This window comes from Terrapene carolina, unplaced genomic scaffold (genome assembly GCF_002925995.2).
Source record: "Terrapene carolina triunguis isolate 2854851 unplaced genomic scaffold, T_m_triunguis-2.0 Scaffold62, whole genome shotgun sequence".
Lineage (NCBI taxonomy): Eukaryota > Metazoa > Chordata > Testudines > Emydidae > Terrapene > Terrapene triunguis.
This window is the reverse complement of record NW_020664413.1, coordinates 38,984,302-39,056,390: the sequence shown is the minus strand read 5'-3', so window position 1 is coordinate 39,056,390 and position 72,089 is coordinate 38,984,302. Positions and strand designations below refer to the sequence as shown.

Sequence of the window (72,089 nt, the reverse complement as noted above, 5' to 3'; positions counted from 1 at the left end):
GCCTGGAAGGGCAGAGTGAGAGCTGGCCACTCTCCCTCCTGCCCCTAACACTATCTCTGTGCTGGGGATGGTGTGGATTCTCCTGCCATGGGTTCTCAACCTAGGGGGTTGCAAATAGGTCCGGGGGAGGGGAGCATATTTGACCACCACCTTCCTTTTCTTTATGTCTAGATAGAGGTCTTGAAACTGTTTTCTGTTGTACAGGGTCATGGCATGGAAAAATTAACCACTGCTCTATGCAGAGAGAATTCCTAGCTGGGAAGATCTGCCAGCTTTCCATCCCCCTTGTGCCACGTGAGTGGGGCCTAGGATTGACCCATAGTATTTAAAATAGGTACGTTTGCTGCTAAACTACTATGTTACAGAAGCAGATATACCTGCACAGTATTCAAATGCATTTTTGTGATTGTTTGTAAACCTGCTTGAAAGGGTGGGGGTTGGGGTAAAGACTATTCTTCAACGGGTAGAAGAGATTTTGGCTTGCTAGCTGCGTAAAAGGGAAGATTCTAAAGATCTTGTGATTTTATTGTTGTCAGTGCAAACTACGTACTCTTTCTAATAGCTACTTAGAAAGATGTTTGCTTTTATTTTTGGAGTGATTTACAATTGAGTAAAATAGAACAGCTTTATAACTGTTAATGCCTAAAATCAAGCCATTTTAAATGTTTTTTTTATTTTGACTTTCATGAGTCAAAATATTTTTGATTCTCCTTTTTTATCTCTGTGATATTTTGACCTACTATTGTTCTCTGGTTGTAACAAAGGCTAGGTCTACACTACAGCGGGGTTCCGACCTAAGATACGCAACTTCAGCTACGTGAATACCATAGCTGAAGTTGCGTATTTTAGGTCGGCTTACCTGGTGGTGAGGACGGGGGAAAGCCGACCGCTGCCGCCTCTTGTCGAGGTGGATTTCCGGAGTCGACGGCAGAGCGATCAGGGATCGATTTTACCGCGTCCTCACGAGACGTGGTAAGTCGATCCCCGATAAACCGATTGCTACCCGCCGGATTGGCGGGTAGTGAAGACGTAGCCAAAGGTATGTTGTTCCTCTAGGCATCTTAATCCGAGAACTAGGGGAAGAAATGGTTCATAGCGAAGTTTTGTGAGAGGCATGCTGTGTTCTATGTGTAATATTAGTGGGTCAAAGATGTAAAATGAAGATCTGTTGGATTTTTGGTTCATGCAGGGGTTTGATAGTCACCTTAACTAGATCCGGCATCTTTACTTCTAGGGTTATAGTATCAGTGTTTTTAATTCATCAGCCTTCAAGTTATGTGACCAGAGTGTCAGCAGAGGAATAATAGAATGAATGTGTGCAAAATGCTGTTACAGAGAAGATAGCTTGGTGTGTGAATGCATCTTGGATCTGTGTCTGAAAAACGTTAGCATAGTAATGCTTCAAGTGCTGTTTCTCATACAAGTATGGCCAGACCTTCAGTGCTCAAGCTGTAAAGAGCGTGATGGCAGGGCCAGCTTTAGGGCGATACACCCAATTCCCCCGAATTGGGCCCCGCGCCCCTAAGAGGGCCCCGCAACGTCCCTAAGGATCCTCCGCCGCCGTGCCGCCGAAGGCACCGGCAGCCAATTGAGCTGCCGCCAAAGTCCCGCCGCTCTCTTCGGCGGCAGCTCTTTCGAATCGGGCCCCGCAGTGCCTAAAGCCGGCCCTGCGTGATGGTTTGCTTGTCTTCCTCTCCTTCGCTTTTTTCCCCTATTCAGCTGGGCAGCATAACCACCTCTCCCTGCAGATTTTAAGTGTTAGCTTGAAAAAACACACATGGCCCAAAACACCGGCAGGTATTGGTCTATATACATATTGCTATGTGATTGTTATGACTCCTTTTCTTTATCTTTACCTTTCTATTTCTAAGTAGCCTGCCTGCCTCTAGGAATAGTGGCCATTTTGTTAGGCACAGTTCATACAGCATTCATATGTTACATTGGAGACGCACACTGTGATGGTTCTTGGGGCATCTGTGGACTGGGAGTCCCTTTGTTACCTCTGCCTCTGGTGAGAGGGAGTCTTGCTTGTGATAGCTGGGTGTCAGCTCCCTGTCGCTGCCAGCCCTTCAGCACTCAAGCACTCTCCTCAGGGCTATGCCAGCCCTAACTTTCCCTTGTATATTAATAATAGTTGCCTTGACTTGTTCCTCTGTGATATCTAGTCCATGATATTGGCTTCTCACAGAAATTGCAGATCCTCTGCACCCAAAGGTGCAGTGTACTCCAGGTTACCAGTTTTCTTGTAAGCCACTGCTCCTGTAAAGCCCACTGCACTTGTGAGCACTTTGATAAAATGAAAGTAAGTTTATTTTTAGAAAGAATAAAGATTTAACTAGAAGTGAGAGAAAGCGATGGAACCAAATGGTTACAACTCAAAACAAAATCATAAAATGCAAACCTGGGTCTACACTTACCAATAGTTATCTTTCCACTCTAATATAGCAGGTTTTCCTCCCAAAGTTCAATCTGCTGCAGAGCTGGTTGGTTTCATAAGAACCAGGATCCAAAAGTACTTGAAAGCCCCCCGCTCCTCAAGGGGTTTCTTCAGTGAATGGATCTAGAGTGCCTTTCCCCATGCTGTTATACTGAAGCTGTCTTTATTCCTAACCAGGGTGATCTCCTGCCTGCTGTAATGTTCCTTTTCACCTCCATGTTGTTTCAATAGTTTGCAATTGTGTCTCATGGTTTTCCATTGACTGTTCTGGGATGTGGCAAGGGTAGACAATAGAACCTTGCATTACCTCACTGGCTGACTAGGGAGGGTTGACAACTCCCTCTTGCTTAAACGGGTCATCAAGGAGACGTATTACCTCCTGGGGACCAAATCCTTAAAGCAGTGATACTCAGACTGAAGTTTGTGAGCCAGAAGTGGCTCTTTAATGTGTCCCCTGGGGCTCTCTGCAGACATGATATTAAAATAGTGCGATTTAATTATTAACCAATCAGGATGCTTTTACTATGTTGTTAACCAATTGTAATTGATAAAATAATACTTGGTCAGTCATTTTGCTGTGAGAATAATATATATAAAAAGTAAAGGAAACGAATTCACACTACTATGTCTCTTTTAGATGTTGATCACTAATTTGGCTCCTGAACCACTGAGGTCTGAGTATTGCTGCTTTAAAGCATATTTTCAATATAAACATGTAATTCCTTAAAAATTACCCATACATATATCTCACAATGACTCTGTATCTTGATAAGTTATGAGCTTTCTGTAGATATGTTACTCTTTATGGATAAATAGGCTGTAAGACGTGTTTGGTGTAGTGAGTTTGTCAGGGCTGAGGTGAAAGTTGTTTGCAAAGACCAGGGGACCCTTTGGCAATGGATCTCTGTGCCCCAGTGCTCACTTATGTAGACTTTGCTCTTGTACATTCTTGTTTTGTCGTTTACTTTCAGCCTGAATGACTCATCATAAATTGCTCCTCTTTTTGTATGGTGAATATTATTCTGTATATATCTGAGAAATTTTGAGATGGGCTGATTGAATCTCTTAGTAACTGTTTTTTAATATTCAAGTGAATAAGGATAAAATATGGACTTTACTGTGCATGGGTGTATGCAAGCATGCATTTTGTACATCATGGCCACCAGTGTATTTTTTTCAAAGATCTTTGTTTCTTATGGAATGGAGTCTTAACATGAATGCATCATGTACTGGAAGCAGCAAGGTGAAACTGACTGGAATTGTGGATTTTGAAGCACTGTCAGGCCTGAGCACCAACAGCAAAATTCTAAGAAGTTTCGCTTTGCTGCTCTCTGGCCTGCACAAAGAAACACATGAAAAGAAAAATAACAGGTGGAGACTGCACGAGAATAGGAGGAAGAACTGGGAGAAAGGGAAACTGCACAGAACGGAAGGGGAGAGTAGAGAATATAAGAGGAGAAAAATCCTATGTCGGGAGGGCGGAGAACACAGCTGAATGTGGTTGTGGGTGCCAGTTGCCTAAAGCCACTACTTTATTGAGCCTTTTTGATGGTGTCATAGCTGTGCTCCCGATTCCTAATGGTGCACAGCTGGGACATCATTGATGAAATGGACATGAATTCGTATGGCCATTACGTCAAATGGCTGGGGAGGGGAGGGGAGGGGAGAGGAGAGGAGAGAGTGTTTACAGTTTGTTCCTATTTTAAAGGGAGTCCGTGGGAAAGATGTGAAGAGAAGCAGTGAGACTGACAGGGAAGGGCCAAAAGAGAAAATGACAATTTTAAGCTCTGCTCCCTTTCAGTGGCAGTCTGTGGGCCTCCAGCACTCTAAACTGAGTGCCTAGGGTAAGGACTAAACTGGGAACTGTTGATTTCTTTTTATAATAAAAAATGACATTGACATGGCTTTTGGGGCACAAAGTGCTGCTAAAAAGGCAGCCTGGTTTCCAGGGCACAGAAGGTGGGAAAAGGGATCTTAACAATTCAGGAAATCTTATAAGAGTGAGTGAGAATTTCACTTTTTCCCTACTCTTCTGATCCTTTTCCTAGGAAATATTTTTCATGGTGGAAGGATACATTGCATGAACACTCCCAAAATTGTTTGTATACAATAGTTTCATCTTAAATTTAAAAGCTAACATGCCATCCTCTGAAAGCACTAGGCTATGCCACAATGTACAGCACCAGGCTATTTGTGCACTTTTTGTGGGGGGTGAAGTTGTCCAAGGCATGTACCGATAACCTACTAACACTCCTAAAGTGGCTTGGTGCTGTAACAGGAGCTAGAGACAAACAACACAGAAAAGAAATAGAAAGAGAGGCTGCTTTGTGACAGTGCAGAGTGTTTGGTGCTCACCTGGGAGAAGAGACTGTGATTCTGTTTCCCTACAGCAGTGGTTCTCAACCAAGGGTACGTGTATCCCTGGAGGTGTGCAAAGGTATTCCAGGGGTACATCCACTCATCTAGATATTTGTGTAGCTTTACAACAAGCTACACAAAAAGCACTAGCAAAGTCAGTACAAACTAAAATTTCATACAATGACTTGTTTATACTGTTCTATGTACTATGCACTGAAATGTAAGTACAATATTTATATTCCAATAGATTTATTTTATAATTATGTGGTAAAAATGAGAGAGCATTTTTTCAGTAATAGTGTGCTGTGATACTTTTGTATTTTTATATCTGATTTTGTAAGCAAGTGGTTTTTAAGTGAGGTGAAACTTGGGGGTACACAAGACAAATCAGACTCCTGAAAGGGGTACAGTAGTCTGGAAAGGTTGAGAGCCACTGCCCTACAGCATAGAAACAAGGAGGTTCCATGACAGCTACTGGCATTTGCGTGAGTTTATAGGAGGACCAAATGCACCATAGGTGATGGGGATTTTTAAATCTTTGTTACTAATTATACTTTATGTTGTTACAAATAATTCCATCTAATGTACTTTCACTAATTTTATATGTAAATGCTTGTACATCTTTAAATGTCTGCTGTGCTTGGTGCTGCTACACCGAATGCACAAAAAGAGTCCTTGCCATGAAGAGCCTTTATGCTAAGGGCCCAATCCTGTAACCATGTAATATATGAGTAATTTTATTCATGTGAGGAATGCCATTGAAGTCGGTGGGACTACTCGGATGAGTAAAGTTACTGTTGTTCATGTGGTTGCGGTATCAGGCTCTAGCGGAGCTTATGATCTACTCGTGTACCATATTTGACAGCGTTTCTTAGGTATTTTTTCAGCATTACCTTTTCCCACCGTTTGATACTTCACGTGGGGAAAGTAGTATCTGTTGAAAGAATAGGTTCTATATTTGGTAATGAAGGCAAGAACATGTCTGAAAGAAAAAGACTTTTCAAGCAGCATGCTGCTGGCTCAAAGATTCCTCAACAAATTCTGTCGTGTTCTGTCTCTGAGGCGTGTTGCCCTCTTGCCAGCCTAAGCCACGATGGATCAATTCGGGAACTGCTTGAGACTCTGCACGATATGCTTCAATGTCCTCTTTCTTCTCTTGCAGAAAGATGCAGGAAAATGTCAGAGAGAATTAACAACTTAGATGGGCGGGTGGCTAGAACTGAAAACTGTAAGGAGATGATTGAGAGCAAAGCACTATCCCACAAGGAAACCGTTACTAATACTGCGAAGGCGGGGTTTAAACAAGTTTTTTAAAGTACTGTGCAAACCCCCCCCCCCCAAAAAGAGGAAAAAGAATGTCAAAATAATCTGCAGCTACTTCCAGGGCACCACCATTAATTATCAAAATACCCCCAAAAGACTACTATTTAATACTCCATGTTATAGAGTATCACAGCATCTAGCCACTAAAATGATAAGCACTCTATAAATACTGTGGATAATGATATTAGGCTAAAAATGAAAAAAATTGGGATTGTGGAGGGGTTTATGGTGGATTTTGCAAATTTCATCAGCCCTCAACCACTGATGTTCAGTCCCCAGTATCTCAAAACCACTCTGACTATTGGTGGGCGTGGGCTTCTCAATCAACTTTTCCTTATAGCTCTTTTTCTGAGTAATCCAGAATGCAAATACATGAAATTGCTCTTAAATCTGTTCGAGTTCTGTCAATGCTAACATAGGGAATCCCATCATTGACCTGGCCCTCTTCATTTTTCCTTTGCAGAGAATGCAAAATGCATTTTATATTGCCCTCACAGTTGCATTACATTTCAAATGGTGAAAGTGTGTTAATGTAAAAAAATCTCCAACAAGAAGGGAAAACGTTTCCCTAAAACTGTAAAGGGACAGAGGCAGATTGAAATAGGCCCCATATTTAGGCTGTATTAAAAACAAGAATTTACCCACAAAAAGAAAATATCTGGGTGAAAGACCTTTAGGTAAAACCCATCATTGATGATACAACTAGTTTACTAATGTGTATTTTTAGTATTTGCATGTTTGTTCTGAATGAATTTGCAGGGAATTAATTCCATGCCTTGCCACTTTTTATTTCTTTATTTGGTGTAGGCCCTCGAACCGGGGATGTAGCAGAAACTTTCATTGAAAGGTGAAACAGAGTATTAAGTTTATTTTGAAATGTATTTTATTAAACATAAATAACCAAATAACGATGGCAGTACAACTCCTCTATTAACTTGTGTTAACTAAGGTGTTTCTATGTGGGTCAGGAAGGATGATCTAGTGAGTGCTGGACTGGGACTTGGGAGACCTGGGTTCAATTGCCACAAATCTTCCTGTGTGACCCGGGACTAGCCCCTTCATCTTCACCTGTGCCTCAGTTCCCCATCTGTGAAATGGGGATAATACTCTCCCTATCTCACATGAGTGTTTTGAGGATAAAATCCATTATGGGTGTGAGGTGCTCAGAAACGATGGTAGTTTGAAATCTTAGGTCATTGCTTTGATAATAAACACTTCTGGAGATCTGAAGTGTTGGTCTTGTTCAATAGTAATATGTCATGAGAGATGACAATACTTCATCTTGCAAGCTGTAAACATGAAAATAATTGTCTTCAGGCAGGGTTAGTTGCAACAGTGAAGATGCCTGTGTTTTCAGCAGTTGGAAGTGCTCAGATTTGTATCTCCATACAATACATCTGAAACAATTTTATATAAAATTACAACAGGAAATGTGAGATACTCTACAAGTTTCATCATCTTTCCCTAGGAAACACTGGCCTAGACTCAGTGTTGGGTGTCTATTGAAATGTCTTCTGTGTTTCTTGATTATTTATACTGATGACCAAACTGAATTTGGACAAATGATGGTTGATTCAATGAGAAAATGGAAGAAATGTATAGGACTTAGCTCATTATCATCCTGGCTTCCAATTTTTTGATGTGTGATTGGCTGGTGCTAAACAAAGTGCTACAGGCAGCTCCATCAGCCTGCCTGTGGGAAATACTCGATTAACATTTTTAATTCTTATTGATTTCTATTAGACCAGAGCAATATCCGGCTGAGTTGTTTTTTCAGAAGTCAGCTAGTACCATTAATTCTTTTTAATGGTAAGTTACTTTCCCCAAAATCAACAAAAACGGCAGCTGACAAGGTTTTGTGGAACATTTAGAAACCCAAGAAATGGTTTTATATATGACTTTTTGAAAGCCACTTCTGAGTGGTGCTTTTTCATTTCTTGCAAATAAGTGATTAATCTCTTGACTTGTCTGAAGTGATCTAGCATTGCCTGGTTCACTATTGACAACATTATAGCAGACTAGAGAATCATAAGGATTTAGACCCCAGTTCAGGAGAGCACTTAAGCATGTGTTTAACTTTTAAGTCCATGCTGAGGTCCCACTGACCTGGGGCCTTAGTTCCTTGGAAGAAAGCAGCACTTCAGAAAATGCATTGTCCTCTCCTGCATAAAATTAACTTGTAGATTTAATTGACTAATTTTATTATGAAAGTTTGTCTTTCTAGTAATAATACTAGAGTGATTATCATTTATCCGAGAATATAATGGCTCCAGTGACTAACCTTAGTGTCACTAAAAAAATGTAATACTGCTAAATATCTATGGTTTTATGGTAGTATTTAACCTAAAATGTGCTAAAATGAAAGTTCATTTGTTAAATTACATATCTACTATTCAGCATGAGCACTGACTATAATTTCTTATACCCTTAACTGCTGAATGACAGAGTGGAAAAAGAGACCTACTCTTCTAAATTATTTTAGACCTGTTTTAAAAACCAGGGAAAGATAGCTGCAATATGCGGAAAAGGATGGATATTTATTTTTCCATAAAATTACAAAATGTAACTGGTTTAGAAGATTGTAACTTAATTTCATTACTTGGAGACATGGAGATTCCTATTCGTGCCAGATAATTATTATTCTCTCAGCAACAAAAGACTAAAGAAAAACAATCAAAAATTCATAAGAGCATCTCAGACTAACATCATACGTGTATAACAGCAAGAGGGGTAATAATGCCACACAGTACCTAACTTCTGTTGCACTGTCAAAAATGAACACTGCTCTTTTTCTTATAATTAATCTTTTCAGAAGTAGGGAGAAATAGTGGGATTTGGCTGCCAAATTCTTTCATTCTTTCTTTCTTTTGTGCAGGGTATGAAGGACTGAGGAGTGGTAGATATGGGGCTGGTATCCAAGGGAGTATATGTGCATTTATTTCCTGAGCAGCTAGGAGCAAGATTGCTGATCTTGAGAGCCAACTTTCCTTGCTACACAATGTTACGAAGAATAAAAAGTTCATGGATGATATTTTTAGAGAGGTGAGCATGCCAAGCAAAGGAGGGTCTGAAGTGTACAGTTTAGAAGATAGTTGTAGATTAAAGATAAGTTACTGTGGATAGCAAAGGGGGGTGGGGGGGAAGGCAGAGCCATCCAGAAGAGACTGTGAATATTGAAGTGCAATAGTTAAGACTGTTCCTCCGTCCTGTAAGCCCTTGATGGCAAAGCAAGCTTGCAGAAATTAACTAAACAAAATCAGTCACCTCATCAAACATGCCCTGACTCAAGAAGAGGAAAGAAATGGATATAACAAAAAGCAAGCATTAAAGTACGTGTTGGGGGACTGTGTACTTGGAATTCTAACTTTTACAGTATGCAGTCTTGATTGTGCATTTCTCACAGTTTCCCCTCTGGAATCCCGGGTAGAACAGAGAACATCATAGAGGGACACACTCCTAACTGGAGCTGAAAAGCACCTGTTAGTTCTGGCCTGTGTTGGAACCTGGTGACAAAGAAGCAGGCTAGTGTCTTTTATTAAGGTTTATACAAGCTGTAATAAAAGAGCAGCCACCCTGGGAACGCTTGACAGCTTTCAGAAAATGCACTAAAATAAACACACCTGTCAGTTCCCAGAGAGCAACTCAAATACACAGTGACAACATACTATAACTGAAGTTACTCAAACACTCCCATCCTTAAAGTCCCACATTCCCACTCCCAAATGCCCATCTCCTCAAAGAATTTCCATCCCTTGATAGCACTGGTACCTTTGGAGCTGCCATCCAAGACAGGAGACTGCCTCACTCCCAGGTTCCAAAAGTGCATGACTACCACATCTATCTGGGAGTTGTCACTTCTGATAGCCTAGGAGAGCACTGGTGCCAAGGGACACATGCTGCCCCCTGAAGAATGGGACATCCTCTAAATCCTAGAGCTTGGAAGCATGGGAGGGGCCAGAGAAGCCTCCAAATTGCACCCTACAGGAGTAGAGGTCCAGCATGGTGATGTTCTGGGTGTTGTATCCCTGCCCATACCTTGCTGTAGCAGTTCTGGGAGTCTGAGCTGCTTCTCTGTCCGTTCCTACAGCTGGGGGTTGAGGGGGAGACACTGAGTTTATGATGACCTTATGGACTTCCTGCTGGAGCCCAGGGGTGGGGAAGCTGGGTTACCCACTCCACCCTGCTGTAACAATTGCTGCATTCTAAGGGCTGAGTTCATCCCAGAGAGTCTGAGCTGTTCCTCTTCTGCTACACCTTCTATATGGGCAAACCAAACTCTGCATGGAAAAAATCATAGGAAACTAAGAGCGGGCAGTTGTACGTTGCTGTGTAGGAATCTCTCTTGCAGAGGATGATAGGGCCGTTGGACAAGAATAGTATGCAGGATTACAAATGGGATTAGATGTTTAACTACAGTGAATCTTGCTAACATAAACAATATTAAACTAACTCAAGACTGGAGAGCAAGAAAGAATTGCCCACATTCCCTGGGAAATGGGGATCTTGGAATTCCCCCCCCCCCCCTTTCCTCTAGACCACTGGCTAGGAATCATCAGTTAGGATATGGTGAGAACATCCCAGACCTCTAAATTTCCTGCAACTGTGGCTGATTTTGATAGAACTTTTGTCATTCCTGCCATCTCAGGTTTCAGTTAATCAGGTGTGAGAAATCAGGAATTATTTAAGAACAGGATCTCAAAAGTCCGGCCAAGCTTCACCCATTCTCAGCATATTGTAGGATAAGGCTACTTTGAAAAAGTTGCTGATTTCAAGGATAGATGTTCTCCTCCCTTTAAAAAACAAACAAACGTGCCATATTCTGAATTAGACAGGTATACACTAGAAATCTGACAGAAAAAAAACTTTGTAGCATGTGCACAAAAAATAAAGAGCACTAACTTCTTTTTTTGGGGGGGGGGGAGGAATGTGAAGGAGGAAAGGATAGATTCATAGGTGTAGTTTGACTTCAATATTTGGAGGGGCAGTTCCATTCAGGCTAATGGGGCACATTGGGGGAGGACAGTTAGGGGGAGAAACACCCGCCCTGCACCTCCCCAACTATGCCCATAGATAGATTAAACCATTCTAGGGAAACATACCCAATGTTAAGGGTCAAATTTTGTACAAGGCAGTTTATGTGCAGGATTCCCAATCTTCATAAGTGCAATTTATGCTATCGAAAATCAGACTTTAGAATTATGGAATAAAGGATGTATTGAAAATGTGTCCTGATCCGGCAAACATTTATGCCAATGCTTAACTTTAAACACTCAAGTAGTCCCATTGACTTTGATGGGATACTTGCATGAGTAGAGTTCAGCATGTGCAAAAGTGTTTGTGGGATCTGGGTTCTGAGATGAAATCCTGTCCCCATTGAAGTCAATTAGACCACGATTTCACCCTTAATTTGCAATTAACTGACAACATAGTCCTAGGAAGAATGTTGTCGTTTTGGAGGGTGTTTTTAAGTTTATGAAAACAAAGTAGTACTTCAATAATCTAGATTAATCTGGCCTCAAGAAAGAGAAGCAATACATTTTGAAAAATATTTTTAGAAAATAATACAGAATTGTTCTAACTCCTATTAATTTTTAGGAATAGAAGAGGACATGCAGAAAGTACAGACATTTGAGAGTGATATACTGGGAAGGCTGGCAAATAATGCTGGAATAGGACCAGTTTAAAATGACTGGGAGTAAACTGGCGCATGGTCTGAGAAGTAGTCACCTAGTCAATGGTGATCTACAATAGTGGTAGGGGAGAGGTGGTTTTTATTGTATTAGTTTAATAAATGATGCACACAGAAGGCCTGAGGTTGGCTAGGGTTTTTTAATTCCATTAGTGTTTTACTTTACCAAGATCCGTGTGAAGTTTTTTTGTTGTTTTAAGTCTCTCAGATGTGATATTTTCAGTCCTAAAGTGAGGGAGTAGAAGGATGTTGTATTTTCCTGCTAGGTGTTTCTAAGTAAGCGCGCTGTGTTTATTACCACCTAGTTAACTTTGACGGACCCCAGTATTTTACACAGTCAACTGAATTTGCCAATCTCTGTCAGGTATTTCTTGGTATTTGTGGTGATTGTAAACCTGGTTGTCACTATTTTGCAGGAAAAACAGGGTAGACATATGAATTACTAATGTGTCTTCCATTGGTTTTTTTTTTTTTTTTTTTTTTAAATCCTTAACTTCTCCCCCAACCCAACCCCTTCAGCCTACTTTATAAATCATAAAGAAGCAAAAAAGGGCACAAACCCTATTCCCTTTCCTGGTCCCTTTAAAAAAAAAAAAAAAAATTATGAAGAAAGTAGTAGTGAAAATAGCAAAAGGTTTATACATTAAGGCCCTAAACCTGCAAGCTGCTCCACATGGGTGGATCTCTGCACCTGTACAGATCAATTTGCAAGATCAGGGCCTAAAGGGTCACAAGCTCCAAGGAACTGTTCAAGAAAAGGAACTGTAGTTGATACTGGATAGAAACTAAAACCCTCAGTTCACTGTTCCCTACAGATAGGAAAATTCATAGAACAATGGAATTTATAAATGGCAGGGAAAAAAACACATATCAGAAGCAGCTGTAAAAATGTCTACTAAGGTCACACACAACTTTCAGTATTATTAGTGTTTGGGAGGAGAAATGAGGTAATCCAATGATTCTACAAGAGACATCAGTTTGAGAGTTAACTAGTTTATTCATATGACCAGAGAAAAGTCTCCAGTTGATTGGTAACCTCAGGTTTTTACCTTTGTCTCCACGACCCAGTCTCTTCCAGCACCATGTTGTTGATTTGGAAAGCTGGACTTTTAAAATGGAGGCCATGTCATGTGAGTGGCTGGCCCTCATTTGATTGTACTCCAGTGTTACAATATACATGTGTATAACAAAAAAAGACCTAATTTTTTTTCTTACAGTGCCTATTGCATACTAAGTTCCATTGCAAAGTATTTAAAACTCCTAGAAACTTACTGTTTAATCTTCTCCCTGCAGAAATGTTAGGCTTGTTTCACTTTTAGATTCCACCTCTTCCGGGTACCTACTGGTTGAATTCTTCTTTTAATGTGTTTTCTTTTATCATGTGGGACCATTTCACTGGTATTTTCTAGCAGAGGAAGGGCTCGTCTGCTTTCATGATTGAGAAGGTTTAAATTCTTTTCATGGAATCAATATCACTTAACATAAAAAACCTCTTCTAATTAGAAGGTGAAGAAATGGAGAGGAAACGAGGTTTGCCACACTCTATGTAAAATAACAAGAGATGAATTTTTCCAGCAGGTAAGTCTCCACTATTTTTTTATTCTGATGCTGTTCTTATGTGGAAGGTAGAAGGATCGTCTGATGAACATTGTTGACAATGGGAGCCACAGTTATGGACCTTTTCCAGCAAATACTTTACCTGGTGTATATTCATTTGCAGCAGTATATGTTGGGCCTGGTAGTTTGTAGGATCAGGTCCTATTAAGAATACAGTCCATTGTGATAACCTTGGAGGGTACAAATTGAAAAAGTAAAGAGAAAGCAATGTGGATAATAAGGGGCCCAGAGGTTAACTTCTAGGAAGTTAGAAAAATTAGATTTGTTAGTTTAGTAAAGTGGAGATTACAAGGTGAAATGAAGGGGTGACAGGTGAGATCACAGAAGTCAGGATATTAAAGTACAGGTTTTTTTCTCCCTGCCACCAATAAAAATGTTCTTGCTTTGTCCAGAAAGTGAAAGGAGTATAAGACCACTTTCTCTTTGTAGAAAACAAAATGCTGCTTTGCATTATCTGATAATGTTACTTTGATAACTTATTCTGTCTACTAATTAAATAATAAAGCTGCTCAAATTTTAGAGGAAAATAACTAATGTACTCCTTGTTTACATGTATTCATACAGAATCAAAAGCCAGGCAACAGGATGAATAAAAAATTAAAATGTAAATAGCAAACTAAACTTTGAATAGTTACTTCTCCTTAGTAAAAAAGAAACTACTAAGTAAAAGGGAACAAAACTTGTCCTGGCTCAACTGTTTTAAAACACTAAGGAATGTTTCAGCCCCTGGCAGTTCACTAATGTCCCAGATGATAGTCAGTCCCTTTATTTACAATATACAGAGTCTGAATCACAGAGTCTCTGATGGTCCTATTCTTTGGAGATCTGTCACTTATGCTGGCTAAGGGTCAAAATCTCGTTTGTGAAAACAATGTAGTACTATGTGCACTAGTGTCTGGATACATGCCTTGGATAGCTATTCTCCTGATGACTTTCATGTTATGTCCACATGGGTTACCTCACATTGACCTCCAGCCAAATCAGGGCCGGCTCTAGGCACCAGCAAAACAAGCTGGTGCTTGGGGCGGCACATTTTTAGGGGCGGCATGGCCGGCGCCAGAGTGCCGCCCCTAAAAATGTGCCCCGGGCCGCCCTAGCTCACCTCCGCTGCTGCTGGCGCGTGAAACAGCTGTTTCGCGTACCGCGGCCGCTTGGGGTCTCCCCCTCCCTCCCAGGCTCTCAAACCTGGGAGGGAGGGGGAGATCCCGAGCGGCCGCGGCGCGCGACACAGCCGTTTCGCGCGCCGCTGCTCCCCCTCCCTCCCAGGCTTGATAGCCTGGGAGGGAGGGGGAGACTCCGAGTGGCCGCGGCGTGGGCGCCGCTTCTCCCCCTCCCTCCCTCCCTCCTAGGCTTGAGAGCCTGGGGGGAGGAGGCAGGGCTGGGGCCGGGGGTGGGGTAATTAAAAAACGGGGGGCGGGGGGGGCGGCCAAAATTGTTTTTGCTTTGGGCGGCAAAAATCCTAGAGCCGGCCCTGAGCCAAATGCAGATAGTATCCCGGGAACTGGTGCAAACCCATCTTCTCATTCTGGTTTGTTAATTTCCTGGGGCCCAGTGGACTTTGATTTTTCCTGCCTCCTGGCCAGCCCCTCCTTGAGTCTGAATAGATCAAATGGAAAAAATGGTGTTCTTAATCAGCTGCAGGGCTACCCACTTGAGACAAGGGCCAACCTTGCCAGTGACTTGCTCCAAATGCTAGTGTTCTCCTTGACCTACTTGCTAATAGTTAGTCATGGCCCTTGTTGGCTAGCAAGAGATAGAGGTTAGTACGTTCACAACTGCCTTATCCATTCAGAACAGCAATCTACCCTTCTAAAAGGCAAGTGTCCTTTAAAGCAAAAGAGCCTTTCAAGTTCCATTACCTTAACTGGGATTTTCCTTGCAGACAGAGCTCCTTCATGATCTTTATTTACCAGGCCACTTCCCTTGGCTGCCTTCTGACACTCAGATTATTCTAGGATGGGGAGCGTCCAAGTACCTAGAAACCGATGGCAGCCTGAATACTGAGGTGGTGCTTTTCTGACCTTTCAATATTATGATGATTATCCGAATTACTGGAGCACCTAGGACCCGTGTGCTAGATGCTGTAGAAACACAACAAAAAGATAGTCCCTGACCCAAAGTACTGCTCACTGGTTGCAAACTTCCTGCTCAAACAGCAACTTATCTCTGGACATGTGGTTGTCTTCTGGGCACCAATGCTGTGTTCCTGCCCAACAGCCCTCCCTGTTGACTCTCACCAGCAGAGGGATCCTTTTTGTGACTTCCTCAGCTAGAACCAGATCTCAAGGTTATTGAAGTCGATTGAAGGATTCCTATCCATTTTCAATGGGCTTTGGATCAGGTCGCTAAACTGTTGTTTGAGCCAGCTGCATGACCTACTACTTGCTGGCTTCAGGAGGCCTTTACAGTCAGCCTGTTTTTGGCCCCACCAACATCTCTCTTTGAAAACTGGTCCTCCTCCAACTTTGTTATGCAAATAAACCCTCATCTAGTAGAAGGCATTGGGAGAATATTTAGAAAATAACAGCTAAAGGCTCTTTCTCGTTTACTACAACCAAAAGAAAATTGCTGGTAGAAGAGAGGGCTGAAAATCAGGATGGAGTTGGGCTCTAACAAGTTTAATAAGTTTGCCTCTGACCTGTTACTGCTTTGTTTTTAGTTGTGCTGATAATGTGCTTGGCACTTAACACAAAAGAATGCATGGTCCTCCAAATTTTATTACAATATTAAACAAAGGACTGAAATACAGGAGGGAAAGTGAGAGGATTTTAAAAACACAGTCTCTGTGTGGTATCTGGACCTTCCTCTCTGAGTAACTTCTTCAGGTACAAGACTTATTTCTGCCTTTTCACCCTTTAGTCAAAGCTGTATGATTTAAGATGACTTATTTAATTGAGTCCCTACTGATTCTTCAACTTCATCTTAACTCCTAGCCTTCAAAAGTAAGAGACCCTGGATGTCAGCTTCCCTAGTGACAAAGAACACATGCCACCTTCAAATTTTTTTCTCTTTCTCATCTTACCTAGTTCTATTCTAGGATACTGCATAACATGCACACACCTTCACTGAGGTATAACGTAACATGAATGTCCCAAAACTATGAATTGAGCAAGTATTTTTTAAACAAAGGTTCTGTAACTTAATTATGGACCACCAAAGATAGCAACAGAAGTTGCAACTGAATATCTTTAGAAAAGAATTGCGTGCAAGTAGAAGGAAAAGACATTTTCTAAGTATTAAAGATGACAGAAGAGTTGTATGGCTTCTTATTGGAGCTCTTCCATCTGAGTTAGTACTGAGCTGATATTCTAGCATGCTCACTGTGCTGCTGTAGGAGCCGTAAATTTGATGAAGCTTAAATTACAAGTGGCCAGGACATTGCTTTGAAGAGACACTTCTGCAAAAGTTGAGGTGTTTTAGTGTTCTGCCCATATTCCATCTTATGTAATTACATTTGACCTTTCTAAACTTCTTCTTTAGTTCAACAATGTGTATTCTTCACTTCCTGTCCTGAACTCTCACTGCAAAAGAGTTGCTACATTCACCCTAGAAATGCATGTATTTCAGAGGTTAATGGAATGAGATTATATAGATATAGGACTTCATTCAGCCCTGAATTACATCTTCTTTTTCCTGTGTTGGTGTAACCCATTAGCAGAAAGTCTACCCAGCCTATTGTAGGGGGCCTGCATTTGGCCATAAACAGCCCGAAAATAGAGGCACTGGTTATGGCCAAGTTGTCTGGAGTACATGGTGACTCACTGCATCTGCTGGGTAACCACTGCTGGCTTGATTCCTGTGGAGTCCAGATTACAATTCATAGCTGCCCTCAGGAAGCTGGAGGTGGAAACACTACCTACCCTTCTCTGACAGTGAATCCCCCTATTAGACCACAGCAGCCCCTTCAGTCCAGGGGGTGCAATTTGCACTCCCTATGTCTTCAATGAATCAGGCTCGACTCTTTGGGGGAAAGTCACTCTATACATTGTTGCATATCTCATTGCCACTTCCTGGACTGTTCTGGCTATGTAAATTTGTTTAAAATATTAGAATTAGCTAGAGAACTTGTTCTTCTGTGATCCTGATTTCCTTGTTTTTTTGTTTTTTTTTTTCCCCTTGAAATTTGTCTCCTCCTGATCTGACCATTATAGAAAATACTTAGAATTTTAATAATAGTTTATTATCAATAGATTTTTTTTTCCCGTTCAGGCCTTTTTTTAAAGACATTTCACACATTCCTTTGCAATTTTCCTTTCATTTCTCAACTTATCCTCTTTTTAACACTTATATTTATCTTTTAATATCACCAGTCCTCCTTTTTACCTGATTTGTTTTGTATACCTCTGCAGTGCCCCAGTAGTTTTACTTGCTCTAATGGAAAAAGCTACTTCCACTTCTTAAATGGTCAGAAGAGAAGCTGAGGGAGCTCCACCCTGGGACTGAACATGATTAATAAGGGAATATTCCAATTAGAGTTTGGATAGTTGATGATAGTTTGGCATTTGGGATGAAGTCATGAGAGGATGTGAAGACTGATATGGTGAGAAAACAAAATAATTTGACAGAACAAAGGGAAAACAAGTCTCTTGTAAAAGAAGCAGGAAAATAAGCACTGTAGTAGTGGGGAAAGAATGTCTAGAAAAGTAGGTTTAAGTTAGGTAAAATAAAAAGTAGCTTACAAATAAGTTTGACTAGTACTAAATCAAGCAGTTAAATAGAAAAACTGCTTGAACAAATATATACTTTTCATAATGAGTAGGACAAGTAACTTGCCTGGAATCAATAGTCCCATCAGCAAAATGGCAGCAAAGAGTCTGCCATTAATAACACTAATAACACCTGACCAGGATTTAGTTTGCAGACTTTTTTTTGTTTGTTTGTCAAAAAAATGGACCGAATACTGTTTCCTGTGGCAAGCCCCTAGCCACCTCTGTGCTGATCTTTCATTTGTACAGCATCTTGCACAATGAGTGCTCAATCAGGATTGGGAACTATGATATGCATATTAAATTACAGTCTGTAGCCACTTTCTGACCAGTGTTATGAAGCCAGTTTTTATCTAATGGACTCCAATCCTTACTCTATTAGATAAACATAGTAAATAATGTATACTGCATCACTCACTTGCTGTAATCCCTTCCTCAAAGGAAACTGTACTTCTGGGTTAGGGAAGATACTAGAAATGTTAATTGGAAATAGACTATGAGGAATAACTTGGTTACCTAAAGAAAGCTGATGTGGATTCAGAAGAAGGTGGTCATTCCTATCTTCAAGTGCAAAAGAATTCCTTGACCAAGTGACACAGTTGATCAGCAGAAGATATGGTCATAATTTATTTAGGATTTAAACAAATATTTTGATACAAACAACTAATTTACAATGTGTTAACCAAATACTAAGTTTGGCCCCCTGATCCTGCAATTGGATCTACAGTATGTGGGTGGACCCTAACTTTAGAGGTTCACCTGCATGGATCTGATTGCAGGGCCAGAACCTTAGATATCAGAACTAGACATCAGCATTGGGATCATGAATGAAAGAGTATACAATAAACTGATAATACAAAACTGGAGGGAGGAACAGTCAATATAAAGGAAGAATTAAATGACTTGAGTAAACTTAGCAACATATGCAGAATATGGGTAACAATTCAATATCAACAAATACAGTAAGTACACCTCTACCTCGATATAACGCTGTCCTCGGGAGCCAAAAAAATCTTACTGCGTTATAGGGGAAACTGTGTTATATTGAACTTGCTTTGATCCACCAGAGTGCACAGCCCCGCCCCCCTGGAGCACTGCTTTACCACATTATATCCGAATTCGTGTTATATCGGGTCACGTTATATTGGGGTAGAGGTGTATAAGCTAAGGACAGGTAAAACAAAACAAGAATATTCTAAACAGCAGAAATTATTCAAGTACTATGTAACAAGTCATAACTGGAATATTATGTAAATTAGAGGTGACCTGTAAAGGGAGAAAAGTTGGACTTGTTCTCTTTTTTTGCTGCCTTATGATATATAGCACTGGTTCTCAACCTTTCCGGACTACTGTACCCCTTTCAGGAGTCTGATTTGTCTTGCATACCCCCAAGTTTCATCTCACTTAAAAACTACTTGCTTACAAAATCAGACATAAAAATACAAAAGTGTCACAGCACACTATTTTTGGAAAATTGCTTACTTTTTTACCATATAATTATAAATCAATTGGAATATAAATATTGTACTTACATTTCAGTGTATAGCATATAGAGCAGTAAACACAAGTCATTGTCTGTGTGAAATTTTAGTTTGTACTGACTTTGCTAATGCTTTTTACATAGCCTGTTATAAAACTAGGCAAATATCTAGATGAGTTGATGTACCGCCTGGAAGACCTCTGAGTACCCCCAGGGGTACGTGTACCTCTGGTTGAGAACCACTGATGTATAGAATACCTAAATAGGTATGGCACTTTTCCTCCCTTGGCTTCTGTCTTAAATTAGAAATTCAGGTCCTGTTCTAGGCTAGAAGAGTGTACACTGTCTACACTACAAAAAATATTTATAGTTTGACAGAGGGTGTGAGCAACAAGTGCTGACAAACTGTATCTGAACACTGTCTGTAAGTATAGACATACAAACTGCTCAACTCCAAGTCTCTCATGTCAGCATTAGTGTGAATTTTCCTCCCAATTTCAACTCTCATTTCCAAGAATGTTGTGTTCATAAGCTATAAAAATTATATACTCCAAATCATATTAACCAGCTAACTATATATTGGATGTATTGTTTAGCTTCCCGGCAACAGATTCAAGGATGAAATCCCAACAGAAAAAACAAAACAAAAATAGAAATTCCAAAATGGAAAAAAAAAAATTCTGCACTTAAGAAAAATGAATTGTGAAAAATGGTTTTGGGAGTTTAACTGCTTATTAGTAAAACACTTAGGATAAACCTACAGAAGGAATTTTCAGCACAATAACTAAGTGAGGACAGTTAAGACTGGACATATTTCTGGAAATGTACATTGACAGGGAAGGTGGAGATGGGGAAAGATCAGGCTATTTTCTCTGATTTAAGTTTCTCTCAGTAAGTTTCCTGTGTTCGGAGTAGAAACTACTGTAGAGGCTAAGCCTCCCAATAGGAAAGATGGCTAAGATCTGCAAGAAAATGATGTTGGGTCCATTTAAAAAAAAAAAAAGACATAGGATATGTCTACACTGCTGGAGCCCAAACAACTACACTGCAATTTTCTAGCCCTGCAGCCCGAGCCAGTTGACACTGGCCAGCCATGGGTGTTTTACTGCAGCATAGACATACTCCACGTCTCAAGATTCTGACCAGGTTTCTGGACTTGCTATTAGCCTCCGTTTTTCAGGAATTCTCTCTGTATGACCCAGGACCTTTAGAAACTAAATGCAGATTCTAGGTCACTACAGTGTATCTTCAGGGTAATTCTCTGTGGTTTACATTATGTCAAAGCCTAGAACCAGAGAACAGTTTTGGACCTCCTGGTGTATACCACTGTTTTGTCAGCCTTCTAGTCTGGTGTGTTCCCTCTAGGAAGAATTTAGGTGCGATGGGGAGATGATGCATTAAGGTGTCCACCTTCCATATCAAATACCTATTACTCCTGATGTGTAATCAAGAGCTAAGCATTATTAATAATACATATGCCAACATATCCTTATATAGTGCTTTACAGAGTAAAACCCATTCCTTGAGTTTATAATCTATGGTTTCTTAAAAAAAAAAAAAAAAAACCTTTAATTTATAATATAAAATAAAAAAAAAAAAAAAAAAAAAAGCCTGTTATGTTGCATTGCAGCTGACATATCAGGAATGATACATGAACAGTCTCAGGAGTTCCTCTTAGGTAAGCAATGCTGACAAAGGATTTAGGCTTGAAAAAGCAGAACATAACCCAGTGCTTCTATATGCACTTGCTTGATTTAGTGGCTTCAAAGAGAACATTAAACATTTTATCATGTGTAACATAACTTTCCATATAGATATTAAATCTTATTCAGAAGACATTGTTTTTAATGGGTTGTATTTAACAGAAGCAACAGCTCAGCAAGCCTCAAGTATCGCAGATGGACCTTTTTGGCCTTAGATCTGATGGGTCAACCAGAGGTGGATTTGTCAGATTCACAATTTGCAGTAGCAAACTCCGGATTTAAGGTATGCCTAGTGTGACTAACTCTGCTGTGAAATCTATCTTGGCTTTGAGTTAAAACATGAAATTCAGTTGCTTTAGAGAATCAGTAATCATTTGGGAGCATATCTTTACGTTTTTAAGGGAAGCATGAGCAAGTGAAGCATTTATAACACACGTGAGTGTCTCACCATCATGGAGTTTGAATGCTACAACAAAGAGGAACTGTACACACAGGGCTTGTCTGCTTGGGCCCAGCCATTTTAAAGCGGGTGCTACTGCTACGTTAGGAATCTGTCCCTTATTAAATGAATCCGCTCCCGTGGTAACAAACCCCCTGCTGCATTTCAACTGCACTAACTACTTTGTAGGTTTTTTTGTAAGGCGCTGCCTGCCGCCGCCTCATGGGAGCGGCTGTCACAAGCTGTGAGTGACAACGCGAACGAGGGAGATTTCAAACCCTGCTGCGGGAGCGGAAACATCTCCCCTGAAACACTCACGCCCCAGGCCCGCGGGGAAGGCAGCCGGCTGTAACCAGGCCCTGCCAACTGCCCCGCACCGAGCGCGCAGCCTTAGTGCAGGCAGCAGCAGCTGGAGCTGCCTGCCCAGAGCGCTGGCTCCAAGGGTGTGAGGCCGTCAGGAGCCCCCGCCCCGAGGGAGCACGGGGCAGTCTTGGGGATCGCTGCCCGCAGGCTATCCCAGAAAAATCCCCCTGAGCGGCCTTGCGCGCCGAGCGCCCCCGGGGGCCCGAGCAGGCTGAGGGCCCCGCCGCCGAAAGCTCTCCGAGGAGCCCGCTCATTGTTTCTCACACAAACCCAGGCAAACAGGAAGCCACCTCGGCATGCCCCCCCCCTTAGCAGAAGAGCGACAGGCGGGGCGGCCAGTGAGAGTGGCGGTGCTGGCGCAGCGCAGCCAATGGGAGCCTGCGAGAGCGGGTAGGCGGGAGTTCCGGACTGGCAGGCGGGCGGGCGGTGGTGGTGTCGGCCGGGCCCCCTCTCCCGCTGCAAGCCCCACCTTTCGGCTTTCCCGCACCGTCAATCAAAATAGGAAAAAAAACCCGGAGTGGGCTCGGGCCGCCGCCGCCGCTTCAGCCCGTGAGCACAATAAGCATGTCCCCGGCGGCAGCCGCCTAGCCCCAGCCGGCGGGGCCTGTGTGCGAGCCAGCCAGCCTGCCTCCCGCCCAGCCAGCCGCTCGCACTCACACCATGACCGGTACGTACGCACAGAACGAGCCGCCAGCGGGGCTCCCTGCCGCTCCTGGTCCGGCCCTGCGCTCCCCTCCGGCCCTGGCGCGTCTGCGTGTGAGCGAGGCGAGAGCGACACTGAGAGCAGCAGGAGGAGCAGGGGGAGGAGGGAGAAGAGGGGCAGGGGCAGCAGCGCGGGGAGGAGGAGGAGGAGGAGGGCTCCGTGCGGGAGGGCGGGGGGAGCGCTGGGGTTAGGGGGGAAGGGAGGGGGTGATCTCTCCCGTCAGTGACTCTCCCCTCCCCCTCCCCGCTCGCCCGCAGCTCCCGAGAAGCCCGTGAAACAAGAGGAAATGGCTGCCTTAGACGTGGACAGCAGCAGCCACAGCGACTATCTCCAGCACGGCAACGGCGCTGCCTCGGCCTCCGCCGGGGCGGCCGCCCCCCAGGTAAGCGCAGGCCCGGCCGGGCCCCCTCCCTTCCCCCCGGGTGACACGTTGGGAGCGAGCGCGGGAGCCGGTGCCGCCGCTTCCTGTGTGCGAGTCTGAGGACGGGAGCCCGAGCCGCTGCCCCGCACTAACCGCCACCCCCTTTCTCTCTCTGAACCCGCCCACTGTGGGTAGGACACTCAGCCGTCACCGCTCGCTCTGTTAGCGGCCACCTGCAGCAAGATCGGCCCGCCGTCGCCGGAGGAGGATGAGGCCGCCGCCGCCGCTCACTCTGCCGGAGCGGTAAGTGCCCGCCCCGCCGCGCTCGCACGGCCTGCCGGGGGGAGAGACCGCGCAGCCAGCCCGCCCGCCTGGGGGGAGGGACGGGACACACGGCACTGCCCGCCCGGGGGAGGGACGATGGCAGGGCCGACCTGCCAAGCGAGGGGTCCCCAGGCTCCCCTGCCTCTCCCGGAGGAGCTGGACTCCCTGGGGGAGGCGGGCGGGTAACTACCCCGCCTCGCCTCTGAAAGCGGCGCGTTCTCCTACTTTAAACGGGGGGAGGCGGGAAATCCAAACCCCCACCCTGAGACCAGCACAATCCCGCCCTCTCCTCCCCACAAAACAGAGAGGAATCTCCCCTACACCTGATCACAGCCAACTCCTTCTCGAGCTGTCAGCCTGGAACCCTTCAGCGAACAATACCACAAAATGAAGGCTGGCTGAAAGGGAGGATGCAGTTTCAGACTAAAATGGCTGTGTAGAAATGATCAGAGCACTGGAAACTAGCTGCCTATAGGAACACGTCTCCTAGGTGCAGTTATTTTGCACTCTGAATTATAGACCAAGTTTATACCCTTATCTTTCTGGTGCTGCTTGTTCTGAAAAGAGTCTTGATGACCTTGCAACCCCTAATAATGAGCTGGATCAGGTTGTAGACTAGAAAGGCATCCCTATAACACCTTCTGCTGTTTAACCATCTAAATAGCAAGATGCTAGTGGAGACTTTATAGTTTTTTTTATTTTTTTTTAAAAAATTGGTCAAATCAAATTAGTGAATTGAGTGTCTTTTGATTATTAAGTTTTCTGATTTTTTAATGTATAGTAAGAAATATCTGCTTCAGAAGTTGTACATTCTAAATTGACATATGACATCTATTACCATAGGTAAGGAGAGTTACTCAGGACTGGCATTGATGTAACATAAATATTAGTGCATTAAAGTACATCTTTCTAGTCATTAGGGAATAATACACACTAGATGAGTAAATGGGTTTGCTAGGCTTTTAAAAGACTTGGTTCCAATACATTAATGCTATCAAGATTTTATTAAATTATCTAAACAGTAAAGAGTTAATGTTAATAGTACCAAAGTTTGGTGTTTTCATGTATACATTTCAAAAGCCAGTAAACATTATTTCCATTTTATACAAGGAGAAACTGAGTCACAGCAGGTCCCCAAGGTCACACAAGTAGGTCTCCTACAGGTCCACAAGTAGGTCAGTGGCTGAACTAGGAATAGATCACAATGCTCCTAGTCCTTTGGCCTGTTCACTACTGTGTGCTTGTCTCCATCTTAATAGACTCTTTTAACTATAAATTAGTTTGCAGCATGATCTATTATACAGGACTTGGGTTTTAAAGGTTTTTAGGTTGCTAAGTATCCTTAAAAATCTGATTGGTAGTTTCAAATGTACACAGTGCTTTGCAACAGAACTGCCTTAAAGATACATATTGGAAATATGATGGTGCTAATACAGCTCTTCTCCATGTGTATACTTTAACAAGTCTGTCACTACTTTACCTCTTTGGAGAGGGGACATTTTGGGAGGTGGGGTGGTATTTGTACAGTGCTTAGCATAAACAAACCTGATTCCTCATTGGGACCTTAGGTGTACTTTGACAGTGTAGCTAGTACCAATAACCTTTAATTATCAATATTCATTTTTAAGCCTTTAGCTATTTCCCTTTTTATGTGCATTTTTTAATTTTTGTTTTTCTAGTAGATAGCTTTCCTGGGCAAGATCCACCAATTTAGGAGAGACTAAAGCCTTGATCTGAAACAAAAAATGTGCACACTTGCAGTATTTTCCAAGTTTGCAGACAGACCATCCCATCATTTGGTACCAAAGTTTTCAATTTAGGAGAGATGGGGAAAGGAGCTGAATTAGATTTCTACTTCCTTTTGGATGACCAAATAGTAGCAAAGGCAATAGTTATTGCTTTTTCTTAATGTGCATCTGGCCAGGAGGTTGTGATCGTTACATAAGTTTTGCTACTGGCATTTATGCTGCCTTCACCTCTAGATTGGGCTTCTGCAATGGGTTCTGTACGGGGCTACACCATAAATCCATTCAAAAGCTGAATCAAATGTAGAATAAGGCAGCTCACTTGTTAAGTGGAGTATTTCACCATGTGCATATCACACCAGCGCTTTGTGATCTACCTGTTGGTTTCTGGATTGGGTTTATGTTGTTTTTGTTTCTGACATAGAAAGTCCTGAATAGATCCGTCCCCTGTCATCCACTTCCAGCTTCTGGCAAACAGAAGCTAGGGACACATTCCTGCCCATCCTGGCTAGTAGCCATTGATGGACCTATCCTTCATGAATGTACCTACTTCTGTTTTGAACCCTGTTACAATTTTGGCCTTCACAACATCCCTGGCAAAGAGTCCCACAGGTTGACTGTGTGTTAGATCAGGGGTCTCAACCTTTTTCTTTCTGAGCCTCCCCAACATGCTATAAAAACTCGACGGCCTAGCAGTGCCACAACAACTGTTTTTCTGCATATAAAAGCCAGGGCTGGTGTTAGGGGGTAGCAAGGAGGGCAGTTGCCCAGGGCCCCGTGCCACAGGAAGCATTGAGAACCTAAGTTGCTCGGGCTTTGGCTTCAGCACTGGGTGGTGGGCTCAAGGTCCTGGGCTGCAGTCCCATGCAGTGGGGCTTCAGCTTTCTGCCCTGAGCCCTAGTGAGTCTACTGCTTGGCGGACCCACTGAAACTTAACTTGCAGCCCTCCACAGGCTCCTGGTTGAGAATCATTGCGTTAGTAGTGGAGGGAAAGGAAACCAGGAAAGTATGGAGGACTGGGCAAATGGCATTTGGCCAGTAAATTGAATCTCTATAGTTGGACCAATATTAGTTGATAAAAAGTCTAAACTTGGCAAATATTGGTCAGTTGTTTGTATGTTCATTCAATCCTAAGGTACACTTCAAAAAAGTATCAGTAGAAAGTTGACCGTGGTAAAACAGTCTGAACTATATTGAATGTATTCTGTCAAATTGCAGGGAAACATGCCTTTTAGTGGGGTCTAGCGGCATGGGCTAGTATGTTGAGTTCTTGAGCTAGTTGCTGTTGGGTAAACTTTTCAATTCCTGGTTATTTTTAGGCATTTCTGTTACTCATCAAACATATCAATGTGTCTTAAATTAACTCTCCTCACGCCAGTAAAGTAGAGGAGCATTAACATTCCCATTTTACAGATGAGGAATCTGAGGCATAGAGATTTTCTCTCTTTGGCCTTGTCTACACTAGGAAAATCAATTGATTGTATGCTTTCCCCCATGAAATGAGTGTGTCCGCGCTACCTACTATGATTGTCATGAGGTTTGTCCCTGTGTCTGCATTAGAGCTGCCTTATACTGATTTCCAGTGGGGAGGCTGTCACTTTTGTGCACCTCAAATGACAAACAGGTTTGCCAACTTAAAATCCCCCCTGTGCCTCCCTGCCATACCCCTTCCTTCCAGCTGCTACCTCCTGTAAAATGTGCTGTTGGCCCCCTGCCCAACAAATGCCTCCTGGGCATGTCTGGAGGAGGATTTTTAGAAAGGCGTGGGTAATATGGGGAATTAAGGCAGTATGATAGGAGGCACTCAGGATAGGAGTGGGTACTCAGCTGGTGGAAATAAGAATGCTGGCTGACTGAGAAATTTGTCGGTTCTGACAATGATCAAATGGTGGGAGCTGTGAGAACTGACTGCCCCATTTGTGGTTGTGAATTGCATCTTCTGCACTGATTCAAGCTATACTAGTTCTTCCTTCTATAAACTTTCAAGGTAAGTTACACTGATGGTTCCCAGCAATGCTTTTCCATGTATTAAAGGGTGAAAAGTTGGTATAACTTCTGTAGTGTAGACAAGGCCTCTGTTTTACGTTCCTTTGACAAAGTGGGGTGACATTATCTTCCTGAAAAACAGTAGACTTACTAGTTTAAGGTTACTATGGTATAGGTTGATCCACAGAACTAGCCATCAATGCCTCATGCCATCTGAAAACCTAGATGCGTTAAATTCTAACTGAAATGACATGTTTAAAATCATGTTAGAATGAATTTGGGGAAGAGGACTGGTGGTAGAGAAAATCAAGATAGTAATTGAAATGAGAGGATTTTAAGGTTCTGTATTTTGCAACCTAACAAGAAATATATGCTTTATACCATTGGAAAGGTGAAAGTTGCTCTTTTACAATTCTATAAATCACTTCTCTCCCAGATGGTGTACAAGAAATCAGATCTTAAAATGCTCATTGGTTCCTCGTTCTGGTAGTGTTTTCTTGGTACTTGCTCAGAACTAAGTATAGCAGTCCTGGAGCTTCAGCAAGTGTAACTTTCATTCCCTTTCTTTTAAAGATGACCTGTCAAAGACTAAGTCTTGTTGCTTCTTTTGATTTTTAAGATGTTTAAAGAAGGTTTGAAAGATTGTTGGGGTTTTAAAAGATTTTCTGTTTGTTTTTTATTAAATATATAAACATCAAGAGCATAAAACACTCGCAGTATTGAAGCACTAGTCGGGAGGTACGAGTTGTGTATGTGAGTTCTTCATACCTGAAATGAAGAGTTAACGCTATTGAATCTTTTTAACAAAAGATTAATTCAAAAGGATTCTTCTATCAACCTTACCCCGTCTACCGTAGGGGTTAGATTGACGTAACTATGTCACACAGGAGGTGAAATTTTTCACAGCCCTGAGTAACATAGCTAGGTAAGTTTTAGGTGGAGACCAGGCCTTAGCTTAAATGGACTTCAGTGTCTAGTGTTTTTAAAAAATAAAAATTAATAAGCCTCCTAGCCTGCCCTATATCTCAAAAAAACAAAAAAGGGCACAAATCTGCCTTTATCATCTCTACAGGTGACCTTTAAAGGAGATTGTCCACTTGAATTACATATTCTTAAACATAGTGTATAAAATTGGAATTTCCTTCTAAAAAAAAAAAAAAAAAAATTCAAACAATTCAAGATGGAATTTTTCCTTTTAAAATCTTAAACTTGATACACTGCTCACTTGTTTCAGTGCACTTTATGGGGAAAAATGAGCATTAGGATGAGTTAAGTGACCTTTCTTGGTCATTTATATATGTTTTTAAACATTTAGGGTATTTTGATTCATTTCCTCTCCCTCATTTTTCTGCCCAGGCAGTTACAACACTGTGGGGAGCAGGGCCAGTGGGGGCAAAAGTGGCTGTGTGAAGAAGCTGCACCCGAAGACTGGCCGGGGCGGCGGGGGCAGAGAAAGGATCCCCCATCCAAGGAGAGACTCCATAGCTTTAATGAGGAATGCTCCTCTGGGCAGCCCACGTAAGGGAGTGGATGGGAGATATATAGGGTAGGGAGAGGGGATTAGCATCAAGGATCTCAGAGCAGTCAAGGGGATAAGGGTGAAACACATCAACCTCTCCACCACACAGAACTGCCCAAGACAGTTGGGCGAGTCTAGAATCAGCATATGATGCCCGTTTTCCCTCCTCCACTGGAAGCTGAAGCAACCTTGGAATTAGGAGGGAAAACAGTGTTGGTTACTGGCCCTGAGTGTTCTGCTTCTGCTGCCACCGCTTCGCTGAGATCTGCTAGTGGCCCCACTGTGCTAAACCTCCCGCCGCGTCAAAGGGCCACTGATAGTGTAGTGCAGTATTTCTCAGACTTCATTGCATTGTGACCACCTTCTAACAACAAAAATTACTACATGACCCCAGGAGGGGGGAACAAAGACGGAGCCCTACCACCTCAGATGAGGGGGGAGGGCAAAGCTGAAGCCCAAGGGCTTCTGCCCTGGGTGGGGGACATGTAACCTTAGCCCTGGGTGGTGGGGTTTGGGCTTCAGCCCTGGGTGGTAAGGCTTGGGCTTCAGTCTTGCTGGGGCCCAGGACCAACACCAGCCTTAGTGACCCCATTAAAATGGGATCGTGACCCACTTTGGGGTCCCAAACCACAGTTTGAGAACCCCTGGTGTAGTGGGACTGCTTCTGGACAGAGCTACCAGCAGAGTGCTCAGGGCCATGCTTGCTACCTAGCCCCACTGCCTTTCTTGAAGTGCATGCATGTGTGCACCCCTGTTGTTGTAGCTTTCATATGGGAGGGAGGGTGTTATTCCATCAACCCTTCCCCCACAATTGTGCTAGGTTACCTCTTGCGGATAGAGGGTGGTCCTCTAAACTTGTGCACCCCCCACCCCATTTGACTTAGGGTTGCTGCAGCCTCTCTTTTAAAAAAAAAAAAACAAAAACAAAATTAGTCATCCTGACCATCATTCTTATAAGAAGGGACTTCAGTAATGAGAACCTCACCTTGGTGGAGAGCACCTTTCTGTAACAAGCTTGTTGCAATTCCCAGTAGATAAAATAAGTAATCAAAAGACTGAGCAGGCAGGAGTCATAACCTGTCTCCCTCCTGCAGCACATGAAACACTGATAACCCCCAAAGGACACTGACCTTTTCAGGTGGGTTTACCGTTTAGTGCTTCCTTCTCTGTCACATTGTCCCTGGCTGCTGCTTTTGCTCCCTCTCATTTCTGTGCTTCATTTCACTTCCTGGTGCTCAACTTAAAGACTTTTGCCAGCTTCCTATTAACTTCCCTTATGTCCTGTTCCCTTCTCGGGCGAAGTGGGTTCTGCCGCGGACACTGCACTTTCCTCAGACCCTTGTTCCTCCCTCTCTCTCAACTGACATGGAATCTTTGGATGCCGGCATTCTGCACCTTCCCTTCTGAAAGGGCAACCCCCAAAGCGTTCTGCTGGCTGAGTAGCCGTTGATAGAGGAGAAAGGACCACCACTCTCTGAACCCTGTTCAATATGGCTCAGATGTTGTTAAGAGCTTGAAGGCAAACAGTGTGTTATTTAGGTTTGAACCTTTGAGGTCAATAGTAGTCTTAGTCTAAATTAGACATTGCTTCTTTTAGGTCAGTGGTAGGATTTATAATTATTAACATAACTTAGCCCCTGCCCAGCTTGGGAGCACAATAGGAGCTGTTACCTCTAGAAGAGATGGCAAGGTACAGTTCCAAGAACTGCTGTACCAACTCTGGTTTGTAAGAAAAGGGCAAAACAGTAAAGTTTATTGTGACAGGAATAGCAGAAGGCCAGTCAAGGCAGGGGAAAGCTGTCAAACATCCGTCTCCACCATGGAAGCTCAGTCTGCTGTTCTGATATTAGCAAATTGGGATAGTAGCCAGAAGCTCCTTTTTCTGCCCCTCCTTGCTCATGGTTCACATTGTAGTCAGTGATAGAGCCAGCTGCAGGAGCAACACACTTGGCTAGCAGATGTTTCCAGGAAGCATCTGCTAGCCAACCACACACCATATATGGCAGGGTTGCTTCAAAGCCCCCTGCCTGGAGATCCTCATTTGTTCTATAGTGCGACCAGTAGACCTTGTTAGTGAGGGTTGGGGTCGGGGAGGGGGGTGTGTGTGTGTTGAGAGCCAAAACACTTGAAGAGAGGGAAGTGGGAAAGGATTCCAGGGGACTGCAGAAATTTGGGGAGCTTCTTGTACAAGGCCGGTGTGTGCTCCCAGCATAAGGAGAAGGACAAAAGCCACTGGACATGGTGAGGGGAAAAGATAGGTGTTTGGGGCATGACACTCCTGTATTGCATAGGAGGTGGGTCTGGTTTGAATTAGTGCTGGAGGAGAGGTTTTCGTGTATAGGTACACTATTGGTTACTAAGCTAATCCCTGTTTGTAGCCTTGGCAAGTATAGTAGAACCTCAGAGTTATGAACACCAGAATTATGAACTGACTGATCAACCACATACCTCATTTGGAACCGGAAGTATGCAATCAGGCAGTAGCAGAGACAACAACAACAAAAGCAAATACAGTACAATACTGTGTTAAACATAAATTGCTAAAAATAAAGGGAAAGTTTTTAAAAAAAGATTTGACGGCAAAGAAACTATTTGTTTGTTTTACTTAAATTAAAATGGTTAAAAGTAGCATTTTTCTTCAGCATAGTAAGGTTTCAAAGCTGTATTAAGTCAGCGTTCAGTTGTAAACTTTTGAAAGAACAACCATATCGTTTTGTTCAGAGTTAGAAGTTATGAACATCCTCCGTTCCCGAGCTGTTTGAAACTCTGAGTTTCTATAGTAGTGCTGTTCCGTATGCAACTTTCTCGTTGATTTATTTAGGCTGCTGAGTTAGGGTTTGCTGCAGCCTCAGTCTTTTGTTGTTTGTTTGCCTTGCTTTTCCAACAGATAATAAAAGTGAATAATAGAATGATTATTTTTTAATTAATGCAGAACAGGAAACGACTATGCTTCTCTTGCCATAGAGATTTACCCACATTTTTTTTCAGTTCTTCTTATATTGTTTACTGCACCTTTGGCTGGAATAGATACTGTCTGTACATCTCGATAGTTGTCTGTTTTTAGAATAATCATCTATATATTTTTCACAGTATTTCAGCAACCAAGGATTCTCTTAAAATGATAATACAAAATTATGGGGCTAACTAGATAGAGGAGGAGAGCTGCGTGTGATATGACTGTTAGGGGAGGGTGGTGCATTGCATTGCTTGGCAGAAATTCTTCTAGTCTCTTAAGTTGTGATGTTGAAAGACGGGAGGAGGTTAAAACTTGTCCTTTTGGCAGAAAGGATTGTATCTAATGCAGGATAAACTGTAAAAGGTTAAAGGTGGGTGGGGGAGTCTGATTATTGGATCTGCCTTTTTTTCCTCCCTGCTCCCTAAAGCCTTAAAATCATAAAGAGGGTTTGCTTCTGGGAATAGTAGATATGCTTTTTCATGGAAACTTCCAAGTAGTTCGTAGTATTTCTACTAAGGACAAAAATACAAGTTCGATTTTTGTGTAAAATATTCTCTAAAATTGACATTGCAAGGCAGTTTAGGTCAAAAATGTAGGTTTCATTATTGGGTAGGAGGCTTACAAAATCGAATAAAACTATTTCTACTAGGGCTGTCAATTAATAGCGATTAACTCAAAACAAATTAACTCGATTAAAAAAAACCTCGATTAATCATAGTTTTAATCGCACTGTTAATAGAATACCAAATTAAATTTATTATAAATATTTTGGATGTTTTTCTACATTTTCAAATATGTTGATCGCCATTACAACACAATACGAAATGTACAGTGCTCACTTTATATTATTTTTATTACAAATATTTGCACTGTAAAAATAAAAGAAATAGCATTTTTCAGTTCACCTCATACAAGTACTGTAGTACGGTCTCTTTATTGTGAAAGTGCAACTTACAAATATAGAAAATTTTTTGTTACATAACTGCACTCAAAAATAAAACAATGTAAAACTTTAGAGCCTACAGGTCCACTCAGTACTATTTCTTGTTCAGCCAATTGCTAAGACAAACAAGTTTTTTTGTTATTTACAGGAGATAATGCTGCCCTCTTCTTATTAACAGTGTCACCTGAAAGTGAGAACAGGCGTTCACGTGGCACTTTTGTAGCTGGCGTTGCAAGGTATTTACATGTCAGATATGCTAAACATTCGTACGCCCCTTCATGCTTCAGCCACCGTTCCAGAGGACATGCTTCCATGCTAATGATACTCATTTTAAAAAAGAATGTGTTAATTAAATTTGTGACTGAACTCCTTGGGGAGAATTGTATGTTTCCTGCTCCATGGTTTTACCCTCATTCTGCCATATATTTCATATTATGGTAGTCTTGGGTAATGACCCAGCATATCTTGTTCGCTTTAAGAACACTTTCATTGCAGATTTGACAAAACCCGAAGAAGGTACCATATGAGATGTCTAAAAATAGCTACAGCACTCAACCCAAGGTTTAAGAATCTGAAGTGCTTTCCAAAATCTGAGAGGGACGAAATGTAGAACATGCGGTCAGAAGTTTTAAAAGAGCAACACTCCAATTCAGAAACTATAGAACTTGAACCACCAAAAAAGAAAATCAACCTACTATTGGTGGCATCTGACTGAGATGATGAAAATGAACATGTGTCAGTCCGCACTGCTTTGGATGTTATCGAGCAGAATCCATCATCAGCATGGACGCATGTCCTCTGGAAAGGTGGTCGAAACATGAAGTGGCATACAAATGTTTGGCATACAAATGTTTAGCATATCTGGCACGTAAATACCTTGCAATGCTGGCTATAACAGTGCCATGCAAACACCTGTTCTCACTTTCAGGTGACGTAAATAAGAAGTAGGCAGCATTATTGCCGGTAAATTTAAATAAATTTTATTTGTCTTGGCGATTGGCTGAACAAGAAGTAGGCTCTGAAGTTTTACATTGTTTTATTTTTGAGTGCAGTTACGGAAAAAAAAAATTCTACATTCTACTTGCACTTTTCATGATAGAGATTGCATTATAGTACTTGTATGAGGTGAATTGAAAAATACTATTTCTTTTGCTTATATTTTTAAAGTGCAAATATTTGTAATAAAAAATATAAGGTGAGCACTGTATACTTTGATTTCAATTACAACACAAAATACAATGTATTTGAAAATGTAGAAAACATCAAAAATATTTAAATAAGTGGTGTTCTATTATTAACAGTGCAATTAATTTTTTTAATCATTTGACAGCCCTGTTTTCTATAAAAAAAAAAAAAAAATTAAGTGAAAAGATGAGCATTGCCCTGCAGTGCTTGCATCCAAACAGTCTGTAGTTGCTGGTGGTATGGGAATCAGAAAGTGAAACTGACTAAAGGAGATCAGAATAGTTTCATTATTCTAGATGAGCAAGCTGGAAAACATCAACAGCATAAATAATGAAAAGTAAACTAGCATTTAAGTAATTACGTTAATCTACTGTAGTGGTAATAGCACAGGTAAGGAGGAATTTGAGTATATGATTTTTAAACTGATAAGATATGTTTTAACTATCAGGAATTCAAATGAATACACACACATGTAAGCATTATGAATGTTAACCTGAATTCTTAATATTGCATTTTGAAAAAGCTCTATTTTGTTTCTAATGATAGAGTAATTTATGTAGTCTTTTCATTTGTAGGACTTGACTTTATGATATATTTAGGCAGTCGCTGACTTACAAAGGTGTATATTTTGAAGTTCTGAATCAGCTACTGCTGTACATGTGGGTTATGTTGCATGTATGTCAGTAGCATACCAGCCTCTGGTACAATATAGTATTGAATGTAATGCATGCTTGTTTTAGCATATATGATCTGTATATCGTATTTCAAATGTTTTTCCTTTTTTTGTTTTTGCTCAGACAGGGGATTTGTCTTCTGTACAATTAGCAGGAACTCCAAATAGATGGGAGGTTTTGTCTGCAGCTCCTACCACTATAAAGGATGAAGCTGGTAATATAGTACAGATTCCAGGTGCTGCCACAGTAACTTCAAGTGGACAGTATGTCCTTCCCATTCAGAGTTTGCAAAATCAACAAATATTTTCTGTTGCACCAGGATCAGATTCATCAAATGGTACAGTGTCTAACGTACAATATCAAGTAATACCCCAGATCCAGACGGCCGATGGTCAGCAGGTTCAGCTTGGCTTTGCAACCTCTTCTGATAATGGTGGTATAAATCAAGAAACTGGTCAAATTCAGATCATTCCTGGCTCTAATCAAACCATAATTGCCTCTGGAACACCTTCAGCAAATATTCAGAATCTCTTATCACAGACTGGTCAAGTTCAGGTTCAGGGAGTTGCAATTGGTGGTTCTTCCTTTCCTGGCCAAGCACAAGTAGTTGCTAATGTCCCTCTTGGACTACCAGGAAATATTACTTTTGTACCCATCAATAGTGTTGATCTAGATTCTCTGGGACTCAACAGTGGTTCTCAAACCATGACTGCAGGCATTAATGCAGATGGACATTTGATAAATACTGGACAGGCCATGGATAGTTCAGACACTTCTGAAAGGACTGGTGAACAAGTTTCTCCTGAAATTACAGAAACTACCACTGATAATGACTTATTTGTGCCAACATCATCTTCATCACAACTGCCTGTTACCATAGACAGTACAAGTATATTGGAACAAAATGCAAACAGCTTGACCACAAATAGTGGGCAAGTACACAGTTCTGACCTTCAGGGAAATTACATCCAGACATCAGTCTCTGATGACACACAGGCTCAGAATATTCAGGTCTCCACAGCACAGCCTATTGTACAACACATACAGCTTCAGGAGTCTCAGCAACCAACCAGTCAAGCCCAAATTGTACAAGGTATTGCGCAACAGACAATCCATGGTGTGCAAGCAAGTCAAGGTATATCGCAACAGGCTCTACAAAATCTTCAGCTGCAGCTCAATCCTGGAACTTTTTTAATTCAGGCACAAACAGTGACCCCTTCTGGGCAGATCACTTGGCAGACATTTCAGGTGCAAGGTGTCCAAAACTTGCAAAACTTGCAGATTCAGAATGCACCTGGTCAACAAATAACTCTAACACCTGTGCAGACTCTTACTCTTGGTCAAGTTGCAGCAGGTGGGGCCTTGACTTCAACTCCAGTTAGTCTGAGTACTGCTCAATTGCCAAATCTGCAGACAGTTACAGTAAACTCTATAGATTCTGCTGGTATTCAGCTGCACCCAGGAGAAAATGCTGACAGTCCTGCAGGTATTTATCTTACTCTAACTCTTTGTGAAAAATGGCTTTTTTTTGTTTTTGTTTTTTACTGTGTGTAGTTTGTTGAACAATGATAATCATAACTACATTGTTTTGCTGAGGATGCATACAAGATACAGTTAGCTGATCAAGCTATACTAGTACTTTGAACAACTGATTCGCAAGAAACTATTGTTGCAGAACGTAGTCAAATATACTCTCTAAAATGTAAGTTACTGTGATTTTTCAACTATTCAAATTAAAGTAGTCAACATTAGCACCTTCTAAAATGGTGTCTCTATGCTTCTAAGTTTTCTGAAGCAGAGGACCTCTCTTCTAAATTGCGGGGAATCTGACCATCAGATTTACAGGGCAGCAGTGCCATTACCTTATCTCCCTCCTAGCAGGGACCCTCATCATATAGTCTATCAAGTTTTATAGGAAAAATCCAAATGCTTCTGAGGATACCACTCCTACTTGTCTGAAAACATTCATGGACCCCAAGGTGTCATGTATCAGAGGTTGAGAACCTCTGCCATTATTGATCTACCATTTTGTTAATCATGTTTCCTACCAATTTAATTTGAACAAAACTATGGTTACAGAACTTGTACAAGTAGAAGTGAAACAAATGCACAAACATCTACATGGTAGCTATGTTTAAGAATGAGTGACTTTACTTTCCAGTTCAACTTGTTTGCACAATGTTTATTAGACATACCGCTTATAAGTTTATTATAACTTACCGCTTGTAAGTTATAAACTGCTAACTGCTTGTAAGATGATGCTTGTAGATATCAAAAGTTAGAATGTTTGACATTTATCTCCATAGGTAAGATAAGAATTGTAATTATTTCAGAAAAATGTCTTTCCAACAATGAATTAAAAATCCAAACTTGAAGACCATTTACTCTTAGCCTATGTGATTTAAGATAATCATGTTAATTAAGGCTCTGATTCAGCATGGTACTTAAGCACACATGTTAACTTTAAGTGCATGAGTAGGTCCAATTAAATCAATTGGACTTCTCATGGGCTTAAAGGTAAATGTGTGCTTAAGTTCTATGCTGAATCAGGGCCCACGTGTCAAAGACTTGGTAGTTTTGGGCTTGAATGGTTATTACTATTGTGTATCCAGCAATTTTGCTTTCCATTCAGAATCCAAAATTTCATTCTAAAATAATAAACCATAATGCTTTCTTCTAATTCTTGTCCTTGTGAAGATGGCCTCAGATTCATGTGCTGTTGCACCATTAAGTTATTAAGGAAAATTGTCTAGACCAACAATAGCCGAGTAAAATATAGCCTCCATCCATGATCTTATATTACATAGAAATATAAATTTCTAACGGGGATCAGAACTGCTTTATTTCTGTAAAGTTTTACATTTGGTACAGGATCATGTAGACTCTGCTGATGCTTCTGGAATAGTACTAGAAACATGATCCTGGGTGAGAGAGAAGAGATGAGAAGGGAAAGCATACAGAAACCAAAAGAGAAAAGTATGCACACAAGGAGTGAAAAATGAAGACTGTCATGGTATAGTGCCAGTGTCAGTTAGTTTGGCCCCTTGCTTTCTGGGCCATTTCAGGAGGGGAATGGCTTGCATCACAAAGTTTGAATGCCTTCTGAATGGCTGCAGGGACAACCCATCAAGCCTTCCCTGACAGAGTATTTCTGGTATGGCCAGGGAAGGGAGATAAGTAAAGGGGGCAATGTGGACAAAGTTCACAGAAATAATGGATTACGGGAGAAGGAAATTGTATGTAAACCGGTGGATCAGCAAAATTTGATTATAATTGAGACTGAGTGGAGATTATAGTTGAGGTTTTCGCTGTCTTTCTGATAATGGTAAATGGGCTAGTAGTTTTTTTTCCCCCAAATCCCTTCCCTAAACTTTTTGGGAACTTAATCTGTCCCTCCTGCACATATCACACCACTCCTTTCCCCCAAAATCACAAATAAAAAAATTTAAATCCATTTTATTTGGTGCATGTCTCCACAGAAACTTTCAACATAGAGTTTCTTCAAACCAGTAGAATCAGATTGAATATTCACCTCCAATATTTCAGATTTACCGCACACATCTGATACTGTGTATTAAAATGGCTAAACTCCGTCTCCATTCACCACAGCCTTCTGCTGTAGTATAGTGTTCCATTCCTCCCTTTTTATTTATAACTCTTTGTAGCTTTTGCAATATCATAGATTTCCTCTATTTTAGAGGATATGCATAAAAAATAGGTATGGGGAATAATCACTAGGATTGGAGAAGAAATTATGCTTTTCAGGCCTGAAAAAGGGAGAAAAAAAGCTTAGTTTTTTTTTTTTTTTTTTTTTTAATGAAAGGGGAAGAGATGAGGAGTGAATAATAGAACAAGAGAAGGTAAATCAATAAGATACATGTGACAGGTTATTTTATTTTGGGCTGTAGGAAGGATCCCTCTTCACCACATATGAGGAGGATTGCAAAATTTTAAGGTGAGGTGAGGGGAAATGTTTTCTTTGCATTTCTTTATTTTACTAGACAAACTGAAGCACTAAAGCTCCTCCTTTCACAGAAGGCATAATTAGGTTGTATTCTGCTTATACTCTTTAAAGTTTTCCCTTGGGGTTGATAGCCCTAGGAAAAATGAAATCTGCTTATGCTTTGTCTCAGGCTGGAACTGATTGGTGTGTGTGAAGTTTGAATAAAATCATGTGAGCTGTTACGCAGTTGTGAAGTATGTAGGTCAATTAGAACTTCGTCCCTTCAACCTTGATTTACTGTTAAGAGGTGCTCTTCTCTACCTTGGTTTCAAGGTAATCTGAAGAGGACATCTTTACTGCTGAGAGATTTAGTCAGCATGAGACAAGAATGCCTCATGAGTAAACAAAGTGGTGAATCAAAAGGAAAAACAATCAGGTACTGCAAAATAAGTTAAGTCCAGTGAGAAAGGGACCATTTGTCGCTTTACTTGAAAAATAGGTTGTTACTGCTTTTAGTTCTAACTGTGTGTACAATACCTTACATATATGCAGAACCTTCCATTATACTGAATCAATTCTGAAGGAAAGTCTTCATCTTAAATTAGTTAACATTCTGTTTTGGGATGCTTACAAGAGCTCATGTTACCCCCTGCTATGCTTGTTATTGTCCGGAGTGGGGAAAAGCAATTAGTAGATAGTCAGGTCTGAAGCTATCTAGATCTGAGGAGTGCAGAACAAAATACAGCAAATTTCCAAAATGTCAAATACTGTCAAAAAGGTAGTTTGCTCACCTAGGTTCTGGGTTCAGATCCTGATGCTCTTACTAGAAATTAACCATAAGGAAAGATCTCTAGCAGCTTTCTCCTTTTACCTGCACTTATCCAGGAGCGCCACCAGCTTTTCCCCCGCCTAGGGCAGCAGAAGGTCCCGCCCCGAAATGTCACCCCCCACAGAGGCAGCGGAAGGGCCTGCCGCCGAAATACCACCGCGGTTGCCGCCCCCCAAATTGTAGCGCCCTAGGCGACCACCTAGGTCGCCTAATGGGTTGCGCCGGCCCTGCACTTATCAATGACATATTGCATGCCTGCTGTAAAAACGAGAGGCTAGGTGCACATGACTCGTATTTGAAGGCTACATTACTGCTTAGCTGTCCCCCAAAAATATTCAGTTTCAGTTACATAATATAATTTCTCCTTATCCAAATGTAGACTTTAGTTGTTGCATTGCTTTAGGAGACACTTAAACTTAAAAAAAAAAAAAAATGACAATGTACGTTAGCTCCTCTGAAGACATTTCTCTAGATAATTGATGAGTTGCATAGAATCTAATTTTAAAGGCTTCTCAAATTAGTTTATTGTTAACTATTGAATCCCACTTAAGGGTGGTTACTCCCCATAGCAAATATAACTTGATCAGTTCTGATCAGGGTTTCTTCATTAGAAGCTGGATTTAGTTTTATGATGGTACAGTACTTTTGGTTCCCAAAAGTAATGTGAAGAAAACTGATAAAGCAGTTGGAATAGTAGTGGCTCTAGCCAAGGGAATGTGCACATCTGGGTTGATATTGCACATCTGTCAGGTTCAGCTTATATTTAAAAAAAAATCCCAGAAGTGAAGGTCTATAAACATTTTGCTGACTATATCCAAATATAATTCCAGCTATAATTCCAAAGTAAATTATATAATGTAAAGCTTGTTTAATATAAGATCTCTTGAGGAAGGAGTTCTCTCAGTCCCAGTCCTTTTTTCTCCCAACAGTGTCTTTCTGTAGAGCTATATAAACAGCTGCTCAGAGAATTAGGTACCTGCTGCCAGTGAAGCTCATCATCATTCATACCTGATAATCAACTCATGCTGGTTATTAGAGAGCAGGAGAGGTGGTCTGTTCATGAAAGAGATTTAATCCTATCCATGCCAGAGCCTTAGCTCCTTATCACACTGACATAAATGTAGCATAATGTAGCCAAATTTAAAATTACCTTAAAAGGGCCAAATAGTTTTCTGGATAAATACTTGCCCAAGTGACAAACTTTAATATCTTGCCAGGTATCTTTCACCTCCAAGAGAACTACACCACATTATTAATATAAAACTTTTCTGGCATCTTTCTTGCGTAAACTGGCTGAAACAAATAAGAAGTTGAGGGCTAACATATGAAATGTGGTTTTCAAAAAACCAAAAATTTTAACATCTTGGTAATGACTAAAGAACAGAATACACACATTTGTAGCCCTCAGGTTAGTTCTCAGAAAACTTTAGTATTTCTGGTGAAATACTGTGAACCATTGTTTATAAAGGAACTGTCGGTATGAATTTTTGAACTTGACTCATTTCACATCAGCAGTTTTCTGCTCCCATGTTATTTAGAAAAAATTTGTGTATGGGCCTCAGATCAGCAACGCCAAACATGCTTAGGCCTTTCTGTTTATGCTCCTGCTTGCTGCCTAATAAGTTTTACTTTCAGCTTTGCTGCTTCTATTACTAAGAGCCACCTTGACAAGTTAGAACTTGTTCCAGGGGCCTCTGGTTGTCTTGGGTAACTTCCCCACATCAGAGATACTTAAAACAGCGATGTGAAGCTTAATCCTCACCTTTACCACTCACTTATTCCTTGGTGCAAGCCTCCAGGTTGGATGTTCGTTTTGGTAGGGCAGTTGTATACTACTTTTCAAGCAGGCCTTCATTCACTCACATCCTAGCACAGGTAGCACTGTTTGATGGTCACCAAGACAATCACTTGAGGATGAGAGAGTGGCTACGTACCTTACTGGTTCTTTGAGGTGTGTTGTCCATACAGATTCTATGACCTGTCCTCCATCCCTGCTGATCAAAGCCCTTCTCGTATGGAATTTTTGTGGGGAACAAACTGAGTGTGAGTTGTGGCCATCCCACTTTTTATGCCTTCAGTTTTGGGGCATGAGTGTGCATACATGGCATAGGTAGGGCTCAGTGGACACCGCTATTCAAAAAAAATCTGATCTCACATGCGCACCAAGAGTGGAATCTGCATGGATAACCTATCTCGAAGAAGCATAATTACTATATGGTAAGTCTTCTGTGCCACATAATATGTATTGTGATACTGACTTAAGCTCTGTTAAGACTATTTTTAAATGACTGACTGATGAAGCAATACATGTGGTCCTTTAAAACAGGTATTTCGTGGCACGCTTGCAAGAATGGTTTTAACTGCATTTTTGCTGATCTTGATGATTGATACAGTACTTTAGTACTCATTACTTTAATTGTGAAATGAAAGACTGCCTACCAAGACCTGAGTTTAGCATTTTGGGTTTCTATTCTCCATGCAACAACTGATGATTTTAATAAATTAAGGCTTGATTTAAAGCCAGTTAAAGAGAGTGGTAGACTTTCCAAATCAACATGGAAATGACTTAAACCTGCTTTGTTTAAAAGAATCTGCGCTGTGACTCTAAGAATCCAGGAAGAGGGGTGCTAAGGTGATTTTAGGCCACCTTTGTCCCCTTCTGATGATGGGCTGCTTCAGAGGCCTGAGTAGCCCGTGGTGTAATTTAAGCAGCTCTAGAAGGCCTTTTGAGTTATGGCAGTATGTCATCAGCTGCCAATAGGCAGCAGTGCTTCCTGGAATCTGGTTCCACCAACTCCTGTAAGACTGACTATGCTGGTATTTGCAACAGGGTCTTCAGAAGACAGCCAGGTTCCATAGTTGGGGGGAATGTTCCACCAGTTATGTTTGGGGCTTTTAGAGCGCCTTTATTTCACGGAGTGCTTTAGCCTCAAATTGGGTGGAGTTAAAGCAAAAGGATTGGTTTACCCAATAAGGGTTTTTGCCTAACATATAATAGGCAAAAATTCTGCTTGAACCTGATTATAGGCTTTCCTGATCATCAGCAGGTTGATGTAGTTTTCAGCAGGGATTCCTGAAAGATGACCCCTGTTAAGCACTGACCATATAACTGCCACATGCATAAAGAGTTCCTGTTCTGAAGAGTTTAGACTGAGACACAGAAGACTACTGCTATTGGGAGACTTGGAGGAGAAAGTTAGTTTAGATTAGCACAGACAAAAATCTCACCCAAGAAATCTGACTCTTGCCTAATATGATTCAGCAGAGTTTCTTCCCATCCAGAAGTGTAAGTAAGGAAAGCTATGACGTTGAGAGGAGCTGTATTACACATAGAGATGTGGAGGACATTGCTGCATTGCAGAAAAAGAGAGAGACTGAATCAGAGACCTGACATCCTATAAGAGGACAAGGTGGTGCCTTTTGTCTCGCTTATTTAAAAAGTTCTCAGACTTTCAAAGGGACCCAGCTATATAGAATGAGTTAATGGGAAATGCAAGTTGAATGTCTGCACTCTTAAGACCTCTCTATGACTTAACTGTGATATTCATGAGGAAGTTGACTTGGGTATACCAGACGGCCATTGCAGAATCTATATGGTGTCTGTTACAACCATAATTCTACCTCTCTGGTGGGAGACATGTAAAGCTTAACTGAGTAGGTAGACTGGATGATTTTGGTGTCCAGGGGAAGAGGCTGCATTTGTGTTAATATTTGCAATTATACAGCTCATCAGATCCAGTGATGCTTACTGAAAGTGTTTGTGGATGGATAGATTGCATCAACGGTGTGGGGGTATCCCCCCTTCCCTACAGTATTGGGGAGATCACCTGAAGTAAGGACTAAAGTGACCAGATTAATTCTTAAGTAGTTTAATAATAATTCTGCATAAATAGAAGTACTCAAGCAGAAATCATGAAGTAGACCGGTTCTTCCTCTCAGTACTTTCTGGGGTTTAAGATCGTGTCTGTGACAGTACTGGGGAAAAGCAGCAGATCCAGCACTCTGGTCACAGTAATTTCAGATAAATGCCACAGGCACAGTTACATATGGGAACTGTGCCAATTTTGATAGGCTGGAGAGACTCAAAGGCTATCACTTCATTAACTCAGAAGGCATGAAGGCATAGGAAGAAAATGAAGGGAGGAGAGAGAAAGTGAAAGAACTGTGGGCCAGTAGAGCCTAGGCCACAAGAAGTCTCTCCCTTGCTGGGCTCGGGAGCCTTAGAGCCCCAGGATACCGTTAAAGGTGTTGCACAATCTGTAAAAGTGGTAGGAACAAACTTTTAAAATAAATCACTGGATGTTTTACCTGAAGAAAGTCTCTGCATAGTTTGTCTGGAAAGAGGCAGGAATGGAGCACGCCCCTGCCACAGTGTCCCAGATATTGACAGGATCGGAAGCAGCAACTGTCTCCTTAGTGGACTAGAAGATAAAGAGTTTGATTAAAATTCAAATGTTTAACAACTCTTCATAGACTTCTACAGACCAATTATCATTGCTAACCTTTCAGCTGTGCTAAAAGACCTGATCTTGATGGTTGTATTAAACGGTCTAATGTAGCTGCATTCTGGAAAGTAGATTGCTGATTTGCTCATCTTAACAGTGAAGAGGCTGGTTTGAGGAGCTAGCTTGTACCCATGCTTTTATAAAAGCCTTGGTTCTGAGACAAACTACTTTTAGGCAGAATTACCAAGAAATTAGTAAGTGAGCAGAATTTCATTAATATATTTTTCTGTACCTCTGGACAGGTTCACCAGACTTTGAAAACCACAGATATCTTTGCAATAGTATCAGTTGACAGTCCTGCAGGCAGGAAAGGTAGATAAACCAAAAATTAGTGGAATGAAACTCTCAGTTTCTCATTTAAAAAAAAATAATGCAAGAGTATACTACTTTAAATCCAGTTGAGGCAGAACAGGAATGGGAATTTGAGAGAAGGGCCAGAGCCTTTTGCCTTAATTCTGGTCCAGTTTGACTGACGCTTTTGTCATGTGATCTGAGAAGCAAATGGCCCAGCAGTACCAGACTGAGATATCCGAAACTTTAGAAAAATCCTCTCCATATTAGATTACCTAGTCATGGTAGCTGCAATAGCAAACCATGCTTAAGGACAGTTTTCAAACATGGCATTTACATCTGCTCATTTTCACCCCATTACTAGACTAGATGAACTCTCGAGGTCCCTTCCAGTGCACTTTTAGAAACCGGAAACAATTAGCTTTTGAGTTTTTGAACTGCTCATTTCATCTTAATAAGATATACACCTTTACCCGGATATAACGTGGTAAAGCAGCGCTCCGGGGGAGCGGGGCTGCGCACTCAAGTGGATCAAAGCAAGTTCGATATAACGCGGTTTCACCTATAATGCAGTAAGATATTTTTTTTTTGGCTCCCGAGGACAGCGTTATATCGGGGTAGAGGTGTATATGGCATATTGAAACTGAAAGCAAGCGGACAGTGTGAAATAGAATAGAAGCATAAAAATGCAGTGGATATGATTGCTGGCACTACTCGTTTCATACTTAATAAAAACCTGTATATTAAAAAAATGTATTTGAAGCTGCCACAGAATTTCCACCAGTTTGCCATAGAATCTAGGGACCTCGCAACAGAATTTAGATCCAGTTTGTCACAAGGTACAGAAGGGCCTTAACCACGAGTCAGGCCTCAGAACTGTAATTCGTTGGGGCACCAAAAGGCAACTATGGAAATGCAATACCATCATTCAGTGTTGTGGCATACTAAAATGCATGTGAGGGCATTTTGATTAGTTTTTATATGTCTGACTGTTTCCTGCCTGGTTTCCCCTTGGTTTTCTTCCTAGTCTTGAAGCACAATTAACTGAACAAAAAACTGAATGAAGGTTATATTCCTAAATTTTAGCCCTTTCCCGTGGCTCTTCTCTCAAGCATTTGAGGACAAGAATGATGATCAGTTTGTGGCAGGGAGTTTTCTTTTGAAAAACCCTTTATTTTGAGCTGTGGAGTTTTTTGCATAGTCCTATTTGTAAATTATACTTTTTATTGTGTTTGTGTATGTGCTCAGAACTTAGGATGGTCTCATTCTTAAAAAACTCTAAAGAAATGGTTATAATTTAGAAACAATACAAAAATGCAAACAATACTGAAATACTTGTTTTGACTTCAGTTTCTAGGGGTTTTGTTTTAGCTACTTGTGTAAATTTAAACCCCAAGATGATACAGTAAATTATTGCAGGTTCATGGGAACTGTTTTATTTTTTTCCCTGTGTCTTTAGCGCTTTCCGAACTGCCCTTTGGGGGGAGATGTGCAAGACACTGCTTAAAGATAGCTGTTAATTTAAAGAAACAAGAACTTTGCTGTGTTTACAAGTTTATTTTTAATAAAACCTAACTGAAAAGGTCTTCAAATGCAGAAAATTGTTATCCTGAAAAAGTTTTCCCCCGTTCCTCACTCACCTGCCGCTACTCAGGTTCAGGTTTGTGCAGTTTCTTTCTTGCACATATTGAAATTACAAACACATTCCTAATACTGCTTTAAACTCCATTTTCTGATGTACTTGTTCAGGGTGCTGGTCTGTCTTGCAGAAGCTCTGAACTTGGGTCTCACGGTTTATAAAACAAACTCTGAATCTTTCAGTTTACCTTTAAAATGTGTCGTCTTAAAATTGCAAATACATGCATTCAAATAATGTAACATCTTTAGTAGTTTTGTATTTATTTTTCAAGCATTTTAATTTACCTTTTACCATTCACTAAGTTTCTGAATAAGTGTAGTATTAACATTTTTTAACTTTAGGCTTTGTCTGCATGGAAAGTTGTACCAGTTTAACTTTAACTATATCAGTTTAAAAACAGATTTAAGGCTGTGCAAACCCCTGTAAGGACTCCACTCGCTGAGCCCCAACCAAAAGAAATGGTCTTGGTGGCCTTCTCTACCAAGAACAGTTCAAACTTTAAGTTTTAGACGTATTCTAGTTTTGGCTTGCTCTTTGAAATTTAAAGTTAAATACACTTTTTAAATATGGAATAGGCTACAAGGGCACAGCAGCAATGTCAGTATGCACTAAAAACTGTTGACTTCAGAATGACACACAGTGCTCTTTGCAGTAGAGATTTCATCATTATGGTTTGCTTCTCTCTGTTTAATGGGCTACTTACGGATCTATGTTTTGTTCTTTTCCTTAGATATTAGGATTAAAGAAGAGGAGCCTGATCCAGAAGAGTGGCAGCTCAGTGGCGATTCTACACTAAATACCAATGATCTATCACATTTGAGAGTACAGGTGGTAGATGAGGAAGGGGACCAAACACATCAAGAAGGAAAAAGATTGCGACGAGTTGCTTGCACCTGTCCCAACTGTAAAGAAGGTGGTGGGAGGTATGCTACTATTTAGGGTCCATATACTTATTATGCGGAAAACAAATAATGAGAAACTCAAAAGAAACTCAATTATGAACTTCTTGACTGTAGCTATTGGAGATCTTCGGGCACTGAGCTTATGCAGTAAAACATCTCCAGCTCTTATTTTGTGTTTATGGGGAAGGGTCAGAATCTGCAGTCTAGTGAGTCAAGTTTTACTCCATGCTTGTTGAATTGTCCTACTGAAATGAATGGGACTATTCAACATGAGTATAGGTTGGCAGAACAAGGCCCTAAATAATATGAAAGTGTTGAATTTCTATATATGCAGATCTGAGATTGACTTCCTACCATATCTCAATTTTCAAGGATTTGATTAAGTCCTGTGTTTGAGTATTTCATGATTGATTAAACAAAGGCTTTGTCTCCTATAGTGAAGGGAATGGTATGAAAACCTGAGACAGCCTGGATTTTTTTCTACTTGTAACATTTTTCCTCTGTAGAGACCTATTGTGTTTTGACATATTTTCAGTAAAGGATTTTGTTATGGGCGTCAGAAACTGGAGAAGGAGGGAAGAAATTGTTGCCTTTCTGAAATGGAAATATCTGGGATAGCATTATTGTATTTGAAACTATTGTATATTGGAAAATAGCCTTTGTACTAGAATTTTCATGTCCATTTTGGCAACCTTATGTAGGCAACCATTTTAAATGGGCACCTAGTTTATTTGAAAATCAAATATAAACTTTTTGATTCTGTTTTGAGGACGTATTGACTTCCTAAGGTTCTACAAACCTGTTACTGTCTGAGGATTGTGAGAGGCTAGCTAAGTCTGGCTGCCCCTGTTGCTTCCACGTCTTCTCTGTTGGTTTGTTGATGTGCTTGCAAGGAAAGTACCTAAAACAGACAGCTAATGTATTTCCTGGCAAAATGATACAGTAGAACTTAATTATGGGCAGAGCTGTTAGCAGTGTTTATAGTTAAAGTAGCTTCAACACTTTGTATTCTAAAACCCTATTTTCAGTTGCTTATAACTTTGCTGGACTCTAACCATTTGGGCTGAAGTTTTCTATGCCTGGTGTCTGCCTCAGGCTGACCTTTTTTTGTTTTTGTTTTTGTTTTGTTTCAGTAAAACTGGTTCAGTAGTTTCTGATAACATAGTTAAGTTAAAATATGTTGATTTGCCCACCTTAAACTTATATCTGTTTCACTGAGAAACTTTAGCACCTCCATGCTTTGGAGTTGGGACTTGAAATTTGGCAAGGGGGTTGCCTTGTTGCCAGTGATGTGCCTTTTTGAGTCTACCCCCCCCCCCCCCCCCCCCCCCCCCCCCCCGAAAATCTCAGATTTGGACAAATAAGCTTATGAAAAATCAGAATTAGCACATGCTCAGTAAAGGTTTGCTATAGGCTGGCAGCTAACTTCTCTGAAGGTTTCTTCTGCAATGGTCATGCTCCTGTATGCCAACTAGATATTGCATGCACCATCCTCACAATGTGACTGAGCTTGCTTCATCTGAGTGCAGCAGGGGCTAAGAAGGACTTTCCCTGCAAATGTTCCTCCCAGTGGTAGGTTGCTCTGGCATCAGGCATCAAAACTGAGAGCAGGAATACCATCTCTCCTGTGCTTTTAGTGTTCCTTCTGCAATCTGCTGGTGCCCAGTCAGCATGGAAAAAGTAGCCTGGCTGGACTTTAGAGGGTGGTAGGTGGGAGAGTCCGAGACAGGAGCTCAGGGAGAGGTGAGAATAAACAGAGTGGTACTGGTTTGGGGGTAGGGAAAGGGGAAGACTGAGACAAGGGGGAGGAAAGGGTAGGTAAGAGGAACACTGGGACAGTAACCAGGGGTGTGAGGAGGACTGGTTTGAGGGTGGAGCTGTCTAACCAATAGAGTGCACTCTCCTCCAGAGCCTGGAGTTACACGCAGGATTTTTGAGTTTCAGTAGTTGTATGCTGTCTAGTAAATAACTGCATATCTACTGACAAAATGTATGTCTGTTCCACCTCTAATGACTCGTGACCATTTAAAACAGCCTACTACTGCTACCAATTCCTCAGTTAGCTCCAGTGGTCGAGGTCTGTACTGATGGTCTAAAGTCCCAACCTTGCTGATGACTCATAGGGGGCCAGCATAGTTCTACATCGGGGTGGCCAATCTGTGGCTCCAGAGCCACATGCAGCTCTTCAGAAGTTAATACGTGTCTCCTTGTATAGGCACCGACTCCGGGGCTGGAGCTACAGGCGCCAACTTTCCAATGTGCCAAGGGGTGCTCACTGCTCAACCCCTGGCTCTGCCACAGGCCCTGCCCCCGCTCCTCCCCCTCCCCCCACGAAACGGCTGATCAGGAGGCTCTGGGAGCGGGGAGTGGAGCTGATGGGGGGGGGCTGCTGACGTATTACTGTGGCTCTTTGGCAATATACATTGGTAAATTCTGGCTCCTTCTCAGGCTCAGGTTGGCCACCCCTGTTCTACATTATGGAGTTTGCTTTTGTAAAAACTTAGGAAAATACATTTTTAAAAGAATGTTAGCGTTGCAAAGTCAAGTGCTCAAAAGTTAGAAATGCCAGAATTAAGGTTGTCTGTGCAACCTTAATTTGGCCCCTTATGTGCATGCATTATCATACAGTGTTAATAATAAAAATAAATAAATACAAGTGTTCAATACATGATCACATACTATTTTTTCCACAGGACCCTTGCCTTATTCAGAGCATAGGATGGCCTATGCTCAGGGAATTAATTGGGTTTGTGTAGTGAATGGTGTTATTGTCTGTGGGACCCCTGCTTCATTAGTGGTAGAAGTTGGAAGGCGCCTATTGAATGAGAAAAGATGGTGTCATGGTTAAGGCAATTGAATGCTTTAGAATTGGATTCTGTCCCTGTCTCTGCCACAAAGTTCCTCTGTGATGCTGGGCAAGCCACTAAAACCAAACTTTTCACAGGTAGCCACTAATTGTCTCTTCCCAATTTGAGACATCTGAGGCCTAATTTTCACAAGTGTGGAGCACTCAAACTCACAACTGCAACTGAAGTCAATTGGAGCTGTGCTTTGAACTTATAAAGTATTCTGAAAAATAAGGTCTTTGGTATCTCAAGCTAGGCATTCATAATCGGTGAATGCTTGACAATTTTGGCTTTAATCTCCCTATCTGTACAATGGGGACATTTAATATCAATTTACTTGTTTGAAGAGCTCAGATAATACAGTGATGAATGTGCATGATGAGCAAAGCCCATTAGGAATTTAATAATTCTATATTTAATATAGGTTTTAAATGGTTATGCACTAAATAAGGTGTGGAATCATACCTTGAATGGTACATATGTAGAAAAAGTATTGAATAGCTTCCCATTCAGTGAATGCTGTCCTTCCTCTACACTGAATAAGACAGGTATCCTGTGGAAAAGGTAGACTGTGACTCTGTAGTTACAGTCTGTATCATAACCCAAATTCTTGTGCATATTTGTCAAGGTTGTATAGGCAACCTTAACGTTGGCATTTTCTACCTTAGGTACTTATCTGGTCCCCATCACATAGTATCCAATTGTCTCACAATCTTTATTGTATTTAATGAAGCACTATTTATCCCCATTTCAAATCAATTTCATTGAAATCAAATAGGAGTTATATGCCTAAATACCTGTGAGGCTCTGGGCCTATGTGACTTACCATGGGTCACACAAGATGTTTGGCACAGCAGAAATTGAACCCATGTTTTCCACAGTCCAGGTTAGTGCTCTAACCACTGGACCATCCTTCCTCATATGCTTCTGAGTGTTTGACTTTGCAGCCTTAACATTCTTCTAATGAAATCTTTTTGAATGTAATTGTATGTCTTACACAGACACTCTCCCAAAATGTTTTAGTGTTAATTACAAGATAGGGAGATAGAATGTGGCATATGTTGCTGAACAGTGGTGTAAAGATAAAGTATACAAAACATATCAAACTATTGGATTGTAAGATCAGTAAGTAGTGTGGAAGGCATAAGCAAGGGATGAACATGTCTTCTGATTATATGAAATAAGGATAATGATCAGAGATGGCAAGAGCTTTCAGAGAATACTTCCACCTGCCATGACAATACTCGGGGTAGGGTGGGGAGGAGGAGGAGGAATACATACAAAAGGCAAGTGCTAGACACTCAGCGAACTAGCACTTAGGGGAGAAAAGAGAGAGAGACTGGAACAAGTAAAGAATAAGGGGTTTTCAAAACAAAGACGGTCTTGAACTGGATCCTGAAATGAAGGTGGATCCATTGAGTTGAGGATTGGGGGAGCATGGTCATATTAAAAGGTGACGAGGAATAGATTAGGTCTCTTTCTTGGAGTCAGGCTACTCTCAGGTGATGGATGAGTCAATATGGAATTGTTGCAGGCAGCATAAGTTACATACACCATGAGCTGCTGTGGTTCCCAGCCATCTTCAGGATCTGGGCAATTAATTTTTTTTTCTTTTCTAAAGTTAGGTTTCTAAATCCCTTTGGAATCAGCTGAATACTCGGCTCTATTGAAAATTGGTCTGTTTATTTGCGTGACTTAATACAGGTTTAGAAGCCTAACTTTAGACACTTTAAAAAAAATCTTAACCCGCAGAGATGCAGGAGAAGGTGGTGAGCTAAGGATATATCTACACAGCACCATTACCCCATGGCAGCAAGTCTCAGAGCCTGGGTTAACTGACGCGGGCTCATGGGACTTCACGCTGCAGGGCTAAAAATAGCAGTGTAGATGTTCTGGCTCAGACTGGAACCCAGGCTCTGAAACCCTGCACAGGAGGTGCTGGAGTCTGAGCCTGGACTCCAGCCTGAACCTGAACATCTGCCCTGATATTTTTAGCCCCTCATTGTGAACCCAAGTCAGGTGACCTGCACCTTTAGACTTGCTGCTGCCAGTCTTTTTTTTGCTGTGTAGACATATCCTAGCAGCCAAAGTTGAAACTAAAGTTAGGGGCAAATGGAAGGACTCAGTTGAGATTTGAAGTAGAAGAGAGAGATGTTTGAGATGTTCCTGTTCGCCAGAAAAACTACATTTCACTTTGGATATTTAATTGAAAAATGAAGATGAAGCAAGAAGTGTTCTTGGTCAAGACTGGTGGAGATGGAAGAGTCAATTCTGTCAAAAGATATGTACAACCGGGTATCATAAGCATAAAAGTTAGAAGTAAGTTGATCTAAGAGGGACAAGGAAGAAAAAAAGTACAAGGCAGAGAACCTAACTTTGTATGATGCTGTAAGGGTTAGAGGTGTCACCAGCAAGAGTGATTTGATGGATGGGAGTAGACATGTGACTGGGAACCAAATAGGCCCATATGGCTATGGAATTGATTCAGGAACATTGTTATGCCATTTTCTCTTTGATTGAATTGCTGCAATGCATTATATTCTGAGCCCTGTGTATTCATAGTTTTACAACTATTGGATTTCTTGTGGTGTCAAGCCACTTTTACAGAATTGTTCTCTGGAATTGAAGCATTCATTTAAAAAAACGGAAGGGGAGAAGGGGGTGCAATTCTGCCTTCATTTTTGTGAGGAAATCTTGAAAACACTAACAAAGTGCAAAACAATTCCGTTCCCCCCTCCTCCCCCCCCAAAGTCACGGACAGCCTGAAATGATAACTTAGGTATAGATAGATTGATCCATTCATCTCATCTGGCTTTAAGTCTGACAATTTAAATGTCAAAATCATTAACCATTTCACTTCTGCTCATTTTAGCAGAAAACATTCAGCTAATTTCTTTATTTTACAATCTGAAATAGCATTCTGTGCCTTCCTAAGGTGCCAAAAGCCCTGTCTGTCCCCTTCCCAGCTGCCAAAATCTCCAGCTTCCCCTTTCACAACTTCAACAGTGCAGTTGTTCTTTGCGAATACACAAGTCTTTGCAATATTAAAATCCTGAAAATATGGGGATTATAAATTAAATGGACTTTCTGCTATCTATTTTGATATTGGGCTACACGAATGATTGTATTTTTCAATTTCATATTTCTTTAAAAGCCTGCACTTTGTCATTTCAATGAAGTTACTGCTGAATTTTCAGTCTACTGCATTAAAGTGCTGCAGAATCCAGGAACTGTGCTGCAGAATTTAGGTCCAGCTTCCTGTGGAGTACACGGGGCTTTCATTATATGTGTAGTTACTCTGAAAATCCACTCAGATTAACATACAGAACTATTTGGATACATTTTTCCAAATGGTACAAAATATCTATTGTTTAGGAGAAATAACTTAGATTTGCTGAATAATTTTAGTATTTGTTTTTTTTAAACAGAGGCTCTAATTTGGGAAAAAAGAAACAACACATCTGTCACATCCCAGGGTGTGGGAAAGTTTATGGGAAGACTTCACATTTGAGAGCTCATCTCCGCTGGCATTCTGGAGAGCGCCCATTTGTTTGTACTTGGATGTTCTGTGGTAAAAGGTTCACTCGCAGTGATGAGTTACAGCGACACAGAAGAACACATACAGGTTATCAGTGTTTGATTTTGGCAGATTTGATTGGAGGAATGTGAATGATAAAAATTTCTTAAAATCGGCCAAATTTTCGCCTCTAATTATTCTTCCACTGACTTCATGAAAGTTGTGCTAGTGTATCTGAGAGCAAAGTTGGTCTGTGATCTGTTTATTTTGTAATAATAATGAGATGTCCCACTCCCCATATTAAATACCAAATATTTAATTTTGAAATCTGTTGTTTCTATTAAAAATAACTTTTTTCTACAATATCTAATACATCATGAAGTGGTAGGGGCTTCAGAACTCTAGAGCTTAAAGGGACACTGAGAACGTAAAAATCACAGTACCATTTGAAAATTGTGCACATACTATTGTTACAAGTGACCCATGGATTACGATAACTGAAAGCAATTTAAAAAAATCTATTTTTAAAATAGCTTATTTTATGCTTTTGATAGTTTTCTGTATAATTAATGTACCTACTTGTCATGTGCATCAGTCTCAAGCCCCACTCTGGGGGAACTCATCTGCACTCTGTTCTCCATACCTGGCAAGAGGTTACAGCAGCATTGAAACTGAAGAGGCAGCAAATGGGTCCAAGCATGTTGGTTGATGTCAAAAAACCCTTTGTAACCTCACCAAAGGAACAGAAAAATGCTTTAAAAAAAATCTTTTTAAAGTGTGTGGAGGAGAAGGGTGTCTTTGTGTGTGAAAGAGAGAAAACCATGTCCTTTTAACAAAAAATAAGTTGACAGTGTCCCACTAGTGCCTCTTCCTCATCAACATGATATATGGTTTATTGTTCATAAAAATAATTTCTCTTTGTTATCTTGTGTGACAGGAGAGAAGAAGTTTGTCTGTCCGGAATGTTCAAAACGCTTTATGAGGAGTGACCACCTTGCCAAACACATTAAAACACATCAGAATAAAAAAGGTATTCACTCTAGCAGTACAGTGTTGGCATCAGTAGAAGCAACACCTGATGATACTTTGATTACTGCAGGAGGAACAACACTTATCCTTGCAAATATTCAACAAGGTTCTGTTTCGGGAATAGGGACTGTTAATACATCTGGCACCAGCAATCAAGATATTCTTACCAACACTGAAATACCTTTACAGCTTGTCACAGTTTCTGGAAATGAGACAATGGAATAAATATTACACAAGATACCTATTAATTGTGGTTATTTTTATACAGTAGTGAGAAAAATATTGTTCCTAAGTTCTTAGATATCTTTTTATTGATGTGCAAAAATTTTTGGATTGACAGTAACTTGGTTATACATGACACTGAAATGCCTTACTTTGTATGATATTCCATAGTATATTAAAATGGTAAAATTGCATGGGTTTTGTAGGTACTTTTGGAATCTAGAAGAGATGAAATTTTACCAAGTTATATTAAAAAATGAATTTAATGATGGGAATGGTAGTCTAACCAAATGCATCAATCCTGTGTGGTTTAGTGTAAAAATGAGAACATGTTGGTATTTATCTATTGTAAGATAAAAAGAAGTTGATGGGTGAAAAGAAATCATGTTATGATAAAAGAAATTTTGTAATTTTCTTGATGACTGGAATTTTTATTATGCATAACTGACAAATCAAGTTTCCAAGCAAATGTTACATAGTGTAGGCTTTACTTAGCTCATCAGCTTGTCATTTTGAAGCTAATTATTTTAATTAGGTTAACTATGTACAATATTTTAAGCATTACTCTTGTAAGATTTTGAAAACTACATTTTAACATGGAACTCTAGGGATAGTCACCTTTTAAATCCTGTTGAAAAGCCATGTTTAAGATTTAATTTGCCAAAATGATGTCTTGTTAATATTCTTTCAATAACCAAGTTGGGCAATATAACCAATGTTTAAAAAAAAAAAAAAGTTTAAAATGTTTAAAAAAATGTATAGGTTGAGGCATTTGGGTGGTAAGGCAAATGTTATAGTGAAATATATCCCTTTCCTTGAACACTGGAGGACCAAAAATTAGGTGTATTGCGTCTCAGCAGTGATTTTTATCAAATCTTGTTTCCAAAAACATCTGTCTGCCAGGGCCTTAAAAGCCATCATGTAATTTACCAGTAAAAATATAACATATGCAAATATAACAGAAAATCACTTCCATAGTGACAATACTCCCAACCATATGGATATTAGTCATAGTGAACTAGGGGTTTTACAAGGTTTTTTTTAATTTGTTGTTTAGCTTTTGGTTAGTCAATCTGCATTTAAATATCAACCATCTTTCCTTTTTCGCTTCTTCCCTTAAATTGTATGTATCCAGTACATTTAACTGATAAACATATATGTTTTTTATTATGCTGAATTTTCTTTTTATTTTTAATTACTGTTTATATTTTCAATTATAGAAAAATGTACAAAATAAAGTTACTTAGCCAGTCTGTAAGTTCTATACCATTTTCCAAAAATGTACAACAATAATTACAGCAGTTCACCTATTTACAAACATTTGGAAATCTGTTCATTATCCTTAAAACCACCTCAAATTTAAAGGCTACCTTATTGTACGTTTAAAGTGTATTATAACAGTGTGGTAGTTAATAAAACACTATTTTTTTTCTTTTGACTTGGCGTTTACTGCATTCCTTTGTGCTATGTAACAAGGTGTGATATGCTAACACATGTTTAATAGCTCCAGTTTTTCTTCAACAAACTTCATAATGAAAATAGTTGTATTTTTTTCTGACCTTGCTCTGATATAGTTGACCCTTTAAATTCCTGTTGCGCAAGGGAAGGGTCAGCAATGGAAAGAGGATGTGACAATGGCCTCGGTGAAGGAGGAGAGGAGTTGCAGAAGAATACTGAGCTTATGAGTTCTGAGTAACAGAGAGGATGGTGTTTTCAGCTGCAGCAAGGAGGTGGAGGGCTCATAGGAAAGAGCAGTTTTTTAACTATGTTGTGAGAGTTGGTGGCAGGACATGCAGGAAGATGTCTCAATCAGCAGTGCATGACTAGACTGGGGAGAGGTTGGGGTGCCAAGATAGATTTGGGATGCTGATCCGGGGGAGAGTGTAGAAGAAGAGATGGATAGAAGAGTGAGACCCACAGAGCGTGGGAGATGTTAGGTGGTAGAGATACCGAAAAAGGCGGTGGAGAAGGTAATAGAGTATTGAGTCCAGGAACCCAACAGAAGGGATGGGGTTCAGCACAAGAATGGTGGTGTCAAATGTAGCAGAAAAATCAGAGGATGATCATGAAGAATCCTTGGATTTGGCCAGGAATAGGTCATTTGTGACTTTTTAAGGCAGCTTTGGTGGAGTAAAGTTGGGCAAAAGTCAAAGTGCTGTGAGTGACAGGAACAGCCCAAGTGTTTAATTGGGTCGCCCTTAAGAGAGTTCAGGAGCCAGCCCTTGTTTTCTCAGCTGAATGAATTGCAGCTCAATACTGAAAAGTGTTCTTAAAAATGATGTTTTGGGTTACTTTGTCTGTGACTTGCACATCAAATCTGTTTTAGTTTACAAGTAAAAAGATGTTCTCTGTCTGGCCTGTAAAGTTAACTTGGAATCTACAGGTCATTCTGGATTCTTTCTACCTTGCACTTCAACAGCAATAAAGATTCTGCAGTTGGGGCGTAATTAATATTAATCTGTTGATGATGCTTGAGTCAGAACAGAATCTAGTTCTCTCCAATAGCTGTATTGGCTTTGTAACAAAAATGTATTTTAATTATTGCATACATGGAACAGATCTGCTGAGTAAGAAGGTGCCATATTTACATAACCATTTTTCAGAGCAGAACTGCACATTAAAATGTGACTTTCTAGTCTATAATTAGAACAAACATCTTTGAGGAACTATTCATGTGTCCTTTCTGTTCTCCTAAAAAAGAAGTAAATTGAACCCAAAGAAGTATGATCAGTGATGATGCAGGTCATAGTAAATCTTTGTAGAAGGTTCTTCAGTATGTTTGTATGACAGCCAGTCAAAGTGCATGATATCAGAATTTTCAAAAGCTCATTTTTATGAGTGGGGGGAAGGGGGACTTTTCCTGTCAAACAATATTGATATTAATATCATAGTTTGCACTGTAATTTTGCTTTTACCATTGTTAATGCTTCCTGATCGCCCAAACCTGAAGAGGGATCAGTTCATTTGTGCGCTCAGGATGGCGGTAGAATGTTTCTGGCAGATGAAAGGAGGATTGTGAATCAGAAGACATCTAAATGGCTGTTCAGTGACTAATTCCTGCTGTATTTCACGTAATGTAAAATGAAAACTTCTATGAACAATACAGTAAAGAGTTATGCACAGCCAAGCTCTTTTATCTGAGGCTGTATTTATATTCTCTAAAGACGCCATCTGTGCAGGATTCTCATTCTTGGGCCCAGTGTCTCCACTGCAAATCATGCAGGAATCTCCCCTAGCTTGTAAGATTTTTGGCTCTGATACATCCGTAGCCCTGTGCGAGGGGTTCTGCCTTTTGGAGTATGCACTATTAAATCCCAAGAAAATTCTAGGTACTCTTTTTCAGACTGCAGTCAGCACAGGCATTTCCCATAGAAGCTGACTTGTGTAGTTTTGGTTCTATCTGGCTTAGCAGCTAAAGGGGTTGGGGTTTTACTTTCCAATTTCTAACCAGTGTTCTAGTTCACTGAGCCTGGTAACCTGGCTTTTTTCAGCACATACTTTTTTATGTTTTCTTCTGTTTCCTCTGCAGATCCACTTGAGGTGTCATCACCATAGCCAAAGATTGCCTGGATATGACTTGAGCTCCCAGCAGAAACCCATTGGGAGACTGTTCATGTATCATTATTTGCAGAACTGGATTAAAATTTTCCATCAAAACTACTTTTTTTGGTGGAAAATTGGGGTTTCAGCTAAACAAGAATTTTTATCTAAATTTTTCAGTGAAAATTTCAATATTTCATTGAAAAACTGAAATATGTTGACCAACAATTAAAATATTTTGATTCAAAATAGCACTCCCATTCCCCTCCATGGACAGTGCTCTCTGGCTAGATTCCCATGATGCACCATGGCCAGGGACTCCAATGGTGCACCCCCTCTACTCACCAAGAGTGGAGAAATTGGTGCATCATAGGAAATGTGGTTTGGTCAGAGAGGCAGGCCCACAGAGAAGAATGGGAGCATAATGCACTAGAACTACAACTTCTAAGAAGCACTGCAGCATGAGTTTGAATCAAAATATTTTGGGGGTTGGCCAAAACATTTAGCCAGGAAGTCAACATTTTCTGGAGAGAAGAAGAATCCCTGTTTTCTGACCAGGTCTAATTATTTGGGATCCTGGCAGAAAGGACTGTTGACAGACCTGTGTCCACTGAAGACTGGATCTCCAGACTCCTTCGATACTATATTAGGCCTCTCTGAGGCTACGTCTTCACTACGGGGGGGGGGGGAGGTCGATTTAAGATACGCAAATTCAGCTACGCGAATAGTGTAGCTGAATTCGACGTATCGCAGCCGACTTACCCCGCTGTAAGGACGGTGGCAAAATCGACCTCCCCGGCTTCCCGTCGACGGCGCTTACTCCCACGTCCGCTGGTGGAGTAAGAGCGTCGATTTGGGGATCGATTGTCGCGTCCCGACGAGACGCGATAATTCGATCCCCGAGAGGTCGATTTCTACCCGCCGATTCAGGTGGGTAGTGTAGACCTAGCCTTAGAAGGTACTGTGAGGATCAGTATCACAGTACTGGGGACATTTGTATCTTGTGGACAATTTTAGTATCTGAAAACTTCACATCTTGTAGCTGAAAACTTTGGTATTTTGATATATCAACACCTTGAGGCTGCACACAGGTGGCTCTGAACCCTGTCCGCCTCATCACCATAGCCAGTGTCTGAGTGACGGAGTATTTTTAGTGTCTTGGCACCTGACCACAGAGAGACCATAAAGTCCTGTAATATACAAGTCCTTCTGGACACTTGCATTCACAACATGTCAATGTTCTGCTAAAGTGGGCCCACTTGCCTACTACCACAGAATGGCGTTAAAAACCCTTTGCCCCTCAAGATGTGTTGCTGGGACCAGTGTAGGATGCAGGAACAGGGAAGCATGATGATGATGTCATGCCTGCTGAGAGATGGGAAGGCAACAGAAGGCCTTCTGGCATATTGGGCTGTATTAGTAGGAGCATTGCCAGCAGATCGAGGGAAGTGATTATTCCCCTCTATTCGACACTGGTGAGGCCACACTTGGAGCATTGCGTCCAGTTTTGGTCCCCCAACTACAGAAGGGATGTGGACAAATTGGAGAGAATCCAGTGGAGGGCAACAAAACTGATTAGGGAGCTGAGGCACATGACTTACAAGGAGAGGCTGAGGGAACTGGGGTTATTTAGTCTGCAGAAGAGAAGAATGAGGGGGGATTTGATAGCAGCCTTCAACTACCTGAAGGGGGATCCAAAGAGGATGGAGCTAGGCTGTTCTCAGTGGTGGCAAATGACAGAACAAGAAGCAATGGTCTCAAGTTGCAGTGGGGGAGGTCTAGGTTGGATATTAGGAAACACTATTTCACTAGGAGGGTGGTGAAGCACTGGAATGGGTTCCCTAGGAAGATGGTGGAATCTCCATCCTTAGAGGTTTTTAAGGCCCAGCTTGACAAAGCCTTGGCTGGGGTGATTTAGTTGGTGTGATCCTGCTTTGAGCAGGGGATTAGACTAGATGACCTCCTGAGGTCTCTTCCAACCCTAATATTTTACGATTCTATGAATAGGAAAAAGTGCACAAAACCTTCCTTCTGCTCGAAAGCAGCTTTTCTTCCTCCACAGCATGACTGGGTGGTGGTGGTCCAGGTATGCAAGCTTTTTTTTATTTTCTCTGTCATCCCAGAATCAATCATCTTTAGATTCATTTTGCCACCTCTACTTACTAGTACTCATCTGTATCTCGCTGTACTTTAAAGTAATTTCTGGCTCTTAGGACACTTGCCAAATATTGGACACCTCCCATGGAGGGAAATGGCAAGATTATTTTTGTTTTGCCTCTTCAACTGGCATCACTACAGTATTCTCCTAAATAGTGTGGCAGTAGGCCTATCCTACCTGCACAAACTTGCAGTGCATCTGTTCTTCAGTTGGACTGTTTATTGAATAAATAACATCACTTTGAGGTCTGATGCACAGTCCTTATCAAGCTGAGTGTTGCAGGCCCTAGTTAGCCTGAGTCTCAACTTGCCCCTGGTGGGCAATTGGTTTGGACACTATAGAAAGCCTGCCTGAGGCTGCCCATCTATGATCCTCTTATCTCAGGTCACCACAGGTTGCTGAAAATGTTATTGAAGAGTGAAATGGATAGTTGTTTGATCCTGCTTACCAGGACTTCCTTTTGTTGCTAATGTGTTGGTACTTACCATAGTATATTATCATATTATGCTTCCTCAACTGAGTTCCCAGTGGAGGATGGAGGTCAAGATTCTTCCATTGTCACTCACAGGGATATAAAGGTGACCTGGATTTCGTATCTGGGCTGCAGTTCAGAATAATTTCTAATTAGTAAGGTTCTCTGAGACTGCCCTTAAAACTGGCTGGGCTGGAGAGCAGGTCTATACTTAAGAGATGAAAAAGACTTATGTGACTAAGCTTCAACACCCAGGGTGCTTATTTACAATAAGTACAAGACCTATATGTCCATGTGTTTGGACCTTGGCATTCCTGAATGTACTAATGACACGTGGAATCCTGTCAGATTACAGGCTTCTTGTGACTATCTCAGAGAAAAACAGGTTCTAGCCATTTCTGTTAGCTGCTTGCCTAGCAGAGAGGAAATGTGATCACAAAGATAATGAAGTAATCACTGTAACACTCATATGGAGGATCTCTGATGTGGGGAACGAAGATTCAGACTTTCCTCTGGGAAAGGAGCTAGAGAGAGCTCATCTGAGCAACAGTTATCAATCTTTCGCTCAGGGCATTTAGAGGAGTCAGTGTTAGCTAATTATTCTTTGAGTAGTGTCCCTATGGGTGCTCCTCTGTAGGTGTGCTTGTGCCGCTGATCAGAGAACTTGGGTAGCAGTGTCTGTTAGGCCTGCACCTGAGGCTAGTCAGCGTGGGTGGGCCAACCCCTCCCCCCCCATCAGTTCCTTCTCAAGTGCCCCTGGCTAGAAATGGAGCTATTCGTAGTCTGTTATTACCATTGCTTTTGATTTTGCACTTCTATTATTAGTTAGCCTCTTAGTACTTAGTTAGTTATAGTCATTGTTTTTTATTTTTATTTTCGCGCGCTCTCAATCAATAAATAAATAAATAAATAAATTAAATAAAAGACTTTATTTTTCCTGCTTTTTCTTCACTGGGGACCCTTTCCATAATGGGTATGCCCGGTTCACTGGGCTTCAGAAATGCCTCTCTTGCCAAGAGGCGATCCCTGTCGTAGACAAGCACTGCCAGTGCATATGCTGCCTAAGGGAAGACCACATTCAACAAATGTGTGATCTCTGCCAGCACCTCAAGCCCAGGTCTCGTAAGGATAGAGAGCTCAGACGGATCATAATTGAGGCCGCTCTCCGACCCTCTCTGGACATGCGCTATGAGTCACCTGGCAGACGTGAGTCTTCTCTGCAGCCCTCAACATCTAAAGGCTATGCGTCAAAGAAACAAGCTGCTGACTCCTAATAAATCATCGAAAAAAATAGCAGGAAGAACTCACAGGGAGCCCTGAGATGACTGCAAACGATCTCTGGCATACTCGGTATCCTTGATATCATCAGCACTGGGACAATCCCACCCCGGTACCCATGGCTCAAGGAAATCTACAGAGGCAAATACCGTTGACGAGTCTACGGACTTGATGGGCATGGGCACCAAGTCAACGGCACTGAGGGACCAGGACAGGAGTAAGCACTCCACTAAGAAGGCAATGCCAGTATGCAAGTCTCTATCGGTATTGCCATCAACACATCATCTGGCACCAGAATGACTGGTATGGGCAGGATCTCCATCCCTCCCGGTACCGCCAATGGCACCACGTTGGTCAGTACTGTCTGAATTCCAGCACTTGAGGGACCTCCATGTATCCAACATACCGGAGTTCCTCTTCTCGGCATGAGGACCCCTGCACTGAGTCATTGCCCGGCCTGGGAGTCTTCCCCGCTGCCCTCCCATGCTCCCCCATTCTCTAGTGAGGGCTCAGATAGTGAACTGGAGGAAGTGGCATCACATTACTCCTCCCTAGCTCCTTATGGTGCCCAGTATCAACAGGGGCCCTAAGCATACCCTCACATGGCTCCACCACCACCTTCTTGGTACAGCCACCCATGGGCACCACCAATGAGCTCTATGCCAACACCATCCCAGTGGCCATACTGCGACCCTTGGGCTGCATATTGCCACCATATCTCTCGAGCGTCTAGTGCTCCCCACCCTCCCGAGACCCCTCGAGGCACACCTCTTCGTCTGTGGCATCCAGAGCTTCGGAACCTCCAGAAAAAATTGTGGAGAAACAGGAGGGCGGTGCTGAGAAAGAGGTGAACCTAAGAACCATATTCTCCTCCTCCACCATCTCTGGCTGATTACTTTTGCCTCTTCCAGGACTTAACGTAGAGAGTGTCAGACACTCTCCAAATACCACTAGAAGAAGTCAGACACCCACCAACATCTCCTTTGACTTACTTCATTCATCTGCATCCTCAAAAATCTTGCTACCCATTAATAAGGCCATTCTGGCCCCTGCAAAAATCATTTGGCAGACCCCAGCATTGGTGGCACCTACCTAGCAAGGGAGACTGAATGCCTCTTCTCCAAACCTCCACCCAACTCCATTGTGATGGATGTGGTAAATTCCCACAGCTGTCAACACCAGATGAGGTCCACTCCCTATGATAGCGACTGGAAGTGTTTGGTCCTTTTCAGGAGGAAGGCATACTCCTCAGCCACGCTTCAGTTTCGAATCACCAATTACCAAGTCCTGATGGCGAAATACAACTACGTAAACTATTAAAAACTGAATTATTTTATTGAGCAGCTGCCTGAGTAGCATCACAACCAATTTAAGGCCATCATCCAAGAGGGACAGTTAGTTGCCAAGACAACACTACAGTCTGCCAGTGATTCAGCTGACACAGCGGTCAGGTCCATCTCCATGGCTGTGGTGATGCGACGTGTGTCATGGCTCCATATGTCAGGCTTCCAGAAGAAGGTACAGTCGACCATTGAAGACCTTTCCTTTGAAGGCACTAAGCTCTTTGCGGAGAAGACTGATGCCTCTCTTCACACCCTGAAGGATTCTAGGGCTGCTCTCCATTCATGAAAAAAGAATAGGAGTACTTGTGGCACCTTTTGAGACTAACAAATTTATTTGGGCATAAGCTTTCGTGGGCTAAAACCCACTTCATCAGAGGCATGCAGTGGAAAATACAGTAGGAAAATATATACACACACACAGAGAGAGAACATGAAAAAATGGGAGTTGCCATAACAACTCTAAATCTACATGCCAGGACAAAAGAGAAAATTTAGTCCACAGCCCCAGCACAAACCATGCACCTCTCAATACCTGGCTCAGCATTACTACAAGCCACACAGAAAGAAAAATAGATTTTTGCGGTGTAAACCTTCTGGCCTGCAATCTTCCTTGTTTCAGCTATCCATGTCCAAGTACCAATTTTGATGTGTTGGTCAAAGCGTCGATAGACCACTCCCCACAACCGCTACAGCTGACCACTGCTATCCCATGGGGAAGGGAGGTTGGAGACCCATACTAGACGTCAAAGCTCAAAAATTCAAGATGGTCACTCTCTAGCAATGATCATTCCAGCATTGGAACAGGAAGACTGGTTTTTGGCCCTTGACCTTCAGAATGCCTACTTTCATATCTCAATCCTACCGAATCAGACAATTCCTCAGATTCACTCTATGACGAGACCATTACCAGGACAGGGTACTCCCCTTTGGGCAATCATCAGCCCTGAGAGTATTTTTCAAGGTGCTCTCAGTAGTGACTGCATGCTTATGCTCCCAGGGGATCATGATTTACCCTTATCTCGACTATTGCATCTTCAGAGCCCAGTCTCTCCAAGAGGCTCGCCAAGTCACCAAAGCTGCAATGCACTTGTTCATAGAACTGGGCCTACTGATCAATGCCCAGAAATCAACCCTTATTCCGATGCAACACCCAGAATTCATAAGCACCGACCTCGACTCTTTACAAGCCAGAGCTCTCCTACCTCAGCACAGATTCCTCTCCCTGGCCACACTCATAGAGATTGTTCAAGCAGTCTGCAAATATCAACCAGATGCTACTTCCAACTCTTGCGGCATATGGCAGCGGGCACAGCGATAATACCTCATGCCAGGCTTCACATGCGATGCCTCCAGATTGGTTCAGCTCAGTGTACAGACCAAACAGGGACTGACTAGACAAACCCCTGTCACTACGTAGCAGGACCAAAAACTCCTTAGACTGGTGGAAAGACCCAGCCAACGTTTACAAAGGGACCCCCCCGACCTCCCAATTGTGGGGAGTGCATCTAAATGACCGCACGACACAAGGCACGTAGTCACCCACAGAGAGATCCTTTCACATCAACCTCCTGATTTCTGCTTTTGACCCCTCCTGTCCCATATAAATTGAAGGCATTTTATAAACTTTCATGATATTCTCTCTCTTTCCAAAAGGTTGATCTTTACCAAATCATTCTCCTCAGGTTTTCTAAAGCATTATACTTCAAAATAGTTTTCACTTATACAGTGTTTCCCATGACTGTCTCCATATTTCATTCTATTTACATGTTGTTGCCTTAATATCCCATATAGGAAGTAGCAGTTACACATGGTATAGAATGAACTGGGTTGTTTTTTGGAGACGGGAAGGTGTTAAATCGCTCCTTATTTCCCTACTCAGTTGCTTTCCTAAAGGTGACTAGTTCTATTCAATAAGAATGTAATTAACAGCCTCATGGACATGGTTCATTCTCTGTGTACTATACACTCCAACCAGCAGTATCACTTCTGTCCCACAGGCCACAATGTGGTATTTCCATTTTTTAAACAGTTCACTTGTCTGCTTATGCTGGATGCTTTGTATTCTGACGTTCAGCCTTGCCCCTCTATATTTTAGACTGGAAATTCTCAGTCTGTGCTGGAATGTGCTGGAGTTAGTAGGCTGTTCTCTGCTACATTTCTTTTTAAAAGATTACTTAACTATTTACCTGAGGGATTGAAATGGCCCGATTTTCAGTCAGGAAATTAATGCCAATTTTATTCTTTCAAAATACCCAATTATATATTTACTCATCCTTGAGAGCTAGTAAATACATGAAAAAAGAACAGGAGTACTTGTGGCACTTTAGAGACTAACAAATTTATTTGAGCATAAGCTTTCATGGGCTACAGCCCACTTCATCAGATGCATAGAATGGAACATATAGTAAGAAGATATATCTACATACAGAGAACATGAAAAAGTGGAAGTAGCCATACCAACTGTAAGAGGCTAATTCATTAAGATGAGCTATTATCTTCTGTTGTCACGCAAGCACATACAACCGTATTATTGTGGACATTGCTCCACCCATCAAGACTCGGGTTAACAATTTCACCCTCTAGACCTTTTGCACACTGCTCAATTTCTCTTTCATACACTTTATCCAGCAATTTGCCTGCGACATCTGCTCTGTTGGGTGGACTCTATCTTGGTCTTAATGACTGAACCAGTTAATGAAGTGTGGGTTCTCAATCATATGGAAAGGAGAGTTTGTTGCATAAACAAACCGGGCAATTTTTTCATCAATTACCTCTTTTTGTAATCTGCTGGTTCTAATCACAAACTTATCTATGGTTGTTTCTGGATGACGGAGATTTTTTTTTCTTTTTTGCTACAGGTGATATACTGTGGCTATGTGACACACATGATGTGACTGAAACACTATCATTGGCAGATAACTCTGAAACTATAGAAAATGATGGTGATCTTGAAGGTCGATATTCTTCAGAATCCTGTATGTTGAGGATGAATTCTCCTAAACAAAATAAGGCAATGCAGTTATTTAATTATTACCACCATACTGCTCATTTAGTATTACTCATTGCATTCACTGACACTCAGAACTACTTTAAAGGTGAAATTGTGAAAGGAAGATCTGTCTATTTCAACGATTTATTTTTTGTCACGATTTATTTTTTGTTACCATAGAGTAACAACAAATATAGTTGTTACTCTATGGTAACAACTATTTTTATTAGTTGTTACCATAGAGTAACAACTATATTTTTTGCTCAAACATGAGAATTCAAGAATAGTCCAGAAAGAAGACAGGCAGTCCTTAAGAAAGAAGTATGAAATAAAAAAGTTTGCCAACCCGAAGACCCTGTATGTTCAGACATGTTCCTTTCCTCATCTTCAACGCCGCTTCCTCCTGAGAAGAAACACTTCTCATGATGTTGTTTCATTCGGGCAACCAGGCCTTGCATTTCTGTGTTGCACTGTTTGCATTTTGCACACATGCCTGTCTTACCCACAGGTAGAGGAATATTCCCAAACTGGGTCTCTTTTACGGCCTGCTGCCATTATAGGTTTTCCCTTCTAGTGAGAATGGTATGGTAGATCTCAAATCAATGAAGGCTACACTCAGAAGGACCTCAAGACTTCTGGAATATGCTGCTCAAACAGTTTCACTTTTGTTTCTACTGCCTGTCCCTCCCTTCTCACATATATCTCCAGACTGCTTCTCCTTGTCCAGATCTATTCCGCCCCCAACAATCTTCTATTCATTGTACTTTTTGAAACTTTGCACTTTAGAGAGAGGTAAGTGATTGACTCTGTGCACAAATTTGCAGAGAGACAATAGGGTTGAGGTCTGCTATTTCTCACCTCTATATATTATTTATTTATTTATTTCAAAATATTTTTGCTGTTAACAAGCACGTTATCTCTGGAAACACACATCCACAGTTTGAGACCTCCAAAACTAAGCATCTCTGATGGGATCTTCTAGACTGAGCACTGAGTCCCATTGCATAGTTAGAAAGATTAACCTAAATAATCTATACAGAAGCCCCTGAAACCCCATAAGATTAGGTCCCTAATCCATGAACTATTGGAACTCAATTACAAAACTTTTCTTAAACATTACATGAATATATTGTCTCATACTATGGGATTATAAATTCTAATTCTTATTCCATGATGAGATATCTTTGAGCTATAATGTATCTTAATTAAAACTCTCTTTAGATAGGTTTTTTCCTCAAAAAGCATTTTATCAAAAAAATCTGATTTAAATAAAACTGATTTTTTAAATCGATTTTTATCCACCCTGTTTGTGTGACCTTAGACAAATCTCTGTGCCTCTGCCTCAGTTTCCCCATCTGTAAAGTGGAAATGATACTTTCTGTGTAAATTGCTTTGAGATCTATTAACACACACAAAGTGCTATATAAGAGCTAACTATGAGTATTTTTTGGAGAGATTATTTCTATTTCACAGCTGTCTATTATATTCTATTTAAGTTCTTATGCTGTGCTCAACCCTGTGATATTGAATGGCCTTTCCAGCTAACAGTGTATCCTTATCTACTCTCCACTCTTTTCCCTCTTATTTCTTAACAGCAGGAGTTAAGGGAACAATGTCTGTCCCAGCTTGAGGTTCGTGGGGTTCTTTGTTGGATTTAAGATGACAGCACTGAGCTAATTAGCCAGACATTCCTTGTTGTACAAGCCTTATGATAACTGCTTCACGCATTGCCTGGGTTTTCTCCTAAGCTTCAAGACTATCACTCACTAAAGTTTGTGTCAGAAAATGTAATTTAATGTGGTTTTTAGTACTTAATAGTGCTCTATAATTGATATAATTGTCCTCTGGTAAGACAACGCCTTTACCCCACACCCTGGTTTTCCTTTGGGCTGTGAAGATCTGACAACAATTACTGAGGCCTCGTCTACACTAGAAAGGGTTTGCTATACTCGTATAGCTATACCAGCAAAGGCTCCTAACACAGTTGCAGTTTATGCTGGCAAAAGAGTTCTTTTGCTGGTATAGCTCATAGCAATTCCCTGGGAAAAAAAAAAAGCTATGCCAACAAAAGCACTTTTTGCTGGTATGACTGTCTACACCAAGGCCTTTGTCAATGTAAAAAAAAAAAAAATCACACCCCTGAACACCATTACTGTTCATAAGGTCTCTCCCTGACTTGCACAAACATAGGTGTCATTTGCAGTAATAATAATGAAAGAAAATGCAATGCAACCTAAGGCGACCGCCTTTCTTTGGATGCAGCTAGAGACAGGTGTCACGTTACTCAACTGCCATTGTATGCTCAGACACAGGTAGCTCAATTTACTGCTGTCAGTTCCTAGGAGCAGGTGACACTGATGGCACAGTGAGGGAGGTGCTCAATCCTTTTTCAGGGAGCTTGAACACCAGCATCAGAGCTGTAGTTACTGCAGCGAAGTCTTGCCAGCCAGCAGTCCTCCCTGTGTCTCTTTCACCTCTCAGCAAAATGCTTGCAGCCACCCCTTCTTTAAATGCCAAAGGCTAGTGTAGCCACTGTGCATTGCGTGGAAGTCAGAGTGCCTGCTGCTTTGGCTGACCCTGAAAAGCAACGAGAGTGGAGTCGTACTGCATCGTATGAATGTTCTCCGCTCCCATTTCAAAAGCCAGTGCTCCCACCACCAACGCTAACTCAAGTGCACAGACTATTTACAGGACAGGAGCAAGCCTTGAAGGCCCTGAGACTGAAGGCGGAAAAATGGAATTGCTTTATTTCGGCTGAAGAAAACTAAAGGCTCCTCCTGGATAATGGCCAACAACAGCAGCTAATCATTGTCACTGGAGCTGGGGCCACCTGTATGCAGGTGATGGGCAGATACCAATGCTGTGCAATAGGCATCGGAGGGTGAAATCCTGACCCTCTTTCATTGACTTCAGGGGAGGCAGGATTTCACAGGTCAGATAAGGGAGGGGTTTGTGTGCTCATTTTGGCATTTGTTAGGCACGTTACTCTTTTTGACCCAAGCTGTTAGCCAATATTTGGGGTCTTGTGGATTGTTTGCGTTAAGAGAAGAGATGGATGATAAAGTCAGGTATTTCTTTAATGCAATCCTATTTATTTACAAAGAATGTACAAAATCCTGTGTCCTTGCACGAAGTAGGACTCAGACAGGAGGGAGTTTCTTTGCTCAAGATTCCAAGTCTCTTTTTCCAGCGTGCACTCTACCCAAAAAGCTCCCTCTGTCAGCTTTTTCTCTAAATCATACTACAAGAGCTTCTCTGGCTGTCTTTGGCTTTCTGCTGCCTCCTCTGTCTGCTTCTGCACATGTACCCAATGCACCTCTGCCAAAACAATACCCTGCCCTTTGTGTTTGCATTCAGCCCACAGTGGAAATCCTTCACCCACACAGCTCAGCTCCTGAGTCCTGACTGGCCTTGCATGTGGCCTGTGTTTTGGGCAGTAGCTCCCGCTGTTTCAGCTATCCAACTGGCGCTTAACTGCTTCTTACATTTATCTGGAAAGAAGGGCACCTATTACACCCACCAGCTTCAATGAGGTTTCATCCAATTCCCAACTTAACAAAATAATGCTACAGTTAAACACAAAATGGGGTCCATTTTTGTAATCCCCATTTTCACTCACTCATCGCTTTCTGAAAAATATTCCCTTGGGCTGAATCTTATGATGCTTTCTTTGTGTCAAATGTGAATTTCTTTGTGAAAAATATGAAGAAAAGTGTTTAGTTTGTTAGAGAGAGCGTGTCCCCGGCTCGTTTGTAGGTTCTGGTTACCATTCTTTCCCACACAATTACATTGCAATTACAATGGTTGGCCGAGGAGAGTGTTGGGGGATGTATGAAAGGATGTTGAAAGCTAAAAAGTTAAAAAAAAAAAAAAAAAAAAAAGTGCTGCACGGATTGATAGCAGGAAAACCATGCTTATTCTTCCCCGCATATACAGAAAACCTTGATGAAATTCCTATGTAAGTATCTTTAGTACATGTACAACTGGAATATATAACCAATCCATACATGAAAGCATATATATATATATATATATATACACACACATACACCCATACAATTAGGAAAAGTTCCCATTCTCTTATACTACATTTTCTCATAAAAATCAAGATACAATGTACTCTGAAACCAATGTATTTTTATAAAACAAGCTTTTCATGGGTTTAGTTCAGAGTGATGATGCACAATTTTACTACATGGCAATAGTAATGGGGCACTGTTTTACTGAAAGCATAAAAAGGGGGAATGATCTTTATTTTGTGCAATTAATAATTTTTCTTTCAAAAAAGACACTAGTTTTCACACAACTCTGAAAAAGCTGAACTTTGAAACTCCACCTCCAATTCTGCAAAGTGTGGACTGCAAATTGCAGGACTGGCGCACTAGCATGGAAATAGTTCTTGAGGATTTTGACCGAGTTAAAAAAGAAAAGGGTTAGAAATTAGTTATGAAAGCTTGCAAATTGCATACGGAACTTATGCAATGTAAAACATTACAAAATCAGAGTTAGCTTATCTGTGCATTCATACCTTTCTTTATAAAAGTGCATAGGTTTGTGTATTAGAGACACCTTCAGCTTAAAAAGTCATACTTCTCTCTGAAATTTTTTAAACCAGCTATCAGTATAAGATACATTTGAGATAACTATAAAAAAGGCCAGAGAGAACAAACATTTCTATTGTTGTTAGTTTGTTTACATTATGCATTTGAGAACATGTGCACAGTTTAACTGTTTCCTTTGCACAGTCTATTAATTAATGAGTTCTCCTTTTGTTTGTGTGGATTTTCACATGGTTACAGGAGAGTTACAATTTCTGCAGTTTTAAAAACAGGGATGGGGTGTTATTTCACTGAGGGTGAGGCTTGTGTGTTGTGAGGCTTTCTTAAGACCGGGTCCCCGTTGTACTAGGCGCTGTATTCATTCTTATCTTTTGCCCCACCAAAAATAGAAGATGCAAAATGTACTGTATTAAGCCTTTCAGTGCAAGTTTTAATTCCTAAAGTGTGCAGGAATGTTGTACAGTAATACACTGATTTATTATAGACTCCCCTCAACACAGACTGTTACAATAGTGCAAAAATTCATTGTAATCTGGGCTAGTTTATTTCTTTTAAAATGGATTTTGAATGCTGGAGCATCACAAGAGTAAGGTAGTTTAGGCTTCTGAGCTGACTGATACTTCTGATTTACAGTGGCAACATCAGTGGCAGATCAGAATTTGGCCCAGGGGAAGCTCATGTCCCACATTATTCAACTATGTGAAATATTAATTTCTTCAAATATTGTGATCCATGCTGAAAGACATCTGACTTTTAGCAGTCATTAAAATTTAGTGTCGGAAATGTGACAAAAAGAAATACTGGGTCAAGTAATCCCACCCTCTGCAAAGAAAACTACCAGTCTGGCACTTCTGCTACTAAGGCTATTTCTAATACCTTAAAAGCATATCTACAGCGATTGCAGACATATGTTTATATTCTGATGACAAATACTAGATCAAGAACTGAGTAGAATCAGGGGAGGAATGCTTCTCTCAATTCGATGGTGCAGTGATTACACAGTACGTCATGAAGACAGAAATAAAACACAAATTGGCATAATGTCAACAAGACTCTTGTGTGATGGTGACTGTCTTAAAGGAAATAATTTTAGATTTGTAGTCTTCCCTGAAAGACTGAAGGAAGAAAAAGGTTTATTTTGTGGTTATTATAATAATAAATATGGGGCAGCTTGCTCCATTGGCAGTAGGGAGACAATGAAAGAGAAAAGCTTTTACCAAGAGTAAAAAAAATTATGGAGAAAGTGGTTCAAATCCTCTACTGAACCCTACATATGATAACCCTGAGAGATGCTTAGGTGGTTATTCATACTGAACGGGAATATTACAAGAGGTAGGGAATTCCTGGAGAGAACTTTCATCCCTTGTCTAGATTAAATAGTTTGGTCAGCCCATGAACCTGTTATGATGACTGTCAGTCTGGGCTTATGGTGAAGTTCAGAAAATCTTGTTACTACATTATATGTTAAGATATCGTATTAGCCTGTGAAAGAAGAGGTTACACTACCTGGAAAATG

The 72,089-nt window shown here is 41.2% G+C and overlaps 1 protein-coding gene across 1 annotated transcript; it reads left to right on the top strand.

The window, feature by feature from the left end:
* Window positions 1–21,210: 21,210 nt before the first annotated feature.
* Window positions 21,211–55,672, top strand: SP3 (Sp3 transcription factor). Its single transcript, XM_024211735.2, has 7 exons — window positions 21,211–22,782; window positions 23,076–23,200; window positions 23,375–23,482; window positions 34,635–35,997; window positions 46,449–46,641; window positions 52,895–53,091; window positions 53,921–55,672. The coding sequence occupies exons 1-7, from the start codon at window positions 22,776–22,778 to the stop codon at window positions 54,235–54,237; spliced, it is 2,310 nt and encodes a 769-aa protein (XP_024067503.1). The 5' UTR covers window positions 21,211–22,775; the 3' UTR covers window positions 54,238–55,672.
* The last annotated feature ends 16,417 nt before the right edge of the window (window positions 55,673–72,089 follow it).

What these genes read in the sequence shown, in the direction of transcription:
- SP3 (XM_024211735.2), top strand. An exon ending in CCGGGGCGGCCGCCCCCCAG is followed by an intron (nt 23,201 to 23,374) that starts GTAAGCGCAGGC and finishes CACTGTGGGTAG; the next exon opens with GACACTCAGCCGTCACCGCT. An exon ending in TGTAAAGAAGGTGGTGGGAG is followed by an intron (nt 46,642 to 52,894) that starts GTATGCTACTAT and finishes TTTTTTAAACAG; the next exon opens with AGGCTCTAATTTGGGAAAAA.